At 57.3% G+C, this 53,244-nt stretch overlaps 1 protein-coding gene across 1 annotated transcript; it reads right to left on the bottom strand.

Annotated features, from left to right (window-relative positions):
• Positions 1 to 13,888: 13,888 nt before the first annotated feature.
• LOC144954006 (E3 ubiquitin-protein ligase UBR4-like) lies at positions 13,889 to 49,698 on the bottom strand (the record flags this gene model as incomplete). The annotated part of the gene is made up of 16 exons (XM_078884589.1): positions 13,889 to 16,283; positions 16,702 to 16,864; positions 19,357 to 19,447; positions 20,070 to 20,360; positions 25,140 to 25,334; positions 32,602 to 32,727; positions 33,776 to 33,918; positions 34,830 to 34,943; positions 41,397 to 41,615; positions 42,147 to 42,246; positions 42,875 to 43,048; positions 43,666 to 43,856; positions 44,712 to 44,831; positions 45,168 to 45,275; positions 45,872 to 45,999; positions 49,575 to 49,698. Coding segments are annotated over 16 exons (2,352 nt in total), but the record flags the coding sequence as incomplete, so codon positions are not given.
• Positions 49,699 to 53,244: the final 3,546 nt, after the last annotated feature.

Below are 53,244 nucleotides of genomic sequence, written 5' to 3'. Positions count from 1 at the left end.
CCACCACCACCCACCACCCCCCCCACCCACCCCCCCCACCCACCACCACCACCACCACCCACCCCCACCCACCACCACCACCCCCCCACTCCCCCCACCCCCACCACCACCAGCACCATCCCCCACACCCCCCACCACCACCACCACCACCACCACCCCCCACCCCCCCCACCCCACCACCCCCCACCCCCCCACCCCCCCACCCCACCACCACCACCCCCCCCACCCACCACCACCACCACCCCCCCCACCCCACCACCACCACCCCACCCCCACCCCACCCCCACCACCACACCACATCCCCCACCCCCCCCACCACCCACCACCACCACCAACACCCCCCCCACCCACCACCACCACCCCCCACCCCCCCACCCACCCACACCACCACCCCCCCCCACCCACCACCACCACCACCCCCCCACCACCACCACACCCACCCCCACCCCCCCACCACCACCACCCCCCCCACCCACCACCACCACCACCCCCCCCACCCACCACCACACCACCCCCACCCCACCACCACCCACCACCCCCCCACCACCCACCACACCACCACCACCACCACCACCCCCCCCACCCACCCCCCCCACCCACCACCACCACCACCACCACCACCCACCCACCCACCACCACCACCCCCCCACTCCCCCACCCCCACCACCACCAGCACCACCTCCCACACCCCCACCACCAGCCACCACCACCACCACCCCCCCACCCCCCCACCACCACCCACCCCCACCCCCCCACCCCACCACCCCCCCACACCCCCACCCCCACCCCCCACCACCACCACCCCCACCCACCACCACCACCACCCCCCCCACCCACCACCACCACCCCACCCCACCCCCCCACCCCCACCACCACCACCACCAACCCCCACCCCCCCCCACCACCACCACCACCACCACCACCACCCCCCCCACCCCCCCCCCCACCACCACCACACCACCACACCACCCACCCCACCCACCACCACCACCACCTAGACGTAACTCGATTCTAGAGACCCCGAACGGCGCAGTCAGCGCTCCTGACCCCCAGGACTATTCACGGGACCACAACGGGGGGATTGGGCATTCCCAAAAGTGCATCACACAAATCCTATAATGCGCTTTTTGCGAAGTGCATCACGCAAATCCTATTTGCTTGCTTTTTCAACGTGTGCCCCTAAACCGAACTGAGAGACACACACACACACCCAGACCCAGGACTCGAACCCAGGTCTCAAAGTCTCCGACATGTCCATCAAGATCCCTCTGATAGACACACAGAGAGAGACACCCAGACCCAGGGCTCGAACCCAGCCTCAGAGTCTCAGTGTCCCCGACATGTCCATCAAGAACCCTCTGGTAGATACACAGACACCCCAGACCCAGGGCTCGAACCCAGCCTCTCAGTGTCTCCAACATGTCCATCACGAACCCTCTGATAGACACACAGAGAGAGAGACACCCAGACCCAGGGCTCGAACCCAGCCTCTCAGTGTCTCCAACATGACCATCACGACCCTCTGATAGACACTCAGAGACACACACCCAGACCCAGGGCTCGAACCCAGGTCTCAGTGTCTCAGTGTCTCAGTGTCTCCAACATGTCCATCAAGAACCCCCTGATAGACACAGAGACACCCAGACCCAGGGCTCGAACCCAGCCTCTCAGTGTCTCCAACATGACCATCACGACCCCCTGATAGACACTCAGAGACACACACACCCAGACCCAGGGCTCGAACCCAGGATCCCAGTGTCTCAGTGTCTCAGTGTCTCCAACATGTCCATCAAGAACCCCCTGATAGACACAGAGACACCCAGACCCAGGGCTCGAACCCAGCCTCTCAGTGTCCTCAACATGTCCATCACGAACCCCCTGACAGACACACAGAGACACACACACCCAGACCCAGGGCTCGAACCCAGGATCCCAGTGTCTCAGTGTCCCCAACATGACCATCACGACCATCTGACAGACACACAGAGACACACACACCCAGACCCAGGGCTCGAACCCAGCCTCTCAGTGTCTCCAACATGACCATCACGAACCCCCTGACAGACACACAGAGACACACACACACCCAGACCCAGACCCAGGGTTCGAACCCGTGGTGTGAGTGGGCTGGGGGTCTCAATGAGGAATGCCTAGGAGCGGAGTGGACGCTAATAATAGGAGTGGGAGGTTAAACTTAGATCCGTGACCTTCTCAAACTGATACTATACAGCAGTGGAACACGCGGGCACACTCACACGCCGTAGCTTCTAGCACGTGTTGCGTGTGTGTGTGTACACTAGTGGAGTACACTAGCGTACACTAGTGTAGTACACACACACACAGTGTACACACTACACTAGCGTACACACACGTACACACACAGTGTACACACACACACGTGTACACACGTACACACACACACGCACACACACTAGTGTACACACACACGTACACACACACACACGTACACACACACGTACATGCACACACACGTGCATGCACACATACACACACGTACATGCACACACACATAGTGTACACACACGTACATGTACACACACTCACACCAATGTACTGCTGTGCCAGGCTAGGTGCAGGAGAAGGTCACGGGACAGACCCAGCTCGTGCCATGGGTTGACTGCTGTGCCCGGCTAGGTGCAGGAGGAGGAGGTCACGGGACAGACCCAGCAGGTGCCATGGGTTGACTGCTGTGCCAGGCTAGGTGCAGGAGAAGGTCACGGGACAGACCCAGCTCGTGCCATGGGTTGACTGCTGTGCCCGGCTAGGTGCAGGAGGAGGAGGTCACGGGACAGACCCAGCAGGTGCCATGGGTTGACTGCTGTGCCAGGCTAGGTGCAGGAGGAGGAGGTCACGGGACAGACCCTGCAGGTGCCATGGGTTGACTGCTGTGCCAGGCTAGGTGCAGGAGGAGGAGGTCACGGGACAGACCCTGCAGGTGCCATGGGTTGACTGCTGTGCCAGGCTAGGTGCAGGAGGAGGAGGTCACGGGACAGACCCTGCAGGTGCCATGGGTTGACTGCTGTGCCAGGCTAGGTGCAGGAGGAGGTCACGGGACAGACCCAGCAGGTGCCATTGGTTGACTGCTGTGCCAGGCTAGGTGCAGGAGGAGGTCACGGGACAGACCCAGCAGGTGACGTGGGTTGACCGACTGAGATGACTGGCTGATGCACCACCTGTGCCCCCTACTGTGCCAACTCGCTGTGTTTTAGCCACCCGGCGCTCCGCTCGTTGTTGTGAGCGTCGCTCCTCCGCCCTCCGTTGTTGTTGGAGGGCGACTGCCTCCAACTGCCCAGTAGCGTCCTTCACGAGCCTCCTCCTCCACTGAGGCCGATCTTGACACCGCTGGTACCAGTCATCGGCAAGTCCACTCAGCTCCACGTCCTCCTGTACCACATCACTCCATCTCTTCTCCAGCCCGTGCCGCGCCCGTTTAGCCCCCTCGATCCGGCCGAACAAAAGCTGTTTAGGCATGCGGTGGCTGGGCATGCGGGCTACATGGCCCAGCCAACGCAGCCTTGCCTGCCGGAGGAGCTCACCGATGTGGACTTTGTCCCAGATATTTGCAGGATTTATGAGCTCCTCACACGTATGAGCCTGGTGGTTTAAAGCCAAAATGGATCCGTAGAAAGGTCCCAGCCTGAACGTTTCGAATCGGCGAAGATGCTCCATTAGGGGGGGGGGGGTCCACGTTTCGCAAGCGTAGAGAAGGGAGGGAATGACCGTGGCCACAAAAGACTCCACAAGCATCATTTGAGGCTGAGTCGACCTAGGGGAGGAGGGCTCAGGACCGGCTTTTTTTGGACCGTGTGAGCTGGAATCGAACTCGGGTCGCGACGCTCACCGCTGCACCACCGCTCCCCACACACACGGACACCAAGACAAAGCTGCCCCGTGTAGCCTGCAACAGGCTGTAGGGGCAAGTGCTGTGCCTATGAAGGCTACCGGGTCACTGTGGGTCACACACAGAGGGTGGGTGGCCAGCGATGTTGACTACACACTACACCATGGCACCAGGTTACTCATTTGAGGCTGAGTCGACCTAGGGGAGGCCCAGGACCGGCTCAGATAATCGCTGTCACTGTGGTGGTGGTGGCCGTGAGCGGGAATCGAACTCGGGTCGCCGGGTTTGTAGCACACACACACAGACACACGTACACACACAGACACACGTACACACACACACATGTACACACACACAGACAGAGACACATACACACACACAGACACACGTACACACACACAGACACACGTACACACACAGACACACGTACACACACACACATGTACACACACACAGACAGACACATACACACACACAGACACACGTACACACACACAGACACACGTACACACACACAGACACACGTACACACACACACATGTACACTCACAGTGACACACACACACACACAGTGACACACACAGTGACACACACACAGTGACACATACATGTACACTCACAGTGACACACACACACACAGTGACACACACAGTGACACACACACAGTGACACACACACAGTGACATACACACAGTGACACACACACACAGTGACACACACACACACAGGGTACACACACAGTGACACACAGGTACACACACACACACACAGAGATACACACAGGTACACACACACACACAGTGACACACACAGTGATACACACACACAGGTACACACACACACAGACACACAACAACCGCCATTCGCCACTAAGTGGCGGTGACGTCACCACGACTCTTGTGCCAGGCCATGTGCACCTTGAGGCTACCACGTGAAGTGTCGAACGCCCGCTGGCAGGAGGTCACGGGGCAGACCCAGCAGGTGCCACGGGTCGACTGACCGAGATGACCGAGATGACAGACACACACACACACATACACACACACACAGTCACACACACACAGTCACACACACACAGACACACACACACAGTCACACACACACAGACACACACACACAGACACACACACACAGACACACAACAACCGCCATTCGCCACTAAGTGGCGGTGACGTCACCACGACGCTTGTGCCAGGCCATGTGCACCTTGAGGCTACCACGTGAAGTGTCGAACGCCCGCTGGCAGGAGGTGACGGGGCAGACCCAGGTGCCACGGGTCGACTGACCGAGATGACCGAGATGACTGGCTGATGCACCACCTGTGCCCCCTACTGTGCCAACTTGCTGTGCTTTAGCCACCCGGCGCTCCGCTCGTTGTTGTGAGCGTCGCTCCTCCGCCCTCCGTTGTTGTGTACACACACACACACATGCACACACATGCACACACACAGATGTACACACATACACACATGTACATACACACATACACACATGTACATACACACACACGTACACACGTACACACACACGTACACACACACACACACGTACACACACACACACACGTACACACACACACACGTACACACACATGTACACACACACACACATGTACACACACACACATGTACACACACACACACATGTACACACACACACACGCACATGTATACACACACACACACACGTACACACACACACACGTACACACACACACACGTACACACACACACACGTACACACACACACACACGTACACACACACACACGTGCACACACACACACGTACACACGTACACACACACACGTGTACACACACACACACACACGTACACACACGCACACGTGCACACACACACACGTACACACGTACACACACACACGTGTACACACACACACACGTACACACACACACACGTACACACACACACACACGTACACACACACACACGTACACACACACGTACACACACACACACATGTACACGCACATGTACACGCACGCACACGTACACGTACACACACACACGTACACGTACACACACGTACACACGTACACACACACACACGTACACACACACACACACGTACACACACACACGTGTACACACACACACATTTACACACACACACGTGTACACACACATTTACACACACACACATTTACACACACACACACGTACACACACACACACACGTACACACACACACACGTACACACACACACACATTTACACACACACACACGTACACACACACACACACGTACACACACACACACGTACACACACGTACACACACACACACGTACACACACACACACGTACACACACACACACGTACACACACACACACGTACACACACACACACGTACACACACACACGTACACACACACACACGTACACACACACACACGTGCACACACACACACGTACACACACACACATTTACACACACACACACACATGTACACGCACACGCACACACACACACGTACACACACACACACGTACACACACGTACACACACACACACGTACACACACACACACGTACACACACACACACGTACACACACACACACGTACACACACACACACGTGTACACACACACACACGTACACACACACATACGTGTACACACACACACACGTACACACACACACGTGTACACACACACACATTTACACACACACACATTTACACACACACACGTACACACACACGTACACACACACACACACGTACACACACACACACACACGTACACACACACGTACACACACGTACACACACACACACACGTACACACACACACACGTACACACACGTACACACACACACACGTACACACACACACACACGTACACACACACACACACACACGTACACACACACACACACGTACACACACACACACACGTACACACACACACACGTACACACACACACACACGTACACACACACACACACGTACACACACACACACACGTACACACACACACACACGTACACACACGTACACACACACACACGTACACACACACACACACGTACACACGTACACACACACACACGTACACACACACACATGTAAACACTCCCGTCTCTGATACACCGCTGACGCGAGATTTGATTTACATCGGACGTATCCTCAGCAAAAGGTCACTCGCACAGAGCAGACAGACACCGCAGACGACTCAGATACGCAGGCCCCAGCTCACACTTCGCTGCCCTTTGGAGAGGGACACATTTAGCCAAAGAGTTACAAATAAATATCATCTATTCGAGGAGGGAACCAGGTCCAAGCCGAGCGCGGCAATGCTGATGCTGCTGCTGATGCTGATGATGCTGATGAGACGGTGAATGTACGAACAGATCTTCAGAACGTGACGAAGCAGTGCATCTACATCTGTAGAATGTGTAGAACCAGTGGCATCTACATCTGCAGAACGCGAAGAACCAGTGGCATCTACATCTGTAGAACGTGAAGAACCAGTGGCATCTACATCTACAGAACGCGAAGAACCAGTGGCATCTACATCTACAGAATGTGAAGAACCAGTGGCATCTACATCTGCAGAACGTGAAGAACCAGTGGCATCTACATCTACAGAATGTGAAGAACCAGTGGCATCTACATCTGTAGAATGTGAAGAACCAGTGGCATCTACATCTGCAGAACGCGAAGAACCAGTGGCATCTACATCTGCAGAACGTGTAGAACCAGTGGCATCTACATCTGTAGAACGTGAAGAACCAGTGGCATCTACATCTGCAGAACGTGAAGAACCAGTGGCATCTACATCTACAGAATGTGAAGAACCAGTGGCATCTACATCTGCAGAACGTGAAGAACCAGTGGCATCTACATCTACAGAATGTGAAGAACCAGTGGCATCTACATCTGTAGAACGTGAAGAACCAGTGGCATCTACATCTACAGAATGTGAAGAACCAGTGGCATCTACATCTGCAGAACGTGAAGAACCAGTGGCATCTACATCTACAGAACGTGAAGAACCAGTGGCATCTACATCTACAGAACGTGAAGAACCAGTGGCATCTACATCTACAGAATGTGAAGAACCAGTGGCATCTACATCTGCAGAACGTGAAGAACCAGTGGCATCTACATCTACAGAATGTGAAGAACCAGTGGCATCTACATCTGCAGAACGTGAAGAACCAGTGGCATCTACATCTACAGAACGTGAAGAACCAGTGGCATCTACATCTACAGAACGTGAAGAACCAGTGGCATCTACATCTGCAGAACGCGAAGAACCAGTGGCATCTACATCTACAGAACGTGAAGAACCAGTGGCATCTACATCTGCAGAACGTGAAGAACCAGTGGCATCTACATCTGCAGAACGTGAAGAACCAGTGGCATCTACATCTGCAGAACGTGAAGAACTAGTGGCATCTACATCTACAGAATGTGAAGAACCAGTGGCATCTACATCTGTAGAACGTGAAGAACCAGTGGCATCTACATCTGCAGAACGTGAAGAACCAGTGACATCTACATCTGTAGAACGTGAAGAACCAGTGGCATCTACATCTGTAGAACGTGTAGAACCAGTGGCATCTACATCTGTAGAACGTGAAGAACCAGTGGCATCTACATCTGTAGAACGTGAAGAACCAGTGGCATCTACATCTACAGAACGTGAAGAACCAGTGGCATCTACATCTGTAGAACGTGAAGAACCAGTGGCATCTACATCTACAGAACGTGAAGAACCAGTGGCATCTACATCTACAGAACATGAAGAACCAGTGGCATCTACATCTGTAGAACGTGAAGAACCAGTGGCATCTACATCTGTAGAACGTGAAGAACCAGTGGCATCTACATCTACAGAACGTGAAGAACCAGTGGCATCTACATCTGCAGAACGTGAAGAACCAGTGGCATCTACATCTACAGAACGTGACGAACCAGTGGCATCTACATCTGTAGAACGTGAAGAACCAGTGGCATCTACATCTGTAGAACGTGAAGAACCAGTGGCATCTACATCTACAGAACGTGAAGAACCAGTGGCATCTACATCTGTAGAACGTGAAGAACCAGTGGCATCTACATCTACAGAACGTGACGAACCAGTGGCATCTACATCTGTAGAACGTGAAGAACCAGTGGCATCTACATCTACAGAACGTGAAGAACCAGTGGCATCTACATCTACAGAACGTGAAGAACCAGTGGCATCTACATCTGTAGAACGTGAAGAACCAGTGGCATCTACATCTGTAGAACGTGAAGAACCAGTGGCATCTACATCTACAGAACGTGACGAACCAGTGGCATCTACATCAGTAGAACGTGAAGAACCAGTGGCATCTACATCTGCAGAACGTGAAGAACCAGTGACATCTACATCTGTAGAACGTGAAGAACCAGTGGCATCTACATCTGTAGAACGTGTAGAACCAGTGGCATCTACATCTGTAGAACGTGAAGAACCAGTGGCATCTACATCTACAGAACGTGACGAACCAGTGGCATCTACATCTGTAGAACGTGAAGAACCAGTGGCATCTACATCTGCAGAACGTGAAGAACCAGTGGCATCTACATCTGTAGAACGTGAAGAACCAGTGGCATCTACATCTACAGAACGTGACGAACCAGTGGCATCTACATCTGTAGAACGTGAAGAACCAGTGGCATCTACATCTGCAGAACGTGAAGAACCAGTGACATCTACATCTGTAGAACGTGAAGAACCAGTGGCATCTACATCTGCAGAACGTGAAGAACCAGTGACATCTACATCTGTAGAACGTGAAGAACCAGTGGCATCTACATCTGTAGAACGTGAAGAACCAGTGGCATCTACATCTACAGAACGTGACGAACCAGTGGCATCTACATCTGCAGAACGTGAAGAACCAGTGGCATCTACATCTGCAGAACGTGTAGAACCAGTGGCATCTACATCTACAGAACGTGAAGAACCAGTGGCATCTACATCTACAGAACGTGAAGAACCAGTGGCATCTACATCTACAGAACGTGAAGAACCAGTGGCATCTACATCTGTAGAACGTGAAGAACCAGTGGCATCTACATCTGCAGAACGTGAAGAACCAGTGGCATCTACAGAACGTGAAGAACCAGTGGCATCTACATCTACAGAACGTGTAGAACCAGTGGCATCTACATCTGCAGAACGTGAAGAACCAGTGGCATCTACATCTGCAGAACGTGAAGAACCAGTGGCATCTACATCTGCAGAACGTGAAGAACCAGTGGCATCTGCATCTGCAGAACGTGAAGAACCAGTGGCATCTACATCTACAGAACGTGAAGAACCAGTGGCATCTACATCTGCAGAACGTGAAGAACCAGTGGCATCTACATCTGCAGAACGTGTAGAACCAGTGGCATCTACATCTGCAGAACGTGTAGAACCAGTGGCATCTAAATTGTCATCTGCCAATCAGCAAAGCCTCGGATTTTTCTGGATTAAAAAACAGCGGCATTTCGTTTGAGTGCAAACCACTCCCTAGGGTGCAATCTTCCAGGATACCGAGGCAAAAACTCCCTCGGACGCTCCTCACGCAGTGAACCTGGGACTCACACAGAGACCCACAGTCCAAGACAGAAACCCCGTAACTCACTCACAGAGAGCCCCATAGACTCACAAAGGGCCATAGACTCGCACAATCGACCCTGGGACTCACACAAAGAGACCCTGGGACTCACACAGAGACCCACAGACTCACACAGAGACCCAGACTCACACAGAGACCCACAGACTCACACAGAGACCCACAGACTCACACACAGAGACCCATAGACTCACACACAGAGACCCATAGACTCACACAGAGACCCATAGACTCACACAGAGACCCAGACTCACACAGAGACCCACAGACTCACACAGAGACCCACAGACTCACACACAGAGACCCACAGACTCACACAAAGAGACCCACAGACTCACACAGAGACCCACAGACTCACACACAGAGACCCACAGACTCACACAAAGAGACCCATAGACTCACACAGAGAGACCCATAGACTCACACAGAGACCCGTAGACTCACACAGAGATCCGTAGACTCACACAGAGACCCATAGAGTCACACACAGACCCGTAGACTCACACAGAGACCCGTAGACTCGCACAGAGAGACCCGTAGACTCACACAGAGACCCAAAGACTCACACAGAGACCCTGGGCCTCATACATAGAGACCCGTACACTCACACAGATAGACCCTGGGACTCACACAGAGACCCATAGACTCACACAGAGAGACCCAGACTCACACAGAGACCCATAGACTCACACAGAGACCCATAGACTCACACAGAGACCCATAGACTCACACAGAGACCCATAGACTCACACAGAGACCCATAGACTCACACAGAGACCCGTAGACTCACACAGAGATCCGTAGACTCACACAGAGACCCATAGAGTCACACACAGACCCGTAGACTCACACAGAGACCCGTAGACTCGCACAGAGAGACCCGTAGACTCACACAGAGACCCATAGACTCACACAGAGATCCGTAGAGTCACACAGAGACCCACAGACTCACACAGAGACCCACAGACTCACACACAGAGACCCGTAGACTCACACAGAGACCCGTAGACTCACACACAGAGACCCGTAGACTCACACAGAGACTCCTAGACTCACACATCGACCAATAGACTCACACAGAGACCCGTAGACTCACACAGAGAGACCCATAGACTCACACAGAGACCCATAGACTCACACAGAGACCCATAGACTCACAAAGAGAGACCCGTAGACTCACAAAGAGAGACCCGTAGACTCACACAGAGACCCATAGACTCACACAGAGACCCATAGACTCACACAGAGACCCATAGACTCACAAAGAGAGACCCGTACTCACAAAGAGAGACCCATAGACTCACACAGAGACCCATAGACTCACACAGAGACCCATAGACTCACACAGAGACCCGTAGACTCACACAGAGATCCGTAGACTCACACAGAGACCCATAGACTCACACAGACACCCACAGACTCACACAGTCACCCACAGACTCACACAGTCACCCACAGACTCACACTGACACCCACAGAATCACACAGACAACCACAGACTCACACAGACTCACACAGACACCCAGACTCACCCAGACACCCACAGACTCACCCAGACACCCACAGACTCACACAGACACCCTTGTACTCACACAGAGACCCATAGATTCACACAGACACCCAGACTCACACAGACTCACCCAGACACCCACAGACTCAGATAGACGACCATGGGACTCGCACAGAGACCCTGGTACTCGCACAGAGACCCTGGTACTCGCACAGAGACCCATAGACTCACACAGAGACCCGTAGACTCACACAGATTCACCCAGACACCCAGACTCAAATAGTCGACCCTGGGACTCGCACAGAGACCCTGGTACTCACACAGACACCCACAGACTCACCCAGACACCCACAGACTCACACAGCGACCCTGGGACTCGCACAGAGAGACCCATAGACTCACACAGACTCGTAGACTCACACAGAGACCCTGGGACTCGCACAGACACCCACAGACTCACCCAGACACCCACAGACTCACACAGAGACCCTGGGACTCGCACAGAGAGACCCATAGACTCACACAGACTTGTAGACTCACACAGAGACCCTGGGACTCACACAGACACCCACAGACTCACACAGAGACCATGGGACTCGCACAGAGAGACCCATAGACTCACACAGACTCGTAGACTCACACAGACACCCACACTCACACAGACACCCACAGACTCACACAGAGACCCTGGGACTCGCACAGAGACCCTGGGACTCACACAGACTCGTAGACTCACACAGAGACCCTGGGACTCACACAGACACCCACACAGACACCCACAGACTCACACAGAGACCCTGGGACTCGCACAGAGAGACCCATAGACTCACACAGAGACCCTGGGACTCGCACAGAGAGACCCATAGACTCACACAGAGACCCTGGGACTCACACAGAGACCCTGGGACGCACACAGACACCCACACTCACACAGACACCCACAGACTCACACAGAGACCCTGGGACTCGCACAGAGAGACCCATAGACTCACATAGACTCGTAGACTCACACAGAGACCCTGGGACTCACACAGACACCCACACTCACACAGACACCCACAGACTCACACAGAGACCCTGGGACTCGCATAGAGACCCTGGGACTCGCACAGACACCCACACTTACACAGACACCCACAGACTCACACAGAGACCCTGGGACTCGCATAGAGATGCCAAGGGGAAGGGGCAATAGGTTTATTCATGAGCTTCTGGTGACACAGCGGGGGTGGGAGTGCAGAGAAGAGGAGGAGAGACAAGGGGGAGAATGGGAGAGATGAGGTGAGAGAGATGAGAGAGTAGTGTAGAGTAGGTGAGAGATGAGAGAGTAGGTGAGAGATGAGATGAGAAAGTAGCGTAGAGTAGGTGAGAGAGTAGGTGAGAGAGTAGGTGAGAGAGTAGGTGAGAGATGAGAATGTAGCGTAGAGTAGGTGAGAGCGAGAGAGAGATCAGAGAAAGGATGGGAGCGAAGATGGGAGGGAGTCGGGGAGAGAGAGGGAGAGAAATGGAGAGTGGAGTTCGGGAGATGACAGAGAGTAGGGGGGTGAGTAGGAGAGAGCAGAGGTGGGACAAAGTCATTGTTATGCAAGTCCAAGTCGAGTTGCAAGTCATCAAATTCATGACTCGAGTCTGACTCGAGTCCAAGTCACATGACTCGAGTCCACATCTCATAGGTGGGACAAAGTCATTGTTATGCAAGTCCAAGTCGAGTCGCAAGTCATCAAATTCATGACTCGAGTCTGACTCGAGTCCAAGTCACATGACTCGAGTCCACATCTCATAGGTGGGACAAAGTCATTGTTATGCAAGTCCAAGTCGAGTCGCAAGTCATCAAATTCATGACTCGAGTCTGACTCGAGTCCAAGTCACATGACTCGAGTCCACATCTCAGAGGTGGGACAAAGTCATTGTTATGCAAGTCCAAGTCGAGTCGCAAGTCATCAAATTCATGACTCGAGTCTGACTCGAGTCCAAGTCACATGACTCGAGTCCACATCTCATAGGTGGGACAAAGTCATTGTTATGCAAGTCCAAGTCGAGTCGCAAGTCATCAAATTCATGACTCGAGTCTGACTCGAGTCCAAGTCACATGACTCGAGTCCACACCTCTGGGAGAGAGTAAACTGTGGAACCACGTTGGCTCCATCGAATTGAAAGCCTGCGACGGCCTCCACAGAAATTTGGAGGGCGGAGGGAACCAAACAGCCCCCCAGTCTCACATCACCATCCCCGCAAGCCCTGCTCCCCCCCGAAGTTCAACATGCACAGCACACCAACGCAAACCACCATCATCATTATCATCATCATCAAACTCTACCACCACCACCACAACTATCATCACCATCTCTCCACCATCAACCAACCCTCTACACGCGTAGGCCAAACCCAGAACACATCTTAACTTATAAACCAGAGAGGAGAGTATGTTTGTGGCTGCAGAAACACACACAGAGATGCCTTACAACTTCAAAACAACAACGAAAAAACACTCTGTGGGGGTAGCGAGGCCTGGGTTAGGGAGGGGGGGGGGGTGCGTGGGTCACAAGCGGGAAAGCAGTTAGCAGTGGAGAGAGACCGAACACAGTGGACTACATGTCAGGGCGTGTGCTGTTCTGCGTGTTGCGTGTGTTGCATGTTACGTGTGTTGCGTGTGTTACATGTGTTGCGTGTGTTACATGTGTTGCGTGTGTGAAGGCTGCACTGTCAAGCCGCTAGACCCGGATTCTTAACAACGGCCCAGGACTGAGGCCCGGGGCCTCATGCCCAGGCCTCATGCCCAGGCCTCATGCCAAGGCCTCAGGCCTCATGCCTCAGGCCCAGACTTACACCCATAGGCCCAGGGTCATGCCCTAGGGCCACGCTGAGACCCTAGGCCCAGGGCTCGTGCCCAGACTCAGACCCATAGGCTCAGGTCCTAGGCCCAGGGTCATGCTCTAGGCCCAGGGCTCGTGCCCAGGCCTCAGGCCTCATGCCCAGACTCAGACCCTAGGCCCAGACTCAGACCCTAGGCCCAGGGACAGACCCTAGTCCCAGGGCTCATGCCCAGGCCTCATGCCTCATGCCCAGGCCTCATGCCCAGGCCTCATGCCCAGGCCTCATGCCCAGGCCTCATGCCCAGGTCTCAGGCCTAAACTCAAACCCATAGGCTCAGGCCCTAGGCCCAAGCTCAGGACCTAGGCCCAGGTCCTAGGCCCAGATCCTAGGCCCAGGTCCTAGGCCCAGGCTCAAGCTCAGACCCTAGGCCCAGACCCGAGGCTGAGGCAAAGCCATGGCTCAATTCCCAAGCACTTGGCTCAGGGTTAGAGGCACCCAAAAGCCAGGCTGAGACCCAGCCTCGGGGTAACCGAGCTCAGGCAAAGTCGCGGCTCAAGGTCCCAAACCCGAGCTTAAACCCGAGCTTACGCCTAGGTCAGGCTCAGGCCTAGGTCAGGCTCAGGCCTAGGTCAGGATCAGGCTCAGGCCTAGGTCAGGCTCAGGCCTAGGTCAGGCTCAGGCCTAGGTCAGGATTAGGCTCAGGCCTAGGTCAGGCCTAGGTCAGGCTCAGGCCTAGGTCAGGCTCAGGCCTAGGTCAGGCTCAGGCCTAGGTCAGGCCCCAGGATCAGGCCTAGGTCAGGCTCAAGCCTAGGTCAGGCTCAGGCCTAGGTCAGGCTCATGCCTAGGTCAGGCTCAGGCCTAGGTCAGGCTCAGGCTTAGGTCAGGCCCCAGGATCAGGCCTAGGTCAGGCTCAGGCCAAGGTCAGGCTCAGGCAAAGCCGTGGCTCAGGCCCCAGGCCTAGGCCTGGCTCAGAGCTAACAGGGCCAGCCCCCCAACCACCCCCTAAGGCAGTGCTCAGGAAGTTTTCACAGCAACCGCGGCGTTCGAGAGTGAACGAGAGATGAGAGAGATGAGTGGCCGGGACTGCGTCTGAAGCCGGAGGCCCGAGGTGCGTTCAGGGGGGCCGCCGAACCAGAGGCGTGGATCTGGGGCACCAGGTGAGTGGGCTGGGTGACGTTGGGATGGCAACGCGCGTGTGTGTGTATCACTGTGTGTGTGTGTATCACTGTGTGTGTGTATCACTGTGTGTGTGTATCACTGTGTGTGTGTATCACTGTGTGTGTGTGTATCACTGTGTGTGTGTGTATCACTGTGTGTGTATCACTGTGTGTGTGTGTGTATCACTGTGTGTGTCTGTTATGAGTGTGTGTGTCAGTGTGTGCCACTGTGTGTGGGTCTGTGTGTCAGGGCAGGGAGTTGAGGGTGTCTTGGATGAAGGTGTCCGGGTTTTCGATTTCTTCGAGGATTCCTGCGCGCAGACAGATGCGGAGAGACGGCGAGACACGGTGAGACACGGTGAGACACGGTGAGACACGGTGAGACACTGTGAGAGACGGTGAGAGACAGTGAGACACGGTGAGATACAGAGACACGGTGAGGTACAGAGACACGGTGAGACACGGTGAGACAGGGAAACTCCCCTCCCACCCCGTGTCCCTCCCCTCCCCCGTGTCTCCCCTCTCCACCCCCCGTGTCTCCCCCCCCCCCCCCTCCCCCCCCCCGTGTCTCCCCCCCCGTACCTCTCCACGTTTCTCTCTCTCCATCCAACCCCACTCACCCCCCCGCCTTCCCTTCCCCCCAGCCCCCCCTCCCCCCCCAGCCCCCCCTCCCCCCCCTTCCCCCTCCCCCCCTCCCCCCAGCCCCCCTCCCCCCCCTCCCGCACTGACCAGCTGCTCGTGCGAAGGCTGGGAAGCTGTCGGCCACCATGAGCTGGTCCTGCAGGGTGCGCAGGGCGCGCTCAGACGCCTCTAGCAGCGCCACGTCGCCCTGGCGCACAAACTCGGCGAGAGCAAACGACCAGCCCCCCTCTGCCGTGCTGGGGGGCACCTTCTGTAGGGGGGGGGGGGTGGGGGGGGGGCACGCGGAGTGTTAGAGACGGGGGGGGGGTAGAGACGGGGGGGTTAGTGTCTAAGGGTTAGTGTCTAAGGGTTAGTGTCTAGGGGTTAGGGTTTTGGGGTTAGTGTCTAAGGGTTAGTGTCTAAGGGTTAGTGTCTAGGGGTAGGGTTTTGGGGTTAGTGTCTAGGGGTTAGTGTCTAAGGGTTAGTGTCTAAGGGTTGGTGTCTAAGGGTTAGTGTCTAAGGGTTAGTGTCTAAGGGTTAGTGTCTAAGGGTTAGTGTCTAAGGGTTAGTGTCTAAGGGTTGGTGTCTAAGGGTTAGTGTATAAGGGTTAGTGTCTAAGGGTTGGTGTCTAAGGGTTGGTGTCTAAGGGTTGGTGTCTAAGGGTTAGTGTCTAAGGGTTAGTGTCTAAGGGTTGGTGTCTAAGGGTTAGTGTCTAAGGGTTAGTGTCTAAGGGTTGGTGTCTAAGGGTTGGTGTCTAAGGGTTGGTGTCTAAGGGTTAGTGTCTAAGGGTTAGTGTCTAAGGGTTGGTGTCTAAGGGTTAGTGTCTAAGGGTTAGTGTCTAAGGGTTAGTGTCTAAGGGTTAGTGTCTAAGGGTTAGTGTCTAAGGGTTAGTGTCTAAGGGTTAGTGTCTAAGGGTTGGTGTCTAAGGGTTAGTGTATAAGGGTTAGTGTCTAAGGGTTAGTGTCTAAGGGTTGGTGTCTAAGGGTTGGTGTCTAAGGGTTGGTGTCTAAGGGTTAGTGTCTAAGGGTTGGTGTCTAAGGGTTGGTGTCTAAGGGTTAGTGTCTAAGGGTTGGTGTCTAAGGGTTGGTGTCTAAGGGTTGGTGTCTAAGGGTTAGTGTCTAAGGGTTAGTGTCTAAGGGTTAGTGTCTAGGGGTTAGGGTTTTGGGGTTAGTGTCTAAGGGTTGGTGTCTAGGGGTTAGTGTCTAAGGGTTGGTGTCTAAGGGTTGGTGTCTAAGGGTTGGTGTCTAGGGGTTAGTGTCTAAGGGTTAGTGTCTAAGGGTTGGTGTCTAAGGGTTGGTGTCTAAGGGTTGGTGTCTAAGGGTTGGTGTCTAAGGGTTAGTGTCTAAGGGTTAGTGTCTAAGGGTTGGTGTCTAAGGGTTAGTGTCTAAGGGTTAGTGTCTAAGGGTTGGTGTCTAAGGGGTTGGTGTCTAAGGGTTAGTGTCTAAGGGTTAGTGTCTAGGGGTTAGGGTTTTTGGGGTTAGTGTCTAGGGGTTAGGGTTTTGGGGTTAGGGTTTTGGGGTTAGGGTTTTGGGGTTAGGGTTTTGGGGTTAGGGTTTTGGGGTTAGGGTTTTGGGGTTAGGGTTTTGGGGTTAGGGTTTTGGGGTTAGGGTTTTGGGGTTAGGGGTTAGGGGTTTGGGGTTTGCGTCTGGGGGTTAGGGTCACGGTTATGGGTTTATGGTTAGAGGTTTGGTTCCTCGAGACGAGGGTTTGATTGGCTAATGATCGCGGAGTTCCGGTGATGGATTCACGGTAATGGTTTAATGGGCACGGGTTAACGGATTGCCGGTTACCAAAGGTCGCAACCGGGTACCGATACCCGTACCCTACCTGATACCCGGCTACCCGTACCCAGCCGGGTAGGCCATGAGTCACTGGTGAGTCACCGTTTGTCACTCATTTCCCAACGTCTTGTCTCTTCTCACAATTCAAGTTCCTAGAATCAACCCACCCGCGCCTGCAACGTGGCTTCATCCCAGAGGTCGCAATCGGGTGCCCGATACCCGTACCCTACCCGTACCCGGCCGGGTACGGGTAGGGTATGGGTAGGGTACGGGTAGAGTACGGGTACGGGTACCCGATGGTAGTGATGATGATGGTGGTACAGGTAGGGTACGGGTACGGGTAGGGTACGGGTACCCGATGGTAGTGATGATGGTGGTACGGGTAGGGTACGGGTACGGCCGGGTACGGGTTCCCGATGGTAGTGATGATGATGGTGGTACGGGTAGAGTACGGGTTTGGCCGGGTACGGGTACCCGATGGTAGTGATGATGGTGGTACGGGTAGGGTACGGGTACGGCCGGGTACGGGTTCCCGATGGTAGTGATGATGATGGTGGTACGGGTAGAGTACGGGTTTGGCCGGGTACGGGTACCCGATGGTAGTGATGATGATGGTGGTACGGGTAGGGTACGGGTACGGGTTCCCGATGGTAGTGATGATGATGGTGGTACAGGTAGGGTACGGGTTCCCGATGGTAGTGATGATGATGGTGGTACAGGTAGGGTACGGGTACCCGATGGTAGTGATGATGATGGTGGTACAGGTAGGGTACGGGTACGGGTTCCCGATGGTAGTGATGATGATGGTGGTACAGGTAGGGTACGGGTACCCGATGGTAGTGATGATGATGGTGGTACGGGTAGGGTACGGCCGGGTACGGGTAGCCGTTTGCGACCCTGGTGCGGCCGGGTACGGGTACGGAGGGTAAGGAATCAAAACCCGCTTGCGACCTCTGCCGGTCCACGGCTTGTGGCCTTTCACCTTGAACATGGCGTAGAGTAGCTCCACCATGCCCCAGAACAGCAGGGCGTGTTTGTAGATGGCATAGTCCTTCTCTGCCTTGTCCACCAGGCTGCAGAGAGACACACGCACAGACACACAGATTCTATGTATGTGTGTGTGTGAGTCTACGGGTGTCTGTGTGTAAGTTGAACTTCTACATGACTGTGCCTAAACACAGAAAGCAGTTGTGAAGCAATGAGTAATGTTGGACCCAACCACCCCAACCACCCACTCATCAACCCCACCACCACCACCACCACACCACCACTACCACACCACTACCACCACCACTACCACTCCACCACCACCACCACTACCACATCACCACTACACCACCACCACCACCACCACATCACCACCACCACCACCACCACCACACCCCCAACCACCCCACCCACCCCAACCCACCCCCTCATCAACCCCACCACCCACCACCACACCACCACCACCACCACATCACCCCCACCACCACCACCCCACCAACACACCCCCACCCCCCCCTCCTCCCCACCCCACCCACCCCCCCCCTCCACCCACCCTCCACCCCCCCCCACCCACCACCACCACCACACCACCACCACCACCACCACACCACCACCACCCCACCCACCACACCCCCCCACCCACCACACCCCACTACCCCCTCCCCACCCACCCCCACCCTCCCCACCCACCCCCACCTCCCCACCCACCGTGCGGCTCCCCCAGGAGTCACGTGACGAGCGTGCGCCACCACCAGCAGGCGCCGCAGGACGGTGACGCGATGGCGCCGCCAGCGGTCGGGCGCCACCACGTGGAGTGCCATCACGGCCAGGTAGAGGGGGCCCTCCACCTCGTACGAGCTCTCCACCCAGCGCTCGCGACCCACCACCGTGGTGGTGGCGGCGGTGGTGCCGGTGGTGCCGGTGGTGCCGGTGGTGGTGCCGGCGCCATCGGCAAACAGAGCTTCGACGGCTTTCTCCTCGCGAGAGACGGCGCGGGTCCTGGTGGGGGTGGTGGGGCGGTGGTGGTGGGGGGGTGGTGGTGGGGGGGTGGGGGGGTGGTGGTGGGGTGGTGGTGGAGTGGTGGTGGTGGGGGGGTGGTGGTGGGGGGGTGGTGGTGGTGGGGTGGAGTGGTGGTGGTGGGGGGGGGTGGTGGTGGTGGTGGTGGGGTGGTGGTGGTGGAGTGGTGGTGGTGGAGTGGTGGTGGTGGGGGGGGGAGTGGTGGTGGTGGGGGGGTGGTGGGGTGGTGCGGGTGGTGAGCGTCGTGGATGTCGATGGCGTTGACGCTAGCGTCGTCGTCATCACTACCATCACCACCATCACTATCATCACTATCATCGTCGTCATCACTACCATCACCACCATCACCATCATCACTATCATCACTATCATCGTCGTCATCACTACCATCACCACCATCACCACCATCACTATCATCACTATCATCGTCGTCATCACTACCATCACCACCATCACCATCATCACTATCATCGTCGTCATCACTACCATCACCACCATCACCATCACCATCATCACTATCATCGTCGTCATCACTACCATCACCACCATCACTATCATCACTATCATCGTCGTCATCACTACCATCACCACCATCACCATCATCACTATCATCACTATCATCGTCGTCATCACTACCATCACCACCATCACCATCATCACTATCATCGTCGTCATCACTACCATCACCACCATCACCATCACCATCATCACTATCATCGTCGTCATCACTACCATCACCACCATCACTATCATCACTATCATCGTCGTCATCACTACCATCACCACCATCACCATCATCACTATCATCGTCGTCATCACTACCATCACCACCATCACCACCATCACTATCATCACTATCATCGTCGTCATCACTACCATCACCACCATCACCATCATCACTATCATCGTCGTCATCACCACCATCACCACCATCACTATCATCACTATCATCGTCGTCATCACTACCATCACCACCATCACCACCATCACTATCATCACTATCATCGTCGTCATCACTACCATCACCACCATCACTATCATCACTATCATCGTCGTCATCACTACCATCACCACCATCACCATCATCACTATCATCGTCGTCATCACTACCATCACCACCATCACTATCATCACTATCATCGTCGTCATCACTACCATCACCACCATCACCATCATCACTATCATCACTATCATCGTCGTCATCACTACCATCACCACCATCACTATCATCACTATCATCGTCGTCATCACTACCATCACCACCATCACCATCATCACTATCATCACTATCATCGTCGTCATCACTACCATCACCACCATCACCATCATCACTATCATCGTCGTCATCACTACCATCACCACCATCACTATCATCACTATCATCGTCGTCATCACTACCATCACCACCATCACCATCATCACTATCATCGTCGTCATCACTACCATCACTACCATCACTACCATCACTATCATCACTATCATCGTCGTCATCACTACCATCACCACCATCACTATCATCACTATCATCGTCGTCATCACTACCATCACCACCATCACTATCATCACTATCATCGTCGTCATCACTACCATCACCACCATCACCATCATCACTATCATCGTCGTCATCACTACCATCACCACCATCACTATCATCACTATCATCGTCGTCATCACTACCATCACCACCATCACTATCATCACTATCATCGTCGTCATCACTACCATCACCACCATCACCATCATCACTATCATCGTCGTCATCACTACCATCACCACCATCACCATCATCACTATCATCGTCGTCATCACTACCATCACCACCATCACTATCATCACTATCATCGTCGTCATCACTACCATCACCACCATCACCATCATCACTATCATCGTCGTCATCACTACCATCACCACCATCACTATCATCACTATCATCGTCGTCATCACTACCATCACCACCATCACCATCATCACTATCATCACTATCATCGTCGTCATCACTACCATCACCACCATCACTATCATCACTATCATCGTCGTCATCACTACCATCACCACCATCACCACCATCATTATCATCACTATCATCGTCGTCATCACTACCATCACCACCATCACCACCATCACCACCATCACTATCATCGTCGTCATCACTACCATCACCACCATCACTATCATCACTATCATCGTCGTCATCACTACCATCACCACCATCACCACCATCACTATCATCGTCGTCATCACTACCATCACCACCATCACTATCATCACTATCATCGTCGTCATCACTACCATCACCACCATCACCACCATCACTATCATCGTCGTCATCACTACCATCACCACCATCACTATCATCACTATCATCGTCGTCATCACTACCATCACCACCATCACCACCATCACTATCATCGTCGTCATCACTACCATCACCACCATCACTATCATCACTATCATCACTATCATCGTCGTCATCACTACCATCACTACCATCACCACCATCACTATCATCACTATCATCGTCGTCATCACTACCATCACCACCATCACTATCATCACTATCATCGTCGTCATCACTACCATCACCACCATCACTATCATCACTATCATCACTATCATCGTCGTCATCACCACCATCACTATCATCGTCGTCATCACTACCATCACCACCATCACCATCATCACTATCATCACTATCATCGTCGTCATCACTACCATCACCACCATCACTATCATCACTATCATCACTATCATCGTCGTCATCACTACCATCACCACCATCACCACCATCACTATCATCGTCGTCATCACTACCATCACCACCATCACTATCATCACTATCATCGTCGTCATCACTACCATCACTACCATCACCACCATCATTATCATCACTATCATCGTCGTCATCACTACCATCACCACCATCACCACCATCACTATCATCACTATCATCACTATCATCGTCGTCATCACTACCATCACCACCATCACCACCATCACTATCATCGTCGTCATCACCACCATCACCACCATCACTATCATCACTATCATCGTCGTCATCACTACCATCACTACCATCACCACCATCATTATCATCACTATCATCGTCGTCATCACTACCATCACCACCATCACCACCATCACTATCATCACTATCATCACTAGCGTCATCGTCGCTACCATCGTCATCACTACCATCACTACCATCATCGTCGTTACCATCGTCGTCGCTACCATCATCATCATCATCACTACCACCATCATCACTACCATTGTCGTCATCACTACCATCATCACCATCGCTACCATCTTCATCATCACTACCATCGTCACCATCATCACTACTATCGTCGTCGCTACCATCATCATCGCTACCACCATCATCATCACTACCACCATCATCGCTACCCATCATCACTACCATCATCATCATCACTACCATCACCATCACCACTATCACCACCATCATTACCATCACTACCACCATCATTACTACCACCATCACCACCACTACCATCGTCATCATCATCACTACCATCATCATCATTACCATCATCGTCATCACTACCATCATCATCGTCATCATCACTACCATCATCATCATCACTACCATCATCATCATCACTACCATCATCATTATCGCCACCATCATCATCGTCATCATGACTATCATCACTAGCGTCATCGTCGCTACCATCGTCATCATCACTACCATCATCATCACTACCACCATCATCATCACTACCATCATCATCATCACCACCACCAGCATCACCATCACAATCATCATCGTCATCATCACTACCACGATCATCATCACTACCATCGTCATCATCACCACCATCATCGTCACTACCATCATCATCATCACTACCATCATCACCATCACTACCACCATCATCATCACTACCATCATCACCATCACTACCACCATCATCATCACTACCATCATCATCATCATCACTACTACCATCACCATCATCACTACCATCGTCGTCATCATCACATCTCTCTCCCCCATCTCTCTCCCCCCCCCATCTCCCTCCCCCCATCTCCCTCCTCCCATATCTCTCTCCCATCTCCACCCATCTCCACCCATCTCTCTCCCCATCTCTCTCCCCATCTCTCTCCCCATCTCTCTCCCCATCTCTCTCCCCATCTCTCTCCCCATCTCTCCCCACATCTCCACATCTCTCTCCCCATCCCCCCATCTCCCTCCCCCCATCTCCCATCTCCATCCATCTCCACCCATCTCCACCCATCTCTCTCCCCATCTCTCTCCCCATCTCTCTCCACATCTCCACATCTCTCTCCCCATCCCCCCATCTGTCTCCCCATCTCTCTCCCCATCTCTCTCCATCTCTCTCCCCATCCCCCCATCTGTCTCCCCATCTCTCTCCCCATCTCTCTCCATCTCTCTCCATCTCTCTCTCATCTCCCCCCCTCCCCCCCCTCTACCCCATCTCCCTCCCCCCATCTCTCTCCCCATCTCTCTCTCATCTCCACCCATCTCCACACATCTCTCTCCACCCATCTCCACCCCATCTCTCTCCCCATCTCCCCATCTCTCTCCCCATCCCCCCATCTGTCTCCCCATCTGTCTCCCCATCTGTCTCCCCATCTCTCTCCCCATCTCTCTCCCCATCTCTCTCCCCATCTCTCTCCCCATCTCTCTCCCCATCTCTCTCCCCATCTCTCTCCATCTCTCTCCCCCCTCCCCCCACCCCCCCCCCCTCTGCCCCCCCCCACCCCCCCCCCACTCACGTGTTCATGACGTAGAGGGCCGTGTGCACCATGTACGGCACCAGGTGGATGTTGGACTCGCGTCCCCCGCCGCCCGTGTCGGAGCTGAACGACTGCTCCAGAGCAAAGCGCAGCAGCAGCAGCTTCGTGTCGTGCACGCTCAGCTGGTAGGTGGGCTCACGTTGACCCGTGCACTCCTGCAGGTACGTGTTGTGTCTACACACACACAGACAGAGACACAGAGAGACACTCAGAGAGAGAGAGACTCAGAGAGAGAGAGACACTCAGAGAGAGAGACACAGAGAGAGACACACACTCAGAGAGAGAGAGACACACTCAGAGAGAGAGAGACACGGCGAGAGACACACACTCAGAGAGAGAGAGACACACTCAGAGAGAGAGAGACACACTCAGAGAGAGAGAGACACGGCGAGAGAGACACACTCAGAGAGAGAGAGACTCAGAGAGAGAGAGACACTCAGAGAGAGAGACACAGAGAGAGACACACACTCAGAGAGAGAGAGACACTCAGAGAGAGAGAGACACGGCGAGAGAGACACACTCAGAGAGAGAGAGACACAGAGAGAGACACACACTCAGAGAGAGAGAGACACACTCAGAGAGAGAGAGACACACTCAGAGAGAGAGAGACACGGCGAGAGAGACACACTCAGAGAGAGAGACTCAGAGAGAGAGAGACACTCAGAGAGAGAGAGACACTCAGAGAGAGAGACACACTCAGAGAGAGAGACACAGAGAGAGACACACTCAGAGAGAGACACACTCAGAGAGAGAGACACTCAGAGAGAGACATTCAGAGAGAGAGAGACACTCAGAGAGAGAGAGACACTCAGAGAGAGACACTCAGAGAGACAGAGACACAGAGAGAGACACACACGCTCAGCTGGTAGGTGGGCTCACGTTGACCCGTGCACTCCTGCAGGTACGTGTTGTGTCTACACACACACAGACAGAGACACAGAGAGACACTCAGAGAGAGAGAGACTCAGAGAGAGAGAGACACTCAGAGAGAGAGACACAGAGAGAGACACACACTCAGAGAGAGAGAGACACACTCAGAGAGAGAGAGACACGGCGAGAGAGACACACAGACAGAGAGAGAGAGACACACTCAGAGAGAGACACACTCAGAGAGAGAGAGACTCAGAGAGAGAGAGACACTCAGAGAGAGAGAGACTCAGAGAGAGAGAGACACTCAGAGAGAGAGAGACACACTCAGAGAGAGAGAGACACACACTCAGAGAGAGAGAGACACACTCAGAGAGAGAGAGACACGGCGAGAGAGACACACTCAGAGAGAGAGACTCAGAGAGAGAGAGACACTCAGAGAGAGAGACACAGAGAGAGAGACACACTCAGAGAGAGAGAGACACAGAGAGAGAGACACACAGACAGAGAGAGAGAGACACACTCAGAGAGAGAGAGACTCAGAGAGAGAGAGACACTCAGAGAGAGAGACACAGAGAGAGAGACACACTCAGAGAGAGAGAGACACAGAGAGAGAGACACACAGACAGAGAGAGAGAGACACACTCAGAGAGAGAGAGACTCAGAGAGAGAGAGACACTCAGAGAGAGAGAGACACAGAGAGAGAGACACACAGACAGAGAGAGAGAGACACACTCAGAGAGAGAGAGACACAGAGAGAGAGACACACAGACAGAGAGAGAGAGACACACTCAGAGAGAGAGAGACTCAGAGAGAGAGAGACACTCAGAGAGAGAGAGACACAGAGAGAGAGACACACAGACAGAGAGAGAGAGACACACTCAGAGAGAGAGAGACACAGAGAGAGAGACACACAGACAGAGAGAGAGAGACACACTCAGAGAGAGAGAGACACGGCGAGAGAGACACACTCAGAGAGAGAGAGACTCAGAGAGAGAGAGACACTCAGAGAGAGAGACACAGAGAGAGACACACACTCAGAGAGAGAGAGACACACTCAGAGAGAGAGAGACACGGCGAGAGAGACACACTCAGAGAGAGAGAGACACAGAGAGAGAGACACACAGACAGAGAGAGAGAGACACACTCAGAGAGAGAGAGACACGGCGAGAGAGACACACTCAGAGAGAGAGAGACTCAGAGAGAGAGAGACACTCAGAGAGAGAGACACAGAGAGAGACACACACTCAGAGAGAGAGAGACACAGAGAGAGAGACACACAGACAGAGAGAGAGAGACACACTCAGAGAGAGAGAGACACGGCGAGAGAGACACACTCAGAGAGAGAGAGACTCAGAGAGAGAGAGACACTCAGAGAGAGAGACACAGAGAGAGACACACACTCAGAGAGAGAGAGACACACTCAGAGAGAGAGAGACACACTCAGAGAGAGAGAGACACGGCGAGAGAGAGACACTCAGAGAGAGAGAGACTCAGAGAGAGAGAGACACTCAGAGAGAGAGACACAGAGAGAGACACACACTCAGAGAGAGAGAGACACACTCAGAGAGAGAGAGACACGGCGAGAGAGACACACTCAGAGAGAGAGAGACTCAGAGAGAGAGAGACACTCAGAGAGAGAGAGACACACTCAGAGAGAGAGAGACACGGCGAGAGAGACACACTCAGAGAGAGAGAGACTCAGAGAGAGAGAGACACTCAGAGAGAGAGACACTCAGAGAGAGAGACACAGAGAGAGACACACACTCAGAGAGAGAGAGACACACTCAGAGAGAGAAAGACACGGCGAGAGAGACACACTCAGAGAGAGAGAGACTCAGAGAGAGAGAGACACTCAGAGAGAGAGAGACACTCAGAGAGAGAGACACACAGAGAGAGACACACTCAGAGAGAGACACACTCAGAGAGAGAGACACTCAGAGAGAGACACTCAGAGAGAGAGAGACACTCAGAGAGAGAGAGACACTCAGAGAGAGACACTCAGAGAGAGAGACACTCAGAGAGAGACACACACGCTCAGCTGGTAGGTGGGCTCACGTTGACCCGTGCACTCCTGCAGGTACGTGTTGTGTCTACACACACACAGACAGAGACACAGAGAGACACTCAGAGAGAGAGAGACTCAGAGAGAGAGAGACACTCAGAGAGAGAGACACAGAGAGAGACACACACTCAGAGAGAGAGAGACACACTCAGAGAGAGAGAGACACGGCGAGAGACACACACTCAGAGAGAGAGAGACACACTCAGAGAGAGAGAGACACACTCAGAGAGAGAGAGACACGGCGAGAGAGACACACTCAGAGAGAGAGAGACTCAGAGAGAGAGAGACACTCAGAGAGAGAGACACAGAGAGAGACACACACTCAGAGAGAGAGAGACACTCAGAGAGAGAGAGACACGGCGAGAGAGACACACTCAGAGAGAGAGAGACTCAGAGAGAGAGAGACACTCAGAGAGAGAGAGACACGGCGAGAGAGACACACTCAGAGAGAGAGAGACTCAGAGAGAGAGAGACACTCAGAGAGAGAGACACTCAGAGAGAGAGACACAGAGAGAGAGAGACACACACTCAGAGAGAGAGAGACACACTCAGAGAGAGAGAGACACGGCGAGAGAGACACACTCAGAGAGAGAGAGACTCAGAGAGAGAGAGACACTCAGAGAGAGAGAGACTCAGAGAGAGAGAGACACTCAGAGAGAGAGACACAGAGAGAGACACACACTCAGAGAGAGAGAGACACACTCAGAGAGAGAGAGACACGGCGAGAGACACACACTCAGAGAGAGAGAGACACACTCAGAGAGAGAGAGACACGGCGAGAGACACACACTCAGAGAGAGAGAGACACACTCAGAGAGAGAGAGACACGGCGAGAGAGACACACTCAGAGAGAGAGAGACTCAGAGAGAGAGAGACACTCAGAGAGAGAGACACAGAGAGAGACACACACTCAGAGAGAGAGAGACACACTCAGAGAGAGAGAGACACACTCAGAGAGAGAGAGACACGGCGAGAGAGAGACACTCAGAGAGAGAGAGACTCAGAGAGAGAGAGACACTCAGAGAGAGAGACACAGAGAGAGACACACACTCAGAGAGAGAGAGACACACTCAGAGAGAGAGAGACACACTCAGAGAGAGAGAGACACACTCAGAGAGAGAGAGACACGGCGAGAGAGACACACTCAGAGAGAGAGACTCAGAGAGAGAGAGACACTCAGAGAGAGAGAGACACTCAGAGAGAGAGACACAGAGAGAGAGAGACACTCAGAGAGAGAGAGACACAGAGAGAGAGACACACAGACAGAGAGAGAGAGACACACTCAGAGAGAGAGAGACACAGAGAGAGAGACACACAGACAGAGAGAGAGAGACACACTCAGAGAGAGAGAGACTCAGAGAGAGAGAGACACTCAGAGAGAGAGAGACACAGAGAGAGAGACACACAGACAGAGAGAGAGAGACACACTCAGAGAGAGAGAGACACAGAGAGAGAGACACACAGACAGAGAGAGAGAGACACACTCAGAGAGAGAGACACTCAGAGAGAGAGAGACACTCAGAGAGAGAGAGACACAGAGAGAGAGACACACAGACAGAGAGAGAGAGACACACTCAGAGAGAGAGAGACACGGCGAGAGAGACACTCAGAGAGAGACACACACTCAGAGAGAGAGAGACTCAGAGAGAGAGACACAGAGAGAGACACACACTCAGAGAGAGAGAGACACACTCAGAGAGAGAGAGACACGGCGAGAGAGACACACTCAGAGAGAGAGACTCAGAGAGAGAGAGACACAGAGAGAGAGACACACAGACAGAGAGAGAGAGACACACTCAGAGAGAGAGAGACACAGAGAGAGAGACACACAGACAGAGAGAGAGAGACACACTCAGAGAGAGAGACACTCAGAGAGAGAGAGACACTCAGAGAGAGAGAGACTCAGAGAGAGAGAGACACTCAGAGAGAGAGACACAGAGAGAGACACACACTCAGAGAGAGAGAGACACACTCAGAGAGAGAGAGACACGGCGAGAGAGACACACTCAGAGAGAGAGAGACACAGAGAGAGAGACACACAGACAGAGAGAGAGAGACACACTCAGAGAGAGAGAGACTCAGAGAGAGAGAGACACTCAGAGAGAGAGAGACACAGAGAGAGAGACACACAGACAGAGAGAGAGAGACACACTCAGAGAGAGAGAGACACGGCGAGAGAGACACACTCAGAGAGAGAGAGACACTCAGAGAGAGAGAGACACTCAGAGAGAGAGACACAGAGAGAGAGGCACACTCAGAGAGAGAGAGACACGGCGAGAGAGACACACTCAGAGAGAGAGACTCAGAGAGAGAGAGACACTCAGAGAGAGAGAGACACTCAGAGAGAGACACACTCAGAGAGAGAGAGACACGGCGAGAGAGACACACTCAGAGAGAGAGACACAGAGAGAGAGACACACTCAGAGAGAGAGAGACACGTCGAGAGAGACACACTCAGAGAGAGAGACTCAGAGAGAGAGAGACACTCAGAGAGAGAGAGACACTCAGAGAGAGAGACACAGAGAGAGACACACTCAGAGAGAGACACACTCAGAGAGAGAGACACTCAGAGAGAGACATTCAGAGAGAGAGAGACACTCAGAGAGAGAGAGACACTCAGAGAGAGACACTCAGAGAGAGAGACACTCAGAGAGAGACACACACGCTCAGCTGGTAGGTGGGCTCACGTTGACCCGTGCACTCCTGCAGGTACGTGTTGTGTCTACACACACACAGACAGAGACACAGAGAGACACTCAGAGAGAGAGAGACTCAGAGAGAGAGAGACACTCAGAGAGAGAGACACAGAGAGAGACACACACTCAGAGAGAGAGAGACACACTCAGAGAGAGAGAGACACGGCGAGAGAGACACACAGACAGAGAGAGAGAGACACACTCAGAGAGAGACACACTCAGAGAGAGAGAGACTCAGAGAGAGACACACTCAGAGAGAGAGACTCAGAGAGAGAGAGACACTCAGAGAGAGAGAGACACAGAGAGAGAGACACACAGACAGAGAGAGAGAGACACACTCAGAGAGAGAGAGACACAGAGAGAGAGACACACAGACAGAGAGAGAGAGACACACTCAGAGAGAGAGAGACTCAGAGAGAGAGAGACACTCAGAGAGAGAGAGACACAGAGAGAGAGACACACTCAGAGAGAGAGAGACACAGAGAGAGAGACACACAGACAGAGAGAGAGAGACACACTCAGAGAGAGAGAGACACAGAGAGAGAGACACACAGACAGAGAGAGAGAGACACACTCAGAGAGAGAGAGACTCAGAGAGAGAGAGACACTCAGAGAGAGAGAGACACAGAGAGAGAGACACACAGACAGAGAGAGAGAGACACACTCAGAGAGAGAGAGACACAGAGAGAGAGACACACACTCAGAGAGAGAGAGACACTCAGAGAGAGAGAGACACACTCAGAGAGAGAGACACAGAGAGAGAGACACACAGACAGAGAGAGAGACACACATACAGACAGAGAGACACACACAGACAGAGAGCGTGTGAGTGAGCGAGGGAGTGTATGAGTGAGTGAGTGAGCGAGCGAGCGTGTGAGTGAGTGTATGAGTGAGTGAGTGTATGAGTGAGTGAGTGAGTGTATGAGTGAGTGTATGAGTGAGTGAGTGTATGAGTGAGTGAGTGTATGAGTGAGTGAGTGAGTGTATGAGTGAGTGTATGAGTGAGTGTATGAGTGAGTGTATGAGTGTGTGAGTGAGTGTATGAGTGAGTGTATGAGTGTATGAGTGAGTGAGTGAGTGTATGAGTGTGTGAGTGAGTGTATGAGTGAGTGTATGAGTGAGTGTATGAGTGTGTGAGTGAGTGTATGAGTGAGTGTATGAGTGAGCGAGCGAGTGTATGAGTGAGTGTATGAGTGAGTGTATGAGTGAGTGAGTGTATGAGTGAGTGTATGAGTGAGCGAGTGTATGAGTGAGTGAGTGTATGAGTGAGTGTATGAGTGAGTGAGTGTATGAGTGAGCGAGTGTATGAGTGAGTGAGTGAGTGTATGAGTGAGTGTATGAGTGAGTGAGTGTATGAGTGAGTGTATGAGTGAGTGTATGAGTGAGTGTATGAGTGAGTGTATGAGTGAGTGAGTGTATGAGTGAGTGAGTGAGTGTATGAGTGAGTGTATGAGTGAGTGAGTGAGTGTATGAGTGAGCGAGTGTATGAGTGAGTGAGTGTGTGAGTGAGTGTATGAGTGAGTGTATGAGTGAGTGTATGAGTGAGCGAGTGAGTGTATGAGTGAGCGAGCGAGTGTATGAGTGAGTGAGTAGGTGAGTGTGTGAGGTGAGGTGAGGTGAGCGTGGTGAGGTGAGCGTGGTGAGCGTGGTGAGTGAGCGTGGTGAGCGTGGTGAGGTGAGCGTGGTGAGCGTGGTGAGTGAGCGTGGTGAGTGAGCGAGTGAGTGTATGAGTGAGTGAGTAGGTGAGTGTGTGAGGTGAGGTGAGGTGAGCGTGGTGAGGTGAGCGTGGTGAGTGAGCGTGGTGAGCGCTCACCGGGCCAGGCACGTGGCAAAGGCCGACTCGGGCACAAACGGTCCCCAAAGCGGCAGCAGCCCGTTGCACTTGGTGTTGGCGTTCTGCAGAGCGGCACTCTCCCACTCCTCTCTGCCTCGTGCCAGCCTACACATGAACACACACACACACGTGAACACACACACACACACACGTGTACACACACACACACACACGTGTGTACACGTTGCACTTGGTGTTGGCGTTCTGCAGAGCGGCACTCTCCCACTCCTCACGACCACGTGCCAGCCTACACGTGAACACACAAACACACGTGTACACACAGACACACGTGAACACACACACACACGTGAACACACTCACACACGTGAACACACACACACGTGAACACACACACACACAGACACACACACAGACACGCACACACACCCACGTGTCTGTGTGCGCCCGTGCTGTTCGTGTGTGCGTGCGTGCGCGCGTTTGTGTGCGTGTCTGCGTGCGTGTCTGCGTGTGTGTCTGTGCGCGTGTGCATGTATGTGTCTGTGTGTCTGTGTGTCTGTGTGTCTGTGTGTCTGTGTGTCTGTGTGTGTATCAGTCGACCCGTGGCACCTGCGGGGTTTGCCCCGTGACCTCCTGCCAGCGGGCGTTCGACACTTCACGTGGCCTCAAGGTGCACTTGGCCTGGCACAAGCGTCGTGGTGACGTCACCGCCACTTAGTGGCGAATGGCGGATGTTATTGTGTGCGTCTGTGTGTGCGCGTGTGTGCGTGTGTCTGTGTGTGTGTCTGTGTGTGTGTGTCTGTGTGTGTGTGTCTGTGTGTGTGTCTGTGTGTCTGTGTGCGTGTGTCTGTGTGTGCGTGTGTGCGTGTCTGTGTGTCTGTGTGTGTGTGTCTGTGCGTGTGTGTCTGTGTGTGTGCGTGTGTCTGTGTGTGTGTGCGTGTGTGTGTCTGTGTGTGCGCGTGTGTGTCTGTGTGTGTGCGTGTGTGTCTGTGTGTGTGTGTGCATGTGTGTGTGTGTGCGTGTGTGTCTGTGTGTGTGCATGTGTGTGTGTGTCTGTGTGTGTGCGTGTGTGTCTGTGTGTGTGCGTGTGTGTCTGTGTGTGTGTGCATGTGTGTGTGTGTCTGTGTGTGTGTGTGTGTGTCTCTGTGTGCGTGTGTGTCTGTGTGCGTGTGTGTGTCTGTGTGTGTGTGCGTACCGCACGGCGGCGAGGTGGCAGTCGTAGTGGATGACGTTGAAGTGACACACGGTGCTGTAGCCCTGCTGCTTGCGCGCCTTGCACTCAAACTCGTCGAGCGCCACGCGCTTGGTGAACGTGTAGATGCCCAGCACCTTGGTGGGCTGCAGCACAACAACAACATCAACAACAACAACAAACTCGTCGAGCGCCACGCGCTTGGTGAACGTGCAGATGCCCAGCACCTTGGTGGGCTACAGCACAACAACAACAACAACATCAACAACAAACTCGTCGAGCGCCACGCGCTTGGTGAACGTGTAGATGCCCAGCACCTTGGTGGGCTACAGCACAACAACAACAACAACAAACTCGTCGAGCGCCACGCGCTTGGTGAACGTGTAGATGCCCAGCACCTTGGTGGGCTACAGCACAACAACAACAACAACATCAACAACAAACTCGTCGAGCGCCACGCGCTTGGTGAACGTGTAGATGCCCAGCACCTTGGTGGGCTACAGCACAACAACAACATCAACAACAACAACCACAACATCAACAACAACAACAAACTCGTCGAGCACCACGCGCTTGGTGAACGTGTAGATGCCCAGCACCTTGGTGGGCTGCACCACCACCGCCACAACCACCACCACAACAACAACCACCACCACCGCAACATCAACAACCACCACCACCACCACAACATCAACAACCACCACCACCACCACCACAACCACCACCACCACCACCGCATCAACCACCAGACACCACGCATCAACCACAACCACCACTACCGCATTAAGCGCCGCATCAGCCACACACGCACAGAGATCCACAGACACCCAGACCCACAGATTAAGTAGAGTTGGCAACACCACACCACACCACTCACACCACCCACCCACCCACTCACCCACCCACTCACTCACACTGACACACAGACACAGACACACACAGACACACACACACACACAGACACACACACACTGACACAGACACACACACACACACACAGACACACACACAGACACACACACACACACAGACAGACACACACACACTCACAGCCCACCTGGAACTTGTATCCCTCTCTGCAGATGCAGCAGATGAGACCGGGCTCTTCAATGAGGTCCTCCATCTGCTTGAGGATCGAGGCCTTTGTCACGACCTGCCCCTTCTCATTCGTCTGCGGAGGTGGAGGAGGTGGTGGTGGTGGAGGTGGTGGTGATGGTGGAGGTGGCGGTGATGGTGGTGGTGGAGGTGGCGGTGAAGGTGGTGGAGGTGGTGGTGATGGTGATGGTGGTGGAGGAGGTGGTGGTGGTGGTGGTGATGGTGGTGGAGGTGGTGATGGTGGTGATGGTGGTGATGGAGGTGGTGGTTGTGGTGATGGTGGTGATGGAGGTGGTGGTTGTGGTGATGGTGGTGATGGAGGTGGTGGTTGTGGTGATGGTGGAGGAGGAGGTGGTGATGGTGGTGGTGGTGATGGAGGTGGTGGAGGAGGTGGTGGAGGTGGTGGTGGTGAAGGAGGTGGTGTTGGAGGTGGTGGTGGGGGTGGAAGTGATGGTGGAAGTGATGGTGGAGGTGGTGGTGGTGAAGGAGGTGGTGGTGGAGGTGGTGGTGGGGGTGGAAGTGATGGTGGAAGTGATGGTGGAGGTGGTGGAGGTGGTGGTGGTGGTGAAGGAGGTGGTGGTGGAGGTGGTGGTGGGGGTGGAAGTGATGGTGGAAGTGATGGTGGAGGTGGTGGAGGTGGTGGTGATGGTGGAGGTGATGGAGGTGGAGGAGGTGGTGGTGGTGGAGGAAGTGGTGGAGGTGGTGGTGGAGGAGGTGGTGGAGGTGGTGATGATGATGGTGGTCGTGATGGTGGTGGAGGTGGTGGAGGTGGTGGTGGAGGAGGTGGTTGTGGTGATGGTGGTGGAGGTGGTGGTGGTGATGGTGGAGGTGATGGAGGTGGAGGAGGTGGAGGAGGTGGTGGAGGTGGTGGTGGAGGTGGTGATGGTAGAGGAGGTGGTGATGGTGGTGATGGTGGAGGTGGTGGTGGAGGTGGTGGTGGGGGTGGTGATGGTGGAGGTGGTGGTGGAGGTGGTGGAGGTGATGGTGGTGGAGGAGGTGGTGGAGGTGGTGGTGGTGAAGGAGGTGGTGGTGGAGGTGATGGAGGTGGAGGAGGTGGTGGAGGTGGTGGTGGAGGTGGAAGTGATGGTGGAGGTGGAAGTGATGGTGGAGGTGGTGATGGTGGAGGAGGAGGTGGTGGAGGTGGAGGAGGTGGTGGAGGTGGTGGAGGAGGTGGTGGTGATGGTGGTGGTGATGGTGGAAGAGGTGGTGGAGGAGGTGGTGGGGGTGGAAGTGATGGTGGAGGTGGAAGTGATGGTGGAGGTGGTGATGGTGGAGGAGGAGGTGGTGGAGGTGGAGGAGGTGGTGGAGGTGGTGGAGGAGGTGGTCGTGATGGTGGTGGTGATGGTGGAAGAGGTGGTGGAGGAGGTGGTGGGGGTGGAAGTGATGGTGGAGGTGGAAGTGATGGTGGAGGTGGTGGAGGTGGTGGTGGTGGAGGTGATGGAGGTGGAGGAGGTGGTGGAGGTGGTGGAGGTGGTGGAGGAGATGGTGGAGGTGGTGGTGGAGGTGGTGGTGGAGGTGGTGGTGATGGTGGAGGGTGGCGGTGATGGTGGTGGTGGAGGTGGTGGTGAAGGTGGTGGAGGTGGTGGTGATGGTGATGGTGGTGGAGGAGGTGGTGGTGGTGGTGATGGTGGTGGAGGTGGTGATGGTGGTGATGGTGGTGATGGAGGTGGTGGTTGTGGTGATGGTGGTGATGGAGGTGGTGGTTGTGGTGATGGTGGTGATGGAGGTGGTGGTTGTGGTGATGGTGGAGGAGGAGGTGGTGATGGTGGTGGTGGTGATGGAGGTGGTGGAGGAGGTGGTGGAGGTGGTGGTGGTGAAGGAGGTGGTGGTGGAGGTGGTGGTGGGGGTGGAAGTGATGGTGGAAGTGATGGTGGAGGTGGTGGTGGTGAAGGAGGTGGTGGTGGAGGTGGTGGTGGGGGTGGAAGTGATGGTGGAAGTGATGGTGGAGGTGGTGGAGGTGGTGGGTGGTGGTGAGGAGGTGGTGGTGGAGGTGGTGGTGGGGGTGGAAGTGATGGTGGAAGTGATGGTGGAGGTGGTGGAGGTGGTGGTGATGGTGGAGGTGATGGAGGTGGAGGAGGTGGTGGTGGTGGAGGAAGTGGTGGAGGTGGTGGTGGAGGAGGTGGTGGAGGTGGTGATGATGATGGTGGTCGTGATGGTGGTGGAGGTGGTGGAGGTGGTGGTGGAGGAGGTGGTTGTGGTGATGGTGGTGGAGGTGGTGGTGGTGATGGTGGAGGTGATGGAGGTGGAGGAGTGTGGAGGAGGTGGTGGAGGTGGTGGTGGAGGTGGTGATGGTAGAGGAGGTGGTGATGGTGGTGATGGTGGAGGTGGTGGTGGAGGTGGTGGTGGGTGGTGGTGATGGTGGAGGTGGTGGTGGAGGTGGTGGAGGTGATGGTGGTGGAGGAGGTGGTGGAGGTGGTGGTGGTGAAGGAGGTGGTGGTGGAGGTGATGGAGGTGGAGGAGGTGGTGGAGGTGGTGGTGGAGGTGGAAGTGATGGTGGAGGTGGAAGTGATGGTGGAGGTGGTGATGGTGGAGGAGGAGGTGGTGGAGGTGGAGGAGGTGGTGGAGGTGGTGGAGGAGGTGGTGGTGATGGTGGTGGTGATGGTGGAAGAGGTGGTGGAGGAGGTGGTGGGGGTGGAAGTGATGGTGGAGGTGGAAGTGATGGTGGAGGTGGTGATGGTGGAGGAGGAGGTGGTGGAGGTGGAGGAGGTGGTGGAGGTGGTGGAGGAGGTGGTCGTGATGGTGGTGGTGATGGTGGAAGAGGTGGTGGAGGAGGTGGTGGGGGTGGAAGTGATGGTGGAGGTGGAAGTGATGGTGGAGGTGGTGGAGGTGGTGGTGGTGGAGGTGATGGAGGTGGAGGAGGTGGTGGAGGTGGTGGAGGTGGTGGAGGAGATGGTGGAGGTGGTGGTGGAGGTGGTGGTGGAGGTGGAGGAGATGGTGATGGTGGAGGTGGAGGAGGTGGTGATGGTGGAGGAGGAGGTGGTGATGGTGGAGGTGGAGGAGGTGGTGGAGGTGGTGGAGGTGGTGGTGGTGGAGGAGGAGGTGGTGGAGGTGGTGAAGGAGGTGGTGGAGGTGGTGGTGATGGTGGAGATGGTGGAGGAGGTGGTGATGGTGGTGGAGGTTGTGGAGGAGGTGGTGATGGTGGTGGTGATGGTGAAGGAGGTGGTGATGGTGGTGGAGGTTGTGGAGGAGGTGGTGATGGTGGTGGTGATGGTGAAGGAGGTGGTGATGGTGGTGGTGATGGTTGTGGTGGTGGTGGTGGAGGAGGAGGTACAGGATGAGTGTAACAATCACAGCCACCACTTTGAGAAATGTCTCAGAATCAGTGGTCTGGAGTCAGACTCTCAACATATCAAACTCCACCCACCCACCTACCCACCCTCTCACCCACTCACCCACCCACTCACTCACCCCACCCACCCACTCACCCACCCACCCACCCACTCACCAACCCACTCACTCACTCACTCACCCACCCACTCACTCACCCACCCACCCACTCACCCACCCACCCACCCACTCACCAACCCACTCACTCACTCACTCACTCACCCACCCACTCACTCACCCACCCACCCACCCACTCACTCACCCACCCACCCACCCACTCACTCACCCACTCACTCACTCACCCACTCACTCACCCACCCACCCACTCACCCACCCACCCACTCACCCACCCACTCACTCACCCACCCACTCACCCACCCACCAACACACTCACCCACCAACCCACTCACCCACCCACCCCTCAACCCACTCACCCACCCACCCACTCACCCACCCACCCACTCACTCATCCACCCACCCACCAACTCACCCACTCACCCACCCACCAACTCACCCACTCACCCACCCACCAACACACTCACCCACCATCCCACTCACCCACCCACCCCTCAACCCACTCACCCACCCACCCCTCAACCCACTCACCCACTCACCCACTCACCTACCCACCCACTCACCCACTCACTCACTCACCCACTCACCCACTCACTCACCCACTCACCCACTCACTCACCCACTCACTCACCCACCCACCCTCTCACCCACCCACCCACTCACCCACCCACCCACTCACCCACCCACCAACACACTCACCCACCAACCCACTCACCCACCCACCCCTCAACCCACTCACCCACCCACAAACCCACTCACCCACACACCCCTCAACCCACTCACCCACTCACCCACTCACCCACCCACTCACCCATTCACCCACTCACCCACTCACTCACCCACCCACCCTCTCACCCACCCACCCTCTCACCCACCCACCCACACACCCACCCACCAACACACTCACCCACCAACCCACTCACCCACCCACCCCTCAACCCACTCACCCATCCACCCCTCAACCCACTCACCCACCCACCCCTCAACCCACTCACCCACTCACCCACCCACCCACTCACCCACCCACTCACTCACCCACTCACTCACCCACTCACCCACTCACCTACTCACCCACTCACCCACCCACTCACTCACTCACTTACCCACTCACTCACTCACCCACCCACTCACTCACCCACTCACCCACCCACTCACTCACTCACCCACCCACCCACTCACTCACTCACCCACCCACTCACTCACCCACCCACTCACTCACCCACTCACTCACCCACCCACCCACCCACCCAGCAACCCACCAACCCTCTCACCCACTCACTCACTCACCCACCAACTCACCCACTCACCAACCCACCCACCCACCAACCCACCCACCCACCCTCTCACCCACTCACCCACCCACTCACCAACCCACTCATCCACTCACCCACCCTCTCACTCACCCACTCACTCACCCACCAACCAACCAACCCACCCACTCACCAACCAACCCACCCACTCACCCACCCACCCTCTCACCCACCCACCCACCGTCATGCCCAGCGTGCCCAGCGCCTTCTGCCTCATGGCCATGGCGAGCCTCTTCTTCTGAGCGCGAGTCTCCTTGCGAGCCGCCTCGATCTTCTTGCGCACCCACCCACTCACTCACCCACTCACCCACTCACTCACTCACCCACTCACTCACTCACTCACCCACTCACTCACTCACTCACTCACCCACTCACCCACTCACTCACCCACTCACTCACCCACTCACTCACTCACCCACTCACTCACCCACCCACTCACTCACCCACTCACCCACCCACTCACCCACCCACTCACTCACCCACTCACTCACCCACCAACTCACCCACTCACCAACCCTCTCACCCACTCACTCACCAACCCACCCACCCAGCAACCCACCAACCCTCTCACCCACTCACTCACCCACTCACCCACCAACCAACCCACCCACCTACTCACCCACTCACCCACCCACCCACTCACCCACTCACTCACCCACCCACCGTCATGCCCAGCGTGCCCAGCGCCTTCTGCCTCATGGCCATGGCGAGCCTCTTCTTCTGAGCGCGAGTCTCCTTGCGAGCCGCCTCGATCTTCTTGCGCACCCACCCACTCACTCACCCACTCACCCACTCACTCACTCACTCACTCACTCACTCACTCACTCACCCACCCACTCACTCACCCACTCACTCACCCACTCACCCACCCACTCACCCACCCACTCACTCACCCACTCACTCACCCACCAACTCACCCACTCACCAACCCTCTCACCCACTCACTCACCAACCCACCCACCCAGCAACCCACCAACCCTCTCACCCACTCACTCACCCACTCACCCACCAACCAACCCACCCACCTACTCACCCACTCACCCACCCACCCACTCACCCACTCACCCACCCACCGTCATGCCCAGCGTGCCCAGCGCCTTCTGCCGCATGGCCATGGCGAGCCTCTTCTTCTGAGCGCGAGTCTCCTTGCGAGCCGCCTCGATTTTCTTGCGCACCCACCCACTCACTCACCCACTCACTCACCCACTCACCCACCCACTCACCCACCCACTCACTCACTCACCCACTCACTCACCCACTCACTCACCCACTCACCCACCCACTCACTCACCCACCAACTCACCCACTCACCAACCCTCTCACCCACTCACTCACCAACCCACCCACCCAGCAACCCACCAACCCTCTCACCCACTCACTCACCCACTCACCCACCAACCAACCCACCCACCTACTCACCCACTCACCCACCCACCCACTCACCCACTCACCCACCCACCCACCCACCCACCGTCATGCCCAGCGTGCCCAGCGCCTTCTGCCGCATGGCCATGGCGAGCCTCTTCTTCTGAGCGTGAGTCTCCTTGCGAGCCGCCTCGATCTTCTTGCGCACTCACTCACCAACTCACCCACACACTCACCCACTCACCCACTCACTCACCCACTCACTCACCCACCCACTCACCCACTCACCAACCCTCTCACCCACTCACTCACCAACCCACCCACCCAGCAACCCACCAACCCTCTCACCCACTCACTCACCCACTCACCCACCAACCAACCCACCCACCCACTCACCCACCCACTCACCCACCCACCCACTCACTCACCCACCCACCCTCTCACCCACCCACCGTCATGCCCAGCGTGCCCAGCGCCTTCTGCCGCATGGCCATGGCGAGCCTCTTCTTCTGAGCGCGAGTCTCCTTGCGAGCCGCCTCGATTTTCTTGCGCACGCCGGGATGCTGACGCAGCGCCTCTAGGAGGTTCTCGGCCAGCGTGCCGATGCCCTCCTCGCTCGACACCTGCTCCAGCGTGTGCAGCAGGGGGATCGACTCGGCGCCTATCAGAGCCTGTCGCATGCACACACACACACACACGTACACACACACACAGACATTGACACACACACACTCGCTGGTACACACACGTACACACACACACACACACGTACACACACACACACACAGACATTGACACACACACACTCGCTGGTACACACACGTACACACACACACACACACGTACACACACACACACACAGACATTGACACACACACACTCGCTGGTACACACACGTACACACACACACACACGTACACACACACACACACAGACATTGACACACACACACTCGCTGGTACACACACGTACACACACACTAGTAGTGAGTAGGTGGTGAGTAGGTGGTGAGTAGCGAGTGGTGAGCACCTGAGTTGGGGTGTGTTGTAGTAGTAGTGGTAGTGGTGAGTGAGTGGTGAGTAGTAGTGGTGAGTGGTAGTAGTGAGTAGGTGGTGAGTAGGTGGTGAGTGGTAGTAGTGAGTAGGTGGTGAGTAGGTGGTGAGTAGGTGGTGAGTAGGTGGTGAGTAGCGAGTGGTGAGCACCTGAGTTGGGGTGTGTTGTTGCGCCAGCCCAGTGAGGAGCCGTACGACAAAGGGGAGCGCCGGACGCCCCAAGAACTTCTTCCAAACCTCAGCGTCCAGACTAACACACACACACAGACACACACACACAAACACACAGACACACACACACACAGTCACACACACAGACACACACACAGTCACACAGACACACACACACAAACACAGACACAGTTACACACACACAGACACACACACAGTTACACACACACAGACACACACACAGACACACACACACACACAGACACACACACACAGACACACACAAACACAGACACACACACACACACACAGACACACACACACACACAGCCACACACACACAGACACACACACACAGTGAGCGAGTGGTGGGTTGAGCGAGCGAGCGAGTGAGTGGTGGAGCGAGCGTTGCACTTCTTGGCGCTGGGGATGTGCCGTGCGGTGTAGGCGAGCGCCCGCTGCACCACGCCGCTGTTCAGGATGGAGTGAGTGAGTGAGTGAGCGAGTGAGTGAGTGAGCGAGCGAGCGAGCGAGTGAGCGAGCGAGCGAGTGAGTGAGCGAGTGGTGGGGTGAGTGAGTGGTGGGGTGAGTGAGCGAGCGGTGAGCGAGCGAGCGAGTGAGCGAGCGAGTGAGTGAGCGAGCGAGCGAGTGGTGGGGTGAGTGAGCGAGCGGCGAGCGAGCGGTGAGTGAGTGAGCGAGCGTCGCACTTCTTGGCGCTGGGGATGTGCCGTGCGGTGTAGGCGAGCGCCCGCTGCACCACGCCGCTGTTCAGGATGCGCCCCTTGAGCTGGCGCCCGTTGCTAGTGCTCTTGATGCCCGCCACGATCTTGCAGAAGCAGTCCAGGAAGGTCTTCTCCTCCGAACTGTGCTCCTCATCGTACCTGCCACGCACGCAGACAAAGGCGCACACCCAGGTAGCCTTGAGCGCACCGTTATGGGGGCGGGGGCAAGTGCTGTTACAGCGAGTAGCAGCGGTGGACAAACACGGGGGTGGACCATGAGTCCACCCCTGTCAACTCAGCCAGTCACTCACCCAGTCACTCAGTCACTCACCCACCCAGTCACTCAGCCAGCCACTCACCCACCCAGGCACTCGCTCAGCCAGTCACTCAGCCAGCCACCCACCCACCCTGTCACTCACCCACCCACCCACTCACCCAGTCACTCACCCACCCACACAGCCACTCACCCAGTCACTCACCCACCCACCCACTCACCCACCCACCCCACCCACCCACTCACCCACCCAGTCACTCACCCACCCAGTCACTCACCCACCCACCCACTCACCCACCCACCCACTCACCCACCCACTCCCCCACCCACCCACCCACCCACTCACTCACTCACCCACCCACCCACCCACCCACCCACTCACTCACTCACCCAGTCACTCACTCACCCAGCCACTCACCCACCCACCCACCCACTCACTCACCCACCCACCCACTCACTCACTCACCCAGCCACTCACCCACCCACCCACCACCCCCCTCACTTGTCAAAGTCACAGTAGGGCTGGAAGTGGTCCACCAGGATCTGCATCTTGTCCACCTCGCCAAAGGAGAGGTAGGGGATGATGCGGAGGAGGCCCTGCAACACGCTGGGGTTGGAGCGCACAAACGCCGAGTTGATCTGCTCCAGCAGCATCACCAGCTGCTCCTGGTCACCCGACAACAGCAGGCTGCCCTGTGGGGGTGGGTCAGGGGGGTGGGGGGGTGAGGGGGTGAGTGGGTGGGTGGGTGAATGGGTGGGTTTGTGGGTGGGTGGGTGAGTGGGTGGGTGAGTGGGTGGGTGAGTGGGTGGGTGAATGGGTGGGTGGGTGCGTGGGTGGTTGGATAGGTGAGTGGGTGAGTGGGTGAGTGAGTGAGTGAGTGGGTGAGTGAGTGAGTGAGTGGGTGGGTGGGTGGGTGAGTGGGTGGGTGAGTGGGTGGGTGGGTGAGTGGGTGGGTGGGTGGGTGGGTGGGTGAGTGAGTGAGTGGGTGGGTGAGTGGGTGGGTGAGTGGGTGGGCGAGTGGGGTGAATGGGTGGATGGGTGAGTGAGTGGGTGGGTGAGTGGGTGAGTTAGTGGATGGGTGGGTGAGTGGGTGGGTGAGTGGGTGAGTGAGTCGGTGAGTGAGTGGGTGGGTGGGTGAGTGAGTGTGTGAGTGGTTGGATGGATGGGTATGTGTGCGGTGCCTACACCACCCCACCCACTACCCCTACAGAACCCTGCCCCGCCACCCCCCCTCCTCCACCAACCCCACCACCTCCATCACCACCTCCACCATTCACCACCATCACCACCACCACCACCACCCCTACAGAACCCCACCTTCTCCTCCGTGAGGGGCTCAGCGTTGGCCTGGTCCAGGATGATCTCCATGATGGCCAGGACCTGTTCCACCACCACCATCACCACCACCTCCACCCACCACCACCTCCACCCACCACCACCTCCTCCACCTCCTCCTCCTCCACCACCACCTCCATCACCACCACCACCTCCACCCACCACCATTACCACCATCACCACCACCACCACCACCCCTACAGAACCCTGACCTTCTCCTCCGTGAGGGGCTCAGCATTGGCCTGGTCCAGGATGATCTCCATGATGGCCAGGACCTGTTCCGCCACGGCCGCCCCTCCACTCGAGCTTGCCTCCTGCTCGGCTAGCAAGGCCTGCACACACACAGACAAAGATCCCCCGCGTAGCCTTCACAAGACCGCTGGGGCAAGTGCGAGTAGCAGCACCTATACACAGACAAAGATCCCCCGTGTAGCCTCTAGCAGGCTGTAGGGGCAGACCCCACACACAGACACCACACACACACACACAGACACACACACACACCGACACACACCGACACACAGACAGACACCCACACAGACAGACACACACACACAGACACACACGTACACACACACACACAGACACACACACACAGAGACACACACACACGTACACACACACACAGACACACACAGATACACACGTACACACACACACACACTCACCAGGTTGAGTGTCCCCAGCATCACGTTCAGGGTGTTCATCTCGGGGCGTACAAGCTGCTGCCGGTTCACCTTCACCTTGACGCAGAAGCTGAACAGCTTCAGCAGCACCTGGGCACACGCCGTGAGAGACACGGTGAGACGCAGAGAGAGACACGGAGACACGCAGAGAGACACGGAGACACGGGGAGAGACACGGAGACACGGGGAGAGACACGGGGAGACAGAGAGAGACACCGTCACCTTGACGCAGAAGCTGAACAGCTTCAGCAGCACCTGGGCACACCGCCGTGAGAGACACGGTGAGACGCAGAGAGAGACACGGGGACACGGAGAGAGAGACACGGGGACACGGAGAGAGAGACACGGAGACACGCAGAGAGAGACACGGAGACACGGGGAGAGACACGGGGAGAGACACGGAGACACACGGGGAGACAGAGAGAGACACGCAGAGAGACACGGAGACACGGGGAGAGACACGGGGAGACACAGAGACACGGAGACACGCAGAGAGACACGGGGAGAGACACGAGGAGACAGAGAGATACAGAGACACACACAGAGACACAGAGACACAGAGAGACACAGAGACACACACACAGAGACACACACAGAGAGACACAGAGAGACACACACACACACAGAGAGACACACACACACACAGAGAGACACAGACACACACACAGAGAGACAGAGACACGTACGGTGAGTAGCTGGCGGCCCTGCTTGAAGTCGTGCACCCCGGCGAGACGCGTGAGCATCGCCTGCAGCCCCCCGCACTCGGACATGACGCCCGCCATGCGGTACACCTCCTCCTCATCCTCCTCCTCGTCTGGGGGGGGGGGGGGGAGAAGAGGGGGGGAGGAGGGGGGGAGAGAGGAGGAGGGGGGGGAGAGGAGGAGGAGGGGGGGAGGAGGGGGGGGGGGAGGAGGAGGGGGGGAGAGGAGGGGGGGGAGAGAGGAGGAGGGGGGGGGAGAGGAGGAGGGGGGGGAGGAGGGGGGGAGGGAGGGGGGGGGAGAGGAGGGGGGGAGAGAGGAGGAGGGGGGGGAGAGAGGAGGAGGAGGGGGAGGAGGAGGGGGGGAGGAGAGGGAGGGAGGGGGAGAGGAGGGGGGGAGAGAGGAGGAGGGGAGGAGGGGGGAGGAGGGGGGGGAGGAGGAGGGGGGAGGAGGGGGGGGGAGGAGGAGGGGGGGGGAGTAGAGGGAGGAGGAGGAGGTGGAGGAGGGGGGGGAGGAGGGGGGGGAGTAGAGGGGGGAGGAGGGGGGGGAGGAGGGAGGGGGAGGAGGAGGAGGAGGGAGGGGGGGGAGGAGGAGGGGGAGGAGGAGGGGGAGGAGGGGGGGAGGGAGGGGGGGGGAGGAGGGGGGGGGGGAGAGGAGGAGGAGGGGGGGGGAGGAGGGGGGGAGGGAGAGGGGGGGGAGTAGGGGGGGGAGGGGGGGAGGGGGGGAGGGGGGGAGGGGGGGGGGAGGGGGGGAGGGGGGGGAGGAGGAGGGGAGGGGGGAGGAGGAGGGGGGGGGAGGAGGGGGGGGAGGGAGGGGGGGGGGAGAGGAGGGGGGGAGAGAGGAGGAGGGGGGGGGGAGAGGAGGAGGAGGGGGAGGAGGGGGGGAGGAGAGGGAGGGGGGGGGGAGGGGGGGAGGAGGAGGAGGGGGAGGAGGGGGAGGAGGGGGAGAAGAGGGGGGGGGAGTAGAGGGGGGAGGAGAGAGGAGGAGGAGGGGGGGAGGGAGGGGGGGGAGAGGAGGGGGGAGAGAGGAGGAGGGGGGGGGAGAGGAGGAGGAGGGGAGGAGGAGGGGGGAGGGAGGGGGGGGGGGAGAGGAGGGGGGGAGAGAGGAGGAGGGGGGGGGAGAGGAGGAGGAGGGGGGGAGGAGAGGGAGGGGGGGGGGAGGGGGGGAGGAGGAGGAGGAGGGGGGAGGAGGGGCGGGAGGAGGGGGAGGAGGAGGGGGGGGGAGGAGGAGGGGGGAGGAGGAGGGGGGGAGGGAGGGGGGGGGAGAAGAGGGGGGAGAGAGGAGGAGGGGGGGAGAGGAGGAGGAGGAGGGGGGAGGAGGGGGGGGGAGGAGGGGGAGGAGGTGGGGGGGGAGGAAAAGGGGGAGGAGGAGGGGGGGAGGGAGGGGGGGGGAGAAGAGGGGGGAGAGAGGAGGAGGGGGGGGAGAGGAGGAGGAGGGGGGGGAGGAGGGGGGGGGGAGGAGGGGGAGGAGGAGGGGGGGGAGGAGGGGGGGAGGAGGGGGGGAGAGGAGGGGGGGAGAAAGGAGGAGGAGGGGGAGGAGGAGGGGGGGGAGGAGGGGGGGGAGGGAGGGGGGGGAGAGGAGGAGGAGGGGGGGGGAGGGAGGGGGGGGAGAGGAGGGGGAGGAGGAGGGGGGGAGGAGGGGGGGAGGAGAGGGAGGGGGGGGGGAGGGGGGGAGGAGGAGGAGGAGGGGGAGGAGGGGAGGAGGGGAGGAGGGGGGGAGGAGGGGGGGAGGGAGGGGGGGGAGTAGAGGGGGGGAGGAGAGGAGGAGGAGGGTGGGGGGAGGGAGGGGGGGAGAGGAGGGGGGGATGAGAGGAGGAGGGGGGGGGGGAGGAGGAGGGGAGGGGGGAGGAGGGGGGGAGGGAGGGGGGGGGAGAGGAGGGGGGGAGAGAGGAGGAGGGGGGGGGAGAGGAGGAGGAGGGGGGGAGGAGAGGGAGGGGGGGGGAGGGGGGGAGGAGGAGGAGGAGGGGGAGGAGGGGGGGAGGAGGGGGAGGTGGAGGGGGGGGGAGGAGGAGGGGGGAGGAGGAGGGGGGGGGGAGGGGGAGAAGAGGGGGGGAGAGAGGAGGAGGGGGGGAGAGGGGAGGAGGGGGGGGGGGAGGAGGGGGGGGGGGAGGAGGGGGTGGAGGGGGGGGGGAGGAGGGGGGGAGGGAGGGGGGGTGAGGAGGGGGGGAGAAGGAGGAGGGTGGGGGAGGAGGAGGGGGGGGAGGAGGGGGGTAGGGAGGGGGGGGGAGAGGAGGAGGAGGGGGGGGAGGGAGGGGGGGGAGAGGAGGGGGAGGAGGAGGGGGGGAGGAGGGGGGGGAGGGGGGGGGGGGGGGAGGAGGGGGGGAGAGAGGAGGAGGGGGGGGGAGAGGAGGAGGAGGGGGGAGGGAGGGGGGGGTGAGGAGGGGGGGGAGAGGGGAGGGGGGGGGAGAGGAGGAGGAGGGGGAGGAGGAGGGGGGAGGAGAGGGAGGGGGGGGGAGGGGAGGAGGGGGGGTGGAGGGGGGGGAGGAGGGGGGGAGGAGGGGGAGAGGGGGGGGTGTAGGGGGGGGGAGGGGGGGGGAGTGGGAGGGGGGGGGGGAGAGGAGGAGGGGGGAGGAGGGGGAGGAGGGGGGGGAGAGGGGGGGGGGGAGAGGGGAGGGGGGGGGAGGAGGGGGGGGGGAGAGGGGGGGGGTGTAGGGGGGGGAGGGGGGGAGGGGGGGGGAGGGTGGGGGGGGGGTGAGGAGGGAGAGGGGTGGGAGGAGGGGGGAGGGGGGGGGGGTGAGGAGGAGGAGGGGGAGGAGGGGGGGGGGGAGGGAGGGGGGGGAGAGGAGGGGGGAGGAGGAGGGGGGGGAGGAGGAGGGGGGGGAGGAGGGGGGGGGGGAGGGGGGGGGGGAGAGGAGGGGGGGAGAGAGGGGGGGGGGGGGGGGAGTGTGGAGGAGGAGGAGGGGGGGGGGGTGGAGAGGGGGGGGGGGGAGGGGGGGGGAGGAGGGGGGTGGAGGGGGGGGAGGTGGGGGGGGTGGGGGGGGGAGGGGGGGGAGTAGGGGGGGGGAGGGGGGGGGGGGGGGGGGAGGGGGGGGGGAGGAGGGGTGGGGGAGGAGGGGGGGTGGAGGGGGGGGGAGTGGAGGGGGGGGGAGGGGGGGGGGGTGGGGGGGGGGGGAGGGAGAGGGGGGGGGAGTAGGGGGGGAGGGGGGGGGAGAGGGGGGAGGAGGAGGATAGCGGTGGGGGGGGGGGCATGGGGGGGGGGGTGGAGATCAGAGGTCACGTGACTGAGGAGTCAACTCCAGTGGTTCATCGTTTTCGCCACTCGTCATTCCAGGGGCAGAGGTCGCAACCGGGTACCCGATACCCGGCTACCCGTACCCGGCCAGGTACGGGTAGCCGTTTGCGACCCTGGTGCGGCCGGGTACAGGTAGCCGGGTAGGCCGTGAGTCACTGATGAGTCGCCGTTTGTCACTCATTTCCCAACGTCTTGTCTCTTCTCACAATTCAAGTTCCTAGAATCAACCCACCCGCGCCTGCAACGTGGCTTCATCCAGAGGTCACAATCAGGTACCCGATACCCGTACCCGGCCGGGTACGGGTACGGGTTCCCGATGGTAGTGATGATGATGGTGGTACAGGTAGGGTACAGGTAGGGTACGGGTACCCGTTTGCGACCCTGGTGCGGCGGGTACGGGTACGGAGGGTGAGGAATCAAAACCCGCTTGCGACCTCTGGCGTGTCTCTGCCCCGCTGACCTGCGGCCGTGTCCAGGGACTCGATGAATTCTTCCGTCGCATCTCCCAGGAGGCCTCTCATGCGGTACACGATGCGCATGGCCTCTCCCTGCGACGCACACGCACACACGCGCACACACGCACGCACACACGCGCACACACGCACACACACACGCACGCACACGCACACACGCGCGCACGCACGCACACACGCACCACACGCGCACACGCACACACACACGCGCACACACACGTGCGCACACACACGTACGCACACACACGTACGCACACACGCAGACAAAGATCCCCCGCATAGCCTTAACAAGACTGTTGGGGCAAGTGCTGTCAGTCGCAGCAGCAGCTATGAAGGCGGCCACCACGACCCAGATACACACACGCAGACACACAGACAAAGATCCCCCGCATAGCCTTACGACTGTTGGGGCAAGTGCTGCTAGTAGCAGCAGCACTGCCTATGAAGGCCGCCACCACACCACGGATAAACACACGCACACACGCAGACAAAGATCCCCCGCATAGCCTTAACAAGACTGCTGGGGCAAGTGCTGTCAGTCGCAGCAGCAGCAGCTATGAAGGCGGCCACCACGACCCAGATAAACACACGCAGACACAGACAAAGATCCCCCGCGTAGCCCTTACGACTGTTTAGGGCAAGTGCTGTTAGTAGCAGCAGCGCTGCCTATGGAGGCCAGCACTGTGGGACACACACACACACACTCACTCGGTCATTCATTCACGAGATTCACCCACACTCACTCACCCACCCATTCACTCATCCACCCACTGAGTGGGCAGGTGAATGAATGGATGAGTGAGTGACCGAGTGGATGAGTGGATGAGTGAGCGTGTAGATGAGTGAGTGGATGAATGGGTGAGGTGAGTGGATGAGTGAAGTGAGCGAGCGAGTGGATGAGTTTAGTGGGTGAGTGAGTGGGCGAGTGGATGAGTTAGTGGGTGAGTGAGTGGGTGAGTGAATGAATGGGTGAGTGAGTGGGTGAGCGTGTAGATGAGTGAGTGGACGAGTGAGTGGGTGAGCGTGTAGATGACTGAGCAAGTGAGTGAGTGAGCGAGTGGACGAGTGAGTGGGTAGATGAGCGAGTGGACGATGTGAGTGGGTGGATGAGCGAGTGGACGAAGTGAGCGAGTGGACGAGTCAGTGAGCGAGTGCGCGAGTGAGTGGGTGGGCGGGTTCGTGAGTGAGTGAGCAAGTGAGTGAGTGGGTGAGTGAGTGAGTGGGCGGGTGAGCGGCGTGGGCGGGGTTTGTGAGCGAGTGAGCGAAGTGGGCGAGGTGAGCGAGTGGGTGAGTGAGTGGGCGAGTGAGCGAAGTGGAACGAGTGAGCGAGCGGGTGGAGGGGCAGGCTGTGGGCTGGGGGTCACCTCCGCCGTTGAGTGAGTGAGTGGGTGAGCGAGTGGATGAGAGAGTGGGTGAGCGAGTGAGTGGATGAGCGAGGTGGGCGAGTGAGCGATGTGGGCGACGTGAGTGGGTGAGTGAGTCAGTGGGTGAGCGAGTGGATGAGCGAGAGCGTCGAGTGGGCGAGAGTGAGCGAGTGGGTGGAGGGGCAAGCTGGGGTTACCTCCGCCGTTGAGTGAGTGAGTGGATGAGTGAGTGAGTGGATGAGTGAGTGGTGAGTGGGCGAGGTGAGCGAGTGGGCGAGTGAGCGAGTGGATGAGTGGGTGGGCGAGTGAGTGAGTGAAGTGAGCGAGTGGATGAGCGAGTGAGTGAGTGAGTGAGTGAGTGAGTGGACGAGTGAGTGAGCGGGTGGAGGGGCAGGCTGTGGGCTGGGGGTCACCTCCGCCGTTGAGTGAGTGGGTGAGCGAGTGGATGAGCGAAGTGGGCGAGTGAGCGGGGTGGGTGAGTGAGTGAGTGGGTGGAGGGGCAGGCTAGGGGTCACCTCCGCCGTTGAGTGAGCGAGTGGGTGAGCGAGTGGATGAGCGAGTGGATGAGCGAGTGGACGAGTGAGCGAGTGGAGGGGGCAGGCTGTGGGCTGGGGGTCACCTCCGCCGTTGAGTGAGTGAGTCGGTGAGCGAGTGGGTGAGTGAGCGAGTGGACGACTGTGGGCGAGTGAGTGGTGTGGAGGGGCGGGCGGGGCGTCACCTCCGCCGTTGAGTGAGTGAGTGGGTGAGCGAGTGGATGAGCGAGTGGGTGAGTGGATGAGCGAGTGAGCGAGTGGGCGAGCAGGCTGTGGGCTGGGCGTCACCTCCGCCGTTGAGTGAGTGAGTGGGTGAGCGAGTGGGTGAGTGAGCGAGTGGACGAGTGGGCGAGTGAGTGGGTGGAGGGGCGGGGCGGGGGCGTCACCTCCGCCGTTGAGTGAGTGAGTGGGTGAGCGAGTGGATGAGCGAGTGGGTGAGTGGATGAGCGAAGTGAGCGAAGTGGGCGAGCAGGCTGTGGGCTGGGCGTCACCTCCGCCGTTGAGTGAGTGAGTGGGTGAGCGAGTGGGTGAGTGAGCGAAGTGGACGAGTGGGCGAGTGAGTGAGTGGGTGGAGGGGCGGGCGGGGCGTCACCTCCGCCGTTGAGTGAGTGAGTGAGTGGGTGAGTGAGTGAGTGAGTGGATGAGCGAGTGAGCGAAGTGAGCGACGTGGGCGAGTGGGCGAGTGGGTGAGTGGGTGAGTGAGTGGGCGAGCAGGCTGTGGGCTGGGCGTCACCTCCGCCGTTGAGTGAGTGAGTGGGTGAGCGAGTGGGTGAAGTGAGCGAGTGGACGAGTGGGCGAGTGAGTGGGTGGAGGGGCGGGCGGGGTGTCACCTCCGCCGTTGAGTGAGTGAGTGAGTGGGTGAGTGAGTGAGTGAGTGGATGAGCGAGTGAGCGAGTGAGCGAGTGGGCGAGTGGGCGAGTGGGGTGAGTGGGCGAGCAGGCTGTGGGCTGGGCGTCACCTCCGCCGTTGAGGTGAGTGAGTGGGTGAGCGAGTGGGTGAAGTGAGCGATAGTGAGCGAGTGGGTGAAGTGGGCGAGTGAGTGGGTGAGCGAGTGGGTGAGTGAGCGAAGTGGACGAAGTGGGCGAGTGAGTGGGTGGAGGGGCGGGCGGGGTGTCACCTCCGCCGTTGAGTGAGTGAGTGAGTGGGTGAGTGAGTGGATGAGCGAGTGAGCGATGTGAGCGAGTGAGCGAGTGGGCGAGTGGGTGAGTGAGTGGGCGGAGCAGGCTGTGGGCTGGGCGTCACCTCCGCCGTTGAGTGAGTGAGTGGTGTGAGCGAGTGGGTGAGTGAGCGAGTGGACGATGTGGGCGAGTGAGTGGGTGAGGGGCAGGCGGGGTGTCACCTCCGCCGTTGAGTGAGTGAGTGAGTGGATGAGCGAGTGAGCGAGTGAGCGAAGTGGGCGAGTGGGCGAGTGAGTGGGCGAGCAGGCTGTGGGCTGGGTGTCACCTCCGCCGTTGAGTGAGTGAGTGGAATGAGCGAGTGAGCGAAGGTGAGCGAGTGGGGCGAGTGGGCGAGTGGGCGAGTGAGTGGGCGAGCAGGCTGTGGGCAGGGGCGTCACCTCCGCCGTTGAGTGAGTGAGTGGATGAGCGAGTGAGCGAGTGAGCGAGTGGGCGAAGTGGGCGAGTGAGTGGGCGAGTGAGTGGGCGAGCAGGCTGTGGGCTGGGCGTCACCTCCGCCGTTGAGTGAGTGAGTGAGTGGATGAGCGAGTGGGCGAGCTGTGGGCGAGTGAGTGGGTGGAGGGGCGGGCGGGGTGTCACCTCCGC

This window comes from Lampetra fluviatilis, unplaced genomic scaffold, assembly GCF_964198595.1.
Source record: "Lampetra fluviatilis unplaced genomic scaffold, kcLamFluv1.1 SCAFFOLD_716, whole genome shotgun sequence".
Lineage (NCBI taxonomy): Eukaryota > Metazoa > Chordata > Hyperoartia > Petromyzontiformes > Petromyzontidae > Lampetra > Lampetra fluviatilis.
The sequence above is the reverse complement of the archived record's forward strand: the minus strand, read 5'-3'. Positions and strand labels throughout refer to the sequence as shown.